Source organism: Thalassophryne amazonica, chromosome 8 (genome assembly GCF_902500255.1).
Source record: "Thalassophryne amazonica chromosome 8, fThaAma1.1, whole genome shotgun sequence".
Taxonomy (NCBI): domain Eukaryota; kingdom Metazoa; phylum Chordata; class Actinopteri; order Batrachoidiformes; family Batrachoididae; genus Thalassophryne; species Thalassophryne amazonica.
Window position 1 is genome coordinate 61,974,574 of NC_047110.1, and position 72,089 is coordinate 62,046,662.

General features: G+C 42.6%; 1 protein-coding gene across 1 annotated transcript; it reads left to right on the forward strand.

Annotated features, from left to right (window-relative positions):
* The first annotated feature begins 26,768 nt into the window (after positions 1-26,768).
* klf13 (Kruppel-like factor 13) lies at positions 26,769-58,789 on the forward strand. Its single transcript, XM_034176466.1, has 2 exons — positions 26,769-27,608; positions 58,095-58,789. The coding sequence occupies exons 1-2, from the start codon at positions 27,131-27,133 to the stop codon at positions 58,421-58,423; spliced, it is 807 nt and encodes a 268-aa protein (XP_034032357.1). The 5' UTR covers positions 26,769-27,130; the 3' UTR covers positions 58,424-58,789.
* The last annotated feature ends 13,300 nt before the right edge of the window (positions 58,790-72,089 follow it).

Below are 72,089 nucleotides of genomic sequence, written 5' to 3' on the forward strand. Positions count from 1 at the left end.
TCAAATAAGTTTTTTTTTCTCCTTGTTGATGGTGGATCAAAATGCTGGCATCTTCTGGCTCAGGCTGTGCAATGCACCCAGAGCAAACACCTAGGGACGTCTTTAAACATGCTGTTTTTATTCACAAGAAATTTCCTTGATAAGGAATTAAAGCATTTCCATATGTCGTTGTCTGAAACAATGAACAACAGTTTTCATCAAGCTGTGATGATGAATCCAGCTGAAAGGAAGCAACAGGTCAGGTTGAAAGACTTTATATTTACTCTGTGTGTCTCTTTGTAAAGTTTTAGCTTTTGCTGCTACATTGATTAGTTCCTTACAGTGCACCGATTTATGCAAATGTTCCACATCTTTATCTCCATTTTCTGTGGAAGCGTTACAGTGCCACAGACAAGTCTGGCATATGTACTACAGCATTTTCAGGCCTTTTGAGTGTTTTCGTGTGGGCATGCGTAAATCTTGAAATGGTGTCATGTTTACGGAACACTTTTTGAAAACGACAAAGAAAAAAAAAATGTATCGGGAAAGTGCTGTTTCTGTGTGGACAAGGCCTTAGTGAGGTAAACATGCACATGTCTGCCAACAGAGGGATCCTCTCCTTCCTATCAGACACTTTGAATGACATTTTATCCTATTCAGGGGCAAGAAGAACCTGTTATCTCTGAGTGTTTTTAGCTGCTCCTGCACATTGTGTAGCTGTTGAGCTTGTGATGGTGTTTGTGCTCTAAATCAATACTGAACTGATTTAAATTGTTCTTGTTGTGTGAAAAATGACCCCCCCCCCCCCCCCCCCCCCCCAAAAAAAAATCTTTAAAAAAGATAGTAGAAAAATACCATAGTTCCTCTGGAAGTGGCCTTACACCTTTTCAATTCAATTCAATTTCAATTTATTTCATTTATATAGCACCAAATCACAACAAAGCTGCCTCAAGGTGCTTCACACAAGTAAGGTCTAACCTTACCAACCCCTAGAGCAAGCACACAGACAACATCGGTAAGGAATAACTCCTTCTAATGATTTGAGGAAGAAACCTCAAGCAGACCAAACTCAAAGGGGTGATCCTCTGTTTGGGTCATGCGACCGGCACACTTAACAATACAAATATATATGGAATTTTGGGAGTCCATGCAGGTGTCCAGGAAGGAAGTCCTGCAGAAGAAGACACCCACTCCCACTTCTGGATGGAGCTGGACCTCAAAGAGAGAAAAACAGAATCAGGCAGCAGAAAGACAACAAATACAGTATAATTTGTCAGCATTAAGCAACAAGAAAAACAGAAGAAACACTAAGGTGATCACCGGCCACTAGCCCTAAGCTTCACTAAAAAAAAACCCAGACTTTAGATAAAGTTGAGGCCACGGCCCGCTCAGTTTACTAATAAATTAATTTTACAGGATAGAAAGCATAATAACATATTTTGCCAGCATGCTAGCCATACAAAAGGGAAAATAAGTCCTTAAAAGTTTGATAGTCTTGTCATACAACCTATATATATATATATATATATATATATATATATATATACGAGGTCTATTAGAAAAGTAACAGACCTCATTATTTTTTTTCAAAAACCATATGGATTTGAATCACGTGTGATTACATCAGACATGCTTGAACCCTCGTGGGCATGCGAGAGTTTTTTCAAGCCTGTCGGTTACGTCATTCACCTGTGGGCAGTCTTTGAGTGAGGAGTCGCCCACCCTCTCGTCGTTTTTTCATTGTTTAGGAATGGCTCAGAGACTGCTGCTTTGTTTGATCAAAATTTGTTCAAAAACTGTAAGGCACAACTGAGTGGACACCATTCGATAAATTCAGCTGGTTTTCGGTGAAAATTTTAACGGCTGATGAGAGATTTTGGTCTGTTAGTGTCGCTTTAAGGACGGCCCACGGCACCTGACGGCGATCTGCGCTCCGAGGCGGCGTCGTCTCGCTGTTTCAAGCTGAAAACTTCTACATTTCAGGATCTGTTCACCCAGGTCGTCGTCAGAGAACAGAGAAGTTTACAGAAGAGGTCAGCATGAGGAGTTTATGCGGACATTCCACTGTTAAAGGAGATTTTGTAATGAAAGAACGTGCGGGCAGATTCGCATGTCGGGCGAATCCATATAGTTTTTTTTTTTTTAATAAAACTGCCGGTTAGTTTAAAAGTATTGGACCTTTTAATTTTTTTCAAAAACCATATGGGTTTGAATCACGTGTGATTGCATCAGCCAAGCTTGAACCTTCGTGCGCATGCGTGAGTTTTTTCACGCCTGTCGGTTGCGTCATTCGCCTGTGAGCAGGCTTTGTGTGAGCAGTGGTCCACCCCTCTCGTCTGATTTTTATTGCAAATAAATGAATGATTTGGAGCTTTGCTGCATCAATTTTTTCCAGAAACTGTGAGAGACCTCCAGGTGGTAACCATTCGGAAAATTCAAATGGCTTTGAGGGACGATTTTATGGGGATTATACAGATTAAGGAGTGCTCCAGCCGGTTTAAAGACCGCCCACAGCTGCTGAGAGCGCGCCGTGCTCCGAGCGCCGATCGACAGGCTGAAACAACCAGATCATTTCCAACATGAAGGTTTTGTTGATCCGGGACGTCGTCTGACTTACACAAAAATGGCAGGAGACGTGGACATCAGTACTTTTTCGGCACATTCCACTGTTACAGTAATTTTTCATGGAAAGAAAAGCGGACGGCTGCGCCACCGTGCTGCTCATGGCGCGGCACAAAACTACTTCCGTGTTGGTCTCACAGGACGTCTTTGAGATGGCTTTCAGACGGCTGTCGGTGGGTTTTCAGTCGTGTGACTAACCGAGAAATTGTGGATGAGCCTGGACATGCCAGAACATGTCCTGTGAGGCTTCATCACGGCGTTGCTTTGCGCCATGCGGCACCGCCGCGACACGCGGAATTCCTCAGCTCCTCTTTCCATGACAAAAACTCCTGTAACAGTGGAATGTGCCGTTCATTTCCAAACTGGACGCTGTGTTTTATCCGGGACGGCCTCTGACTAGCACAGGAATTGCGGAAGACGTGGACATCAGCACTTTTTCGGCACATTGAGACAGACGTGCAGAGGAATTCCGCGCATCGCGGTGGAGCCGCATGGCGCAAAGCAACGCCGTGATGAAGCCTCACAGGACATGTTCTGGCATGTCCAGGCTCATCCACAATTTCTCGGTTAGTCACACGACTGAAAACCCACTGACAGCCGCCCGAAAGCCATCTCAAAGCCGTCCTGTGAGACCAACACGGAGGTGGTTTTGTGCCGCGCCATGAGCGGCACGGTGGCGCATCCGTCCGCTTTTCTTTCCATGAAAATAACTCCTGTAACAGTGGAATGTGCCGAAAAAGTACTGATGTCCACGTCTCCTGCCATTTTTGTGTAAGTCAGACGACGTCCCGGATCAACAAAGCCTTCACGTTGGAAATGATCTGGTTGTTTCAGCGCGCTCTCAGCAGCTGTGGGCGGTCTTTAAACTGGCTGGAGCACTCCTTAATCTGTGTAATCCCCATAAAATCGTCCCTCAAAGCCATTTGAATTTTCCGAATGGTTACCACCTGGAGGTCTCTCACAGTTTCTGGAAAAAATTGATGCAGCAAAGCTCCAAATCGTTCAGACATTTATTCGCAATAAAAATCCGACGAGAGGGGTGGACCACTGCTCACACAAAGCCTGCTCACAGGCAAATGACGCAACCAACAGGCGTGAAAAAACTCACGCATGCGCACGAAGGTTCAAGCTTGGCTGATGCAATCACACGTGATTCAAATCCATATGGTTTTTGAAAAAAATAAAAAGGTTGGATACTTTTCTAACAGACCTCGTATATATATATATATATATATATATATATATATAACATCATGACCTTGTTGCAATTCAGACCTTTCTATCTGAGTCACGATGGTACTCTGCCACATGACTAAACCCACTTGGGGTACTTCATGTCTTTACAGTTCTTTATTTCTTTGCCTTCACAGTCTGGCCTTGATACAAAAGCCCAGACAGATGATTACAGCGGTCAGACTGTCCTGTTCTTAAGGGGGCTCTACAGTATCTCAAACAGAAAGTGAGAATCTTCACACTGTTCCTGTCTGAGAACTTTGTGTTGGTGCCAGACTTTAGCACACTGCGAGCTGGAGGTAAGTGCTGTGATTTAAGAATGGATAAAAGGTGTTGTGAATCATCACGCTGCCGCAGGGACAGAAAAGGAAACATAATCTAACATGGCAATGTCAAAATACCAAAAATTGCAGAAACGTGCAGTACTCTGAGCCGCAGCTGACTTCCTCCTAACTGTTCCGTTTGATTTTCTCGAGCTTGATTCCCAGTGGGGGTTAATAAACGCTTGCAGTTTCAACACAGCTCAGAGATAGGAGACAGTGAAAGAGGAACTATACCCTCTTACTGTGCCTTTTTCAAAAACAGCTCCAAAGCGCCGCACGAAGCACAAGAACACCATGTTTTTTGTGGTGAAAGAATATGTAAAATAATACAGCCAGATGGCCTCCTGAATGCCACATCAGCTTCATCGCTGTGAACACTGGGAACTTTCGAGTGTGGGCTTTTGTGCACAGTGTTGAAAGTGTGCATTCATTCTCACAGGAGAGCATCAGCTGCTGCAGAAAAGCAGGTCTATTTCCAAACTGAGTCCAACCTTATTCTTATGCTGTTCAATGACACTTTTAGTGGAATAGATGAGAAATAAATGTGACAAAAACTGAAACGGATCCATTAAAACAATATACACCAAAGCTAATTTTTCTATGCAGTGTATTTCATTAGGGTTAGTGAGTTCATGCTGCTGGTTTTCTGCTAAGATTTTAGCTGGTGGTGTTTTTTTTAACACCTTCTGTGGTTTCTGTGTTTGAAATTCTAAAATCCTTTGGATTAATTTATTTTCAGGTTTGTGTGGGAAAATTTGCATCCTCATACTGACTAGCTACCCAACTAAGCACTATGAAATAAATATCAAACAGGTTTTTCCACCATGCGGGTTCTCTCCAGAATGGTGTCACTTGGCACTTGGTTGAGGGATTAAGTGAAGAAGGCATTGCCAGTGGTGGATGTTTGGATTTCAGTTGGCACAGACCAGAGGTTTTTTTTTTTTAATAAAATGCTGTAGTTCTTCAAAATAAAGTTACCACCATCCCAACTAGACCACCACACTCCTAGAGCGCAAACCTCCACCAACACTAGTTTCCAATTCCACAAATTTTAACTTGGAAAATTTTTCAAGGTCAAAGTCCTGTTAGAAGCTACTTTTCATAAGATAAATTATAGGGAATCAGGAGTATGTATTTAGTTCACACACTTGAATGATGTTTTTGTTTTTCTTCAACTTTTTCAGTTTCTAAATTCTTTGTCAGATAATTTTCACAGGACATTGGATATCTTTGCTATGCACATTTTTGCTATGCACATTCCGGCTGATAACTGGAAGAAAGACAAACAGGCAAAAAATTGGAAAATCCATCCAATTTTTGTGGTGTAGGTAAATCCATAACAGAAACATGAGAGTGACTGAGGCACTTTTGATTGAAATATAATGAAAAATGTACACCAAATGGGCTTTTCAATATTAAATTAAAATGTCCACAAAATCCACAATCCGGATCAGATCTGGATCAAACTTTGCCAGGTGATAGTGAGTGTCACTCTGCACCTCACTTTCAAATATGAGAGTGATTGAGGCACGATTGATTAAGATATAATGTAAAATATACATTAAATGGGGTTTTCAAATATACATTTAAATGGCCACAAAATATGTAATCCAGATTAGATCCAGATCAAACTTTCTCCTACATCCTTTGTCCTACAAACCATCCTACTTAATGCTCTCAAATAAGAAATTCTATCTTTTTTGACAGATATGATTTTTTTTGAAAATGCATTCAATGTTATAGGTTATAGGATAGGAATTTTTCTCATTTTCCAAGATTTTACCTGACTTTGACCTTTGATCTATTACCTTGAACAGTGAATCAGTTCTTACCTATCAGGATATGAATGCTCTGTAAAAAAAATTCATAATGATATATGAAACTTCGTGTGCAGAGGTAAAAACCCCAACATACTACAACCCCTGGCAAAAATTATGGAATCACCGGCCTCGGAGGATGTTCATTCAGTTGTTTAATTTTGTAGAAAAAAAGCAGATCACAGACATGACACGGACCTAAAGTCATTTCAAATGGCAACTTTCTGGCTTTAAGAAACACTATAAGAAATCAAGAAAAAAAGATTGTGGCAGTCAGTAACGGTTACTTTTTTAGACCAAGCAGAGGAAAAAAATATGGAATCACTCAATTCTGAGGAAAAAATTATGGAATCACCCTGTAAATTTTCATCCCCAAAACTAACACCTGCATCATATCAGATCTGCTCGTTAGTCTGCATCTAAAAAGGAGTGATCACACCTTGGAGAGCTGTTGCACCAAGTGGACTGACATGAATCATGGCTCCAACACGAGAGATGTCAATTGAAACAAAGGAGAGGATTATCAAACTCTTAAGAGAGTAAATCATCACGCAATGTTGCAAAAGATGTTGGTTGTTCACAGTCAGCTGTGTCTAAACTCTGGACCAAATACAAACAACATGGGAAGGTTGTTAAAGGCAAACATACTGGTAGACCAAGGAAGACATCAAAGCGTCAAGACAGAAAACTTAAAGCAATATGTCTCAAAAATCGAAAAATGTACAACAAAACAAATGAGGAAAGAATGGGAGGAAACTGGAGTCAACGTCTGTGACCGAACTGTAAGAAACCGCCTAAAGGAAATGGGATTTACATACAGAAAAGCTAAACGAAAGGCATCATTAACACCTAAACAGTAAAAAACAAGGTTACAATGGGCTAAGGAAAAGCAATTGTGGACTGTGGATGACTGGATGAAAGTCATATTCAGTGATGAATCTCGAATCTGCATTGGGCAAGGTGATAATGCTGGAACTTTTGTTTGGTGCCTTTCCAATGAGATTTATAAAGATGACTGCCTGAAGAGAACATGTAAATTTCCACAGTCATTGATGATATGGGGCTGCATGTCAGGTAAAGGCACTGGGGAGATGGCTGTCATTACATCATCAATAAATGCACATGTTTATGTTGATATTTTGGACAATTGAAAGGATGTTTGGGGATGATGAAATCATTTTTCAAGATGATAATGCATCTTGCCATAGAGCAAAAACTGCAAAAACATTCCTTGCAAAAAGACACATAGGGTCAATGTCATGGCATAGGGTCAATGTCAATGAGCAGATCTGATTTGATGCAGGTGTTAATTTGGGGGATGAAAATTTACAGGGTGATTCCATAATTTTTTCCTCAGAATTGAGTGAGTCCATATTTTTTCCCTCTGCTTGGTCTAAAAAAGTAACCGTTAATGACTGCCACAATTATTTTTCCTGATTTCTTATAGTGTTTCTTAAAGCCAGAAAGTTGCCATTTGAAATGACTTTAGTTTTGTGTCATGTCTGTGATCTGCTTTTTTTCTACAAAATTAAACAACTGAATGAACATCCTCTGAGGCCGGTGATTCCATAATTTTTGCAAGGGGTTGTATTAACACTGATTGCATTGACAAGAATTGTCATGAAGCATATCACCTCCCGGATGAATCACCAAACCCAAAATGTGAAGGATGTCTGTCTTACTTGGATTCAGACATTTTAATCTGAAGCTGCATTATGAAAAACAGTGCACTTTGGTAAGAATAGTAGGTCTCTTCAGCTGCTCCCTTGTTTTCACTCTGGGTCGCCACAGCAGATTCAAGGTGGATCTGCATGTTGAAGTGGCACAGTGAACAGGGAGCCTATAGCACTGAAACCAAGTGCACTAACCACTTGGCCACCACCCCTTGTAAAACTGGTTTAATCAACTGATAACAAGGAATGTTAAACAACTATAGTGCTTACCTCTACAACCCCAATTCCAATGAAGTTGGGACGTTGTGTAAAATGTAAATAAAAACAGAATGCAATGATTTGCAAATCCTCTTCAACCTATATTCAACTGAATACACCATAAAGACAAGATATTTAATGTTCAAACTTTATTGCTTTTGTGCAAACATTTGCCCATTTTGAAATGGCTGCCTGCAACATGTTTCAAAAAAGCTGGGACAGTGGTATGTTTACCGCTGTGTTACTGTTGTGTGGGCCGCTGAAGAGGAGGTACTGCTGGCCCACCACCACCAGAGGGCGCCCTGCTTGGAGTGCGGGCTCCAAGCACGAGAGGGCGCCAGACCTAGAAGAAGTGACAGCTGTTATTCATCCCCTGCCCCAGCTGTCACTCGTTCATCATCATCACCACCATAAAAGCCGGACTGCAACTCCACCTCCTCGCCGAGAAATCGACTACCATTCCTGAGGTAATCCGTCTCTGCAGTATTTGGATTAATCCACGTTTTGATCTCTGTTTGCAGCCGTTTATTCCTGTGGGACAGTTTTGTCGGAGTGGCGTGTTGTGGGAACCGCGACGTCTTCGCCTCCCACTCCCTCCAGATAAGTGACTGACAGGAGCTGCTTGAGTGTATGATTGGAGGTGGAGGTGCTCCCTCCCATCAGTGTTGGACTGTGTATTACTGAGTGTGCGGACTCACACTCACACATCCTGTTTTTGCTTTCTGCCAGCAGTGCCAGGGTCGACAGCCGGGAACAGAGGCCACCTGGGGACTCGGGACTTGGCGGCTCCGGTGTTCTTCAGACCGTTGGTGGTGGAAGCCGTGTGGAGTACGGCTTCTCTCTCGTCGGGGGGGTCTCCTATCTTCGAGCCTGCCACACGTCACCTGGTGCTAATTGACTGTGCATATTTTCTGTGTCTTTTCGTTGTGTAGCGTCACAACATTAAATTGTTACCTTTTGGTTTAGTCATTGTCCGTTCATTTGCGCCCCCTGTTGTGGGTCCGTGCTACGACACCTTCACAACAGGATTTCTCGGCCATCGTCATGGACTCCGAGGGGCGTCAACCCGAGCTTGAACGGCCAATGGAAGAACCAGGAGCGCAGGCGTCAGCAGGAGGCGTGTTGAGTGAGATGCAGCAGATCTTAACCGCCTTCACGGCTCGGTTAGACTTAGTGACCGAGCAGAATGTCCTCCTTAATCGGAGGGTGGAGGCTCTCACCGCCAGGGTGGAAGCGCACGAGCAGGGCGCTGCTGCAGCCGCTCCTCTGGCTGGTCCTGGGCCTGTATCAGACGTTCCACTGGTCGTTCAACGAACCCCCCCACCGTCCCCTGAAGCATACATAAGCCCTCCGGAACCGTACGGGGGCTGTGTCGAGACGTGCGCGGACTTCCTCATGCAGTGTTCGCTCGTCTTTTCACAGCGCCCTGTCATGTACGCATCAGACGCTAGCCGGGTGGCTTATGTGATCAATTTGCTTCGAGGAGAGGCACGCGCATGGGCTACGGCGCTTTGGGAGCAGAATTCACGGCTCCTAACGTCTTATACTGGGTTTGTACGGGAGTTCAAACAAGTGTTTGATCATCCCAACAGAGGCGAGACCGCTTCGAACGTGCTGCTGTCGATGAGACAGGGGCGCCGTAGCGCAGCCGAGTATGCAGTCGACTTCCGCATCGCGGCAGCGAGGTCCGGCTGGAATAACGTTGCGCTCCGCGCCGCCTTTGTAAATGGACTGTCACCGGTCCTCAAGGAGCACCTACTGGCTAAGGAGGAACCGCGGGATTTTGACGGGCTTATTGATTTAGTTATACGCTTAGACAACCGCTTAAATGAGCATCGTCGGGAGCAGGCCGGGGGGCGTGACCGGGCACGAGCCGTCCCTCCTCCTTCCGGTTCCGACAAAGTGACGTCGTCCCCACGCTTCACTGCCAGAGAGCTCCGTGTGGCTACAGCTCCCCCTGCTGAGGAGGCTATGGACACGAGCAGGGCCAAAGTAAAAACAAACATCAGACAAAGGAGACTGGCCCGCGGGGAGTGTTTTATCTGCGGCTCATGTGAGCACATGCAGAGGGACTGCCCTAAACGGTCAAACTACAACGCCCGTCCTTAGAAACTGGGCTAAGGGTGGGCCATAATACGCACGCGGGAAAACCCCGCAAATCTGCATGAATCCCAGTAACAATCCTGAGTGGGGATTTAACCCTTCATGCCCCAGCACTATTAGACACAGGGTCGGAAGGGAATCTGCTGGACAGCAGATGGGCAAAGGAAGCAGGGCTCCCCCTGGTGGCTCTGCCGGCACCATTGCAGGTGCGAGCACTAGACGGCACCCTGCTTCCATTAATCACACATCAGACTCAACCAATGACTTTGGTTGTGTCTGGGAATCACAGGGAGGAGATAGTGTTCCATGTCACACCATCTACTTCCCGAGTGATTTTGGGCTTTCCATGGATGGTGAAGCACAATCCCCGGATTGATTGGCCATCTGGGGTTGTGACGCAGTGGAGCGAAACCTGCCACCGGGAGTGCCTAGGATCCTCGGTTCCTCCCGGCACTACGGCTAATGAGGAGGTCAAAGTCCCCCCCAATCTGTCGGCGGTGCCAAAGGAGTACCATGATCTTGCTGACGTTTTCAGCAAAGATCTGGCGCTCACTCTTCCCCCGCACCGACCGTATGATTGTGCCATCGATTTGGTCCCGGGCGCTGAGTACCCGTCCAGCAGGCTGTACAACCTCTCACGTCCGGAACGCGAATCAATGGAGACCTACATCCGGGACTCCTTAGCTGCCGGGCTGATCCGAAACTCCACCTCCCCGATGGGTGCTGGTTTCTTTTTTGTGGGCAAGAAAGACGGCGGACTCCGTCCATGCATTGATTACAGAGGGCTGAACGAGATCACGGTTCGCAACCGATACCCGTTGCCCCTGTTGGATTCTGTGTTTACGCCCCTGCATGGAGCCCAAATTTTCACTAAATTGGATCTTAGAAACGCGTACCACCTGGTTCGGATCCAGGAGGGAGACGAATGGAAGACGGCGTTTAACACCCTGTTAGGTCACTTTGAGTACCTGGTCATGCCGTTCGGCCTCACCAACGCCCCCGCGACGTTCCAAGCTTTGGTAAACGACGTCTTGCGGGACTTCCTGCATCGGTTCGTCTTCGTATATCTGGACGATATACTCATCTTCTCCCCGGACCCTGAGACCCATGTCCAGCATGTACGTCAGGTCCTACAGCGGTTGTTGGAGAATCGGCTCTTTGTGAAGGGCGAGAAGTGCGAGTTCCACCGCACTTCTTTGTCCTTCTTGGGGTTCATAATCTCCTCCAACTCCGTCGCCCCTGATCCGGCCAAGGTTGCGGCGGTGAGAGATTGGCCCCAACCGATAAGCCGTAGGAAACTACAGCAGTTCCTCGGCTTTGCAAATTTCTATAGGAGGTTCATCAAAGGTTACAGTCAGGTAGTTAGCCCCCTGACTGCCCTGACCTCCACCAAAGTCCCCTTCACCTGGTCGGATCGGTGCGAAGCCGCGTTCCAGGAGTTGAAACGCCGGTTCTCGACTGCACCAGTTCTGGTGCAGCCTGATCCTGATCGCCAGTACGTAGTTGAAGTGGACGCCTCTGACTCAGGGATAGGAGCCGTGCTGTCCCAGAGCGTGGAGGCTGATAAGGTTCTCCATCCTTGTGCCTTTTTTTCCCGCAGGTTGACCCCAGCTGAACGGAACCATGACGTCGGCAATCGGGAACTCCTCGCGGTGAAGCAGGCTCTTGAAGAGTGGAGACACCTGCTGGAGGGGGCGTCGTTGCCCTTCACGGTTTTCACGGACCATCGGAACCTGGAGTACATCCGGACCGCCAAGCGGCTGAACCCCAGGCAAGCCCGCTGGTCTCTGTTCTTCGGGCGCTTTGACTTCCAGATCACGTACCGCCCCGGGACCAAGAACCAAAAACCAGATGCATTGTCCCAGGTGCATGAAGAAGAAGCCAAAGCGGAGTTGTCGAACCCCACCGAGACCATCATCCCCGAGTCCACTGTCGTGGCCACCCTCACCTGGGACGTGGAGAAGACCGTCCAGGAGGCCCTGACAAGAAGCCCGGACCCGGGGACCGGCCCCAAGAACAGACTCTACGTCCCACCAGAGGCAAGAGCTGCCGTCTTGGACTTCTGTCACGGGTCCAAGCTGTCCTGTCATCCCGGAGTACGCAGGACCGTGGCAGTGGTCCAGCAGCGCTTCTGGTGGGCGTCCCTGGAAACCGACGTCCGGGACTACGTCCAGGCCTGTACCATCTGCGCCAGGGGTAAGGCGGACCACCGGAGGACGACGGGACTCCTCCATCCCCTGCCAGTGCCTCATCGCCCCTGGTCTCACATCAGCCTGGACTTCGTCACGGGCCTCCCGCCATCCCAGGGCAACACCGTGATTCTCACGATAGTGGACCGGTTCTCCAAGGCGGCCCACTTCGTGGCCCTCCCGAAGCTCCCGACGGCCCAGGAGACAGCAGACCTCCTGGTCCACCACGTCATGCGGCTGCATGGGATACCGTCGGACGTCGTCTCGGATCGGGGCCCCCAGTTCTCTTCACAGGTGTGGAAGAGTTTCTGTAAGGAGCTGGGGGCCACCGTAAGTCTCTCGTCCGGGTACCACCCCCAGACCAACGGCCAGGCAGAGCGGGCTAATCAGGAGTTAGAGCAAGCCCTCCGATGTGTCACCTCCGCGCATCCGGCGGCCTGGAGTCACCATCTGGCCTGGATCGAGTATGCCCACAACAGCCAAGTTTTGTCTGCTACCGGCCTCTCCCCTTTTGAGGCATGTTTGCGGTACCAGCCCCCGTTGTTCCCGTTGGTGGAGGGAGAGGTCGGTGTGCCCTCGGTCCAGGCCCACCTCAGGAGGTGCCGCCGGGTGTGGCGGGCTGCCCGCTCTGCATTGGTAAAGCCCCGGACGATGGCTAAGGCCCATGCGGACCGCCGGCGTTTCCCGGCCCCCACATACCAGCCTGGGCAGGAGGTGTGGCTTTCGACCAAGGACATCCCTCTGTCTGTCGCCTCCCCTAAATTGAAAGACAGATTCATCGGACCATTTAAGATCCTCAAGATCATCAACCCGGCCGCAGTGAAGCTTCGACTCCCGGCTTCACTGCGGATTCACCCCGTCTTTCATGTTTCCCGTCTCAAGCCACACCACACCTCGCCCCTCTGTACTCCGGGACCACCGCCGCCTCCTGCCCGGCTCATCGACGGGGAGCCTGCTTGGACAATGCGCAGGCTCCTGGACGTCCGTCGTAAGGGCCGGGGTTTCCAATATCTGGTGGACTGGGAGGGGTATGGACCTGAGGAACGCTCCTGGGTGAAGAGGAGCTTCATCCTGGACCCAGCCCTCCTGGCCGATTTCTACGCAAGACATCCGGACAAGCCTGGTCGGACGCCAGGAGGCGCCCGTTGAGGGGGGGGTCCTGTTGTGTGGGCCGCTGAAGAGGAGGTACTGCTGGCCCACCACCACCAGAGGGCGCCCTGCTTGGAGTGCGGGCTCCAAGCACGAGAGGGCGCCAGAACTAGAAGAAGTGACAGCTGTTATTCATCCCCTGCCCCAGCTGTCACTCGTTCATCATCATCACCACCATAAAAGCCGGACTGCAACTCCACCTCCTCGCCGAGAAATCGACTACCATTCCTGAGGTAATCCGTCTCTGCAGTATTTGGATTAATCCACGTTTTGATCTCTGTTTGCAGCCGTTTATTCCTGTGGGACAGTTTTGTCGGAGTGGCGTGTTGTGGGAACCGCGACGTCTTCGCCTCCCACTCCCTCCAGTTAAGTGACTGACAGGAGCTGCTTGAGTGTATGATTGGAGGTGGAGGTGCTCCCTCCCATCAGTGTTGGACTGTGTATTACTGAGTGTGCGGACTCACACTCACACATCCTGTTTTTGCTTTCTGCCAGCAGTGCCAGGGTCGACAGCCGGGAACAGAGGCCACCTGGGGACTCGGGACTTGGCGGCTCCGGTGTTCTTCAGACCGTTGGTGGTGGAAGCCGTGTGGAGTACGGCTTCTCTCTCGTCGGGGGGGTCTCCTATCTTCGAGCCTGCCACACGTCACCTGGTGCTAATTGACTGTGCATATTTTCTGTCTCTTTTCGTTGTGTAGCGTCACAACATTAAATTGTTACCTTTTGGTTTAGTCATTGTCCGTTCATTTGCGCCCCCTGTTGTGGGTCCGTGCTACGACACCTTCACAACAGTTACATCACCTTTCCTTCTAACAACACTCAATAAATGTTTGGGAACTGAGGACACTAATTATTGAAGCTTTGTAGGTGGAATTCTTTCCCATTCTTGCTTGATGTATGACTTCAGTTGTTCAACAGTCCGGGGTTGCCCATGCCATGGGCACTAACACACCCCCATACCATCATAGATGCTGGCTTTTGAACTTTGCGCTGGTAACAATCTGGATGGTCTTTTTCCTCTTTTGTCCAGAGGACACGACGTCCATGATTTCCAAAAACAATCTGAAATGTGGACTCATCAGACCACAGCACATTTTTCCACTTTGCGTTTGTACGTACATTTCAAATGAGCTCGGGCCCAGAGAAGGCGGCAGGGTTTCTGGATGTTGCTGATGTCTGGCTTTCGCTTTGTATGGTAGAGTTTTAAGTTGCACTTGTAGATGTAGCGACGAACTGTGTTCAGGGTCACCCGATCCAGCCCTAACTACAAGCTTTAGCAAAAAGGAAAGTTTTAAGCCTAATCTTAAAAGTAGAGAGGGTGTCTGTCTCCCTGATCTGAATTGGGAGCTGGTTCCACAGGAGAGGAGCCTGAAAGCTGAAGGCTCTGCCTCCCATATTTGCACAAAAACAAAAAAATCTATCAGTTTGAACACTAAATATCTTGTCTTTGTGGTGTATTCAGTTGAATATGGGTTGAATAGGATTTGCAAATCATTGTATTCTGTTTTATTTACATTTCACACAACGTCCCAACTTCATTGGAATTGGTGTTGTAATATGGTACATTCACACTAACCCATTAATACCTATGAAAGAAGAATTATTTTCTTTGTGTGAAATCTCAGCAGGTTGATGCAGTAATTTAGCACTTGGAAACATTTTAGATCCCTCCTGGCACATGGCTTGTTTAATGGAGAGACTTGATAGTGTTTTGATCACTCCAACAATTTAACCCTCTCTCATTATATTGTATACAGTAATTTTCCTTTGATTAATCATTTGGAGACTTTTTGCACAGCAGACAGCTTGATTGGTTTAAAGTAAAATACATGCATAAATTCAATTTCAATGTAATTATTTTATTTATATCGTGCCATATCACAACAAAGCTGCCTCAAGGTGCTTCACACAAGTAAGGTCTAACCTTACCAACCCCCAGAGCAAGCACACAGGCGACAGTGGTAAGGAAAATCTCCCTCAAATGGTGTTGAGGAAAAAACCTCAAGCACACCAGACTCAGAGGGGTGACCCACTGCTTAGGCCATTCTAACAGTTACAAGGTTTTTACAAAGCTGAAAAAACAGGAAACAGAAAGCCAGAATTACATCAAAAATTGGAAAACTGTCCAACCTGGGGATCCTGAACACCACCTGCACTGGGTTCTGGATTTCCTCACAGACAGGTTGTACGGATGGGAGGAATGGTTTCTGCTGAGCTCACAACCAGCACTGGATCACCTCAGGGCTGCTGCCTCAGCCTCAAACTCTTCACCCTATACATCCACGACTGTGTATCCAACATGAACAACACAGTCATCATCAAATACGCTGACAACATGACTATCCTGGGCCTCATCAAGTGTGGGGATGAGACTGGATACAGGGCGGTGGTTGACGGCGCACTTGCCTATGGAGCGAAAACAACCTCATACTCAATGTAGAAAAAACAACAGAAATCATAATTGACTTGAGGAAGAAAGCCCCTCCACTGCACCCCCTCACCATCATGGGCATTGACGTAGTGAGAGTGGACAGCCACAAGTTCCTCAGCCTTCATGTGTCATGTGATCTGAGCTTGTCTGCAAACACTGCAGCCACTGTGAAAAAAAGCTCAGACACGGCTTCATCAGGCCGCTCAGGAAGGCCGGGCTGAGCTGCTGTCCCCTCACACAAGCCTACACAGGCATGGGGAAGAGTATCCTCACCACCGGAATTTCAGTGTGGTATGGCAACACCACTGATAAAGAGAGGAAGGCTCTCCAGAGAGGCATTAAAATGATCAGGACTGAACTTCCATCTGTAGACTCAATGTACAGACAATGAGGCAAAAAGAGGGCACAGCACATTATCAGGGACCCTCACCACCCTGCCCACTTTCTCCTCTGGCCCAAACACACAGCTTACCACCCGAGGAAAAGTAGGGGTTTCAGGAAGTCGAGCAAGAGCCTCTCCAACATCTTCATCAGGTGTGAAGTGAGTGCCACTAGTCGGAAGTCATTCCGCTCACTTGGCCGTTTCTTCTTAGGAACTGGAACGATGCATGAAGTCCTCCAGAGGGTGGCCACTCTCCCTATCTGCAGGCTCAGGTTGAAGATACTTTGCAGCAGTTCTCCCAGTTCAGTCGCGCAGGTCTTCAGTAGAGGGGAGCACACCTTGTCTGGGCCTGCAGCTTTCCTTGGATGAAGCTTCCTCAGCTGTCCTCTGACCTGGTCCACAGTGATGTATGGAGGAGGCTGTGTTGAGGTAGGGTAGGAGGAAGACCAAAGCCATCATCAAAGCCTATAAAATGAAATCCTGAGCCACAATCCAGATCCAGATCACCTCCAAAATTCAGTGGAGTCTTCCATGCCCCAATATGTATCTGTGGTGAAACTTTGGTGAGAATCTGTGCAGTAGTTTTGACGTAATCCTTCAAAGCCTATATAAAATAAAATCTTGAACATAAAAATGTGGAAAAAGTGAAGTGTTGTGAATACTTTCTGGACGCACCGTTTTTCTGTGTAAACATGTTTCTCATATTTTATGTAAAGGTTAGCAAGAAATAAAATGTAAAAACAATGTTTTGTAACCAGATAACGCCTCTGAAGTGATTTACAAGACATCTCATGTCTACCTGCCGACATTGTCTGAGGTCAAAGCTAACCTCTGGTCATTTTGAAAGCCCATGGATGTGCACATGCACAGCCTCCTGCAGACAGTGTAAGAAAGAAGAAAAAATGTATTGGAATTCCTCCCAAGTAAATATGTTCTCTTCATTAAAATGAGCTCTTATTTTGAGACATGTTTCAAAAATAAACCAACATTATAGTGCTTGGGTTTCAGTAGAAACTAAATTTTGTCAGTTTTGTGAAATTTGAAAGGACGTACAACGTTAAAGCCATTCTTAGAAAACAACGTCATAATCATGAGAAGCTTTTTCTCTACATAATATTTATGAGATTTAAAGCTGTAATTATGCAATATGATTATTAGAATTAAAGTTAATTATGATGTTTAAAGTCACAATTATGGGAAAAAAAATCATAATTATGTGAAACAAAGTAATAATAATGAGAAGATTTCATATTATTATAACATGTTGTGTGTCTTATCATGTGGCTGATACAAATGATGCAATATTATACAATTATTAGATTTAAAGTAGTACTTATGAGAAGCCTTCTCATAATTATTATGTTTTGTGACTTAACACATGATGGAAATGATTATTATGTGATATTAAGTCAGTTATTGGCTGCTAAATCACACTTGTGTGAAGCTAAGACATAATTATGATTTAAAATCATGAATATGAAATTCTAAACCCTAATTATGAGAATTATAGCTGCTTATGAGATATAAAGTTATATTTAAGAGGAGCCTTCTCATTATAATTATAACATAAGGTGATGTATCACATGGTGGAAACAAGCTTATATAAATCATTATTAAGTGATATTATGTCAATTATTGGATGCTAAATCACACTACTAAGACATAATTTTGATTTAAAACCATAATTATGACATGTCAAAGCCTAATGACGAGAAATAAAGTCAATTATAACATTTAAAGCCGTACTTATGAAAAGCCTTCTCAAAATTATAACATTTTGTGACTTATCATATGGTGGAAACAAGCTTATATAAATCATTATTATGTGATATTATGCCAATTACTGGATGCTAAATCACACTATTAAGACATAATTTTGATTTAAAACCATAATTATGACATGCTAAAGCCTAATGACGAGAAATAAAGTCAATTATGACATTTAAAGTCGTACTTATGAAAAGCCTTCTCAAAAGTACAACATTTTGTGACTTATCATATGGTGGAAACAAGCTTATATATATCATTATTATGTGATATTATGCCAATTACTGGATGCTAAATCATACTTGTGTGATACTAAGACATAATTTTGATTTAAAACCATAATTATGACATGCTAAAGCCTAATTATGAGAAATAAAGTCAATTATGAGATTTAAAATCGTACTTATGAAAAGCCTTCTCGAAATTATAACGTTTTGTGACTTATCACGTGACGGAAACAAGCTTATACACTCAACAAAAATATAAACGCAACACTTTTGGTTTTGCTCCCATTTTGTATGAGATGAACTCAAAGATCTAAAACTTTTTCCACATACACAATATCACCATTTCCCTCAAATATTGTTCACAAACCAGTCTAAATCTGTGATAGTGAGCACTTCTCCTTTGCTAAGATAATCCATCCCACCTCACAGGTGTGCCATATCAAGATGCTGATTAGACACCATGATTAGTGCACAGGTGTGCCTTAGACTGCCCACAATAAAAGGCCACTCTGAAAGCTGCAGGTTTATCACACAGCACAATGCCACAGATGTCGCAAGATTTGAGGGAGCGTGCAATTGGCATGCTGACAGCAGGAATGTCAACCAGAGCTGTTGCTCGTGTATTGAATGTTCATTTCTCTACCATAAGCCATCTCCAAAGGCGTTTCAGAGAATTTGGCAGTACATCCAACCAGCCTCACAACCGCAGACCACGTGTAACCACACCAGCCCAGGACCTCCACATCCAGCATGTTCACCTCCAAGATCGTCTGAGACCAGCCACTCAGACAGCTGCTGAAACAATCGGTTTGCATAACCAAAGAATTTCTGCACAAACTGTCAGAAACCGTCTCAGGGAAGCTCATCTGCATGCTCGTGGTCCTCATCGGGGTCTCGACCTGACTCCAGTTCGTCGTCGTAACCGACTTGAGTGGGCAAATGCTCACATTCGCTGGTGTTTGGCACGTTGGAAAGGTGTTCTCTTCACGGATGATGCGAAGGAGATGTGTTGCACTGCATGAGGCATATGGTGGTCACACCAGATACTGACTGGTATCCCTCCCCAATAAAACAAAACTGCACCTTTCAGAGTGGCCTTTTATTGTGGGCAGTCTAAGGCACACCTGTGCACTAATCATGGTGTCTAATCAGCATCTTGGTATGGCACACCTGTGAGGTGGGATGGATTATCTCAGCAAAGGAGAAGTGCTCACTATCACAGATTTCGACTGGTTTGTGAACAATATTTGAGGGAAATGGTGATATTGTGTATGTGGAAAAAGTTTTAGATCTTTGAGTTCATCACATACAAAATGGGAGCAAAACCAAAAGTGTTGCGTTTATATTTTTGTTGAGTATATAAATCATATGTGATGTTATGTCAATTATTGGATTCTAAGTCATACTTGTGTGCAGAGGTGGGACAAAGTCACTGTCAAGTCATTCTCAAGTCATCAATCTGCAATAGAGGTGGGTGATACCGGGAATTTTGCTATTGATCTGATACCAAGTAAATACAGGCCCAGTATCGCTGATATCGATACCGATACTTTTTCATATTTAAGCTTCATATATCCAAAGGATCCAAAAAACCTAGATTAGAATTTTGCCAAACATTGTACGTGACAACAAAATACTTTATTATCACAATCAACATTTTTGTTTAATAAATATACTCAACACAACTTAAAACAAAATCTCCTGAGGTAGAGGGCTGACTCGAGGAGAGCGCTGAGTGGGCGGGCCAGGCTGAGCCTACCTGCATGGCTGTTGGCTGGCGCCGCTGAGCCACGTGACGGCGCAAGAACAAAAGACCAGAGGGGGGAGGGTGCGTTGCTTCGTGTTGTGTGACACAGCGCAGACCTGCTCTTACAGACAGAGCAGACTTTGATGAATCTGTGTGCGCAGCAGTCAGTATGTGTGGGAGAGAAAAAAGCTTGAGTATCGATCTTTTTACATGAGGATCATTCAATATCAATACCAGCGTTGGTATCGATATTAGGATGGATCCACCCACCTCTAATCGGCAAGTCCTAAATCAAGTCTCAAATCAGCTTGCAAACGATTGGTGGTCATTATGACTTGAGACTTGACTTGGGACTTGCTGATTCATGACTTGAGAGTGACTTGATGGTGACTTCATCCCACCTCTGCTTGTGTGATACTATCAATCAATCAATCAACTTTTTTCTTGTATAGCGCCAAATCACAACAAACAGTTGCCCCAAGGCGCTCCACATTGCAAGGCAAGGCCATACAATAATTATGAAATACAGTCTACGTCTAAAGCAACATAACCAAGGGATGGTCCAGGGTCACCCGATCCAGCCCTAACTATAAGCCTTAGCGAAAAGGAAAGTTTTAAGCCTAATCTTAAAAGTAGAGAGGGTATCTGTCTCCCTGATCTGAATTGGGAGCTGGTTCCACAGGAGAGGAGCCTGAAAGCTGAAGGCTCTGCCTCCCATTCTACTCTTACAAACCCTAGGAACTACAAGTAAGCCCGCAGTCTGAGAGCGAAGCGCTCTAATGGGGTAATATGGTACTACGAGGTCCCTAAGATAAGATGGGACCTGATTATTCAAAACCTTATAAGTAAGAAGAAGAATTTTAAATTCTATTCTAGCATTAACAGGAAGCCAATGAAGGGAGGCCAACACGGGTGAGATATGCTCTCTCCTGCTAGTCCCCATCAGTACTCTAGCTGCAGCATTCTGAACCAACTGAAGGCTTTTTAGGGAACTTTTAGGACAACCTGATAATAATGAATTACAATAGTCCAGCCTAGAGGAAACAAATGCATGAATTAGTTTTTCAGCATCACTCTGAGACAAGACCTTTCTGATTTTAGAGATATTGCGTAAATGCAAAAAGGCAGTCCTACATATTTGTTTAATATGCGCTTTGAATGACATATCCTGATCAAAAATAACTCCAAGATTTCTCACAGTATTACTAGAGATCAGGGAAATGCCATTCAGAGTAACGATCTGGTTAGACACCATGCTTCTAAGATTTGTGGGGCCAAGTACAATAACTTCAGTTTTATCTGAGTTTAAAAGCAGGAAATTAGAGGTCATCCATGTCTTTATGTCTGTAAGACAATCCTGCAGTTTAGCTAATTGGTGCGTATCCTCTGGCTTCATGGATAGATAAAGCTGGGTATCATCTGCGTAACAATGAAAATTTAAGCAATACCGTCTAATAATACTGCCCAAGGGAAGCATGTATAAAGTGAATAAAATTGGTCCTAGCACAGAACCTTGTGGAACTCCATAATTAACTTTAGTCTGTGAAGAAGATTCCCCATTTACATGAACAAACTGTAATCTATTAGACAAATATGATTCAAACCACCGCAGCGCAATGCCTTTAATACCTATGACATGCTCTAATCTCTGTAATAAAATTTTATGGTCAACAGTATCAAAAGCAGCACTGAGGTCCAACAGAACAAGCACAGAGATAAGTCCACTGTCCGAAGCCATAAGAAGATCATTTGTAACCTTCACTAATGCTGTTTCTGTACTATGATGAATTCTAAAACCTGACTGAAACTCTTCAAATAGACCATTCCTCTGCAGGTGATCAGTTAGCTGTTTTACAACTACCCTCTCAAGAATCTTTGAGAGAAAAGGAAGGTTGGAGATTGGCCTATAATTAGCTAAGATAGCTGGGTCAAGTGATGGCTTTTTAAGTAATGGTTTAATTACTGCCACCTTAAAGGCCTGTGGTACATAACCAACTAACAAAGATAGATTGATCATATTTAAGATTGAAGCATTAAATAATGGTAGGACTTCCTTGAGCAGCCTGGCAGGAATGGGGTCTAATAAGCATGTTGATGGTTTGGATGAAGTAACTAATGAAAATAACTCAGACAGAACAATCGGAGAGAAAGAGTCTAACCAAATACCGGCATCACTGAAAGCAGCCAAAGATAACGATACATCTTTGGGATGGTTATGAGTAATTTTTTCTCTAATAGTCAAAATTTTGTTAGCAAAGAAAGTCATGAAGTCATTACTAGTTAAAGTTAATGGAATACTCAGCTCAATAGAGCTCTGACTCTTTGTCAGCCTGGCTACAGTGCTGAAAAGAAACCTGGGGTTGTTCTTATTTTCTTCAATTAGTGATGAGTAGAAAGATGTCCTAGCTTCACGAAGGGCTTTCTTATAGAGCAACAAACTCTTTTTCCAGGCTAAGTGAAGATCTTCTAAATTAATGAGACGCCATTTCCTCTCCAACTTACGGGTTATCTGCTTTAAGCTACGAGTTTGTGAGTTATACCACGGAGTCAGACACTTCTGATTTAAAGCTCTCTTTTTCAGAGGAGCTACAGCATCCAAAGTTGTCTTCAATGAGGATGTAAAACTATTGACAAGATACTCTAACTCCCTTACAGAGTTTAGGTAGCTACTCTGCTCTGTGTTGGTATATGACATTAGAGAACATAAAGAAGGAATCATATCCTTAAACCTAGTTACAGCGCTTTCTGAAAGACTTCTAGTGTAATGAAACTTATTCCCCACTGCAGGGTAGTCCATCAGGGTAAATGTAAATGTTATTAAAAAATGATCAGACAAAAGGGAGTTTTCAGGGAATACTGTTAAGTCTTCTATTTCCATACCATAAGTCAGAACAAGATCTAAAATATGATTAAAGTGGTGGGTGGACTCATTTACTTTTTGAGCAAAGCCGATAGAGTCTAATAATAGATTAAATGCAGTGTTGAGGCTGTCATTCTCAGCATCTGTGTGGATGTTAAAATCGCCCACTATAATTATCTTATCTGAGCTAAGCACTAAGTCAGACAAAAGGTCTGAAAATTCACAGAGAAACTCACAGTAACGACCAGGTGGACGATAGATAATAACAAATAAAACTGGTTTTTGGGACTTCCAATTTGGATGGACAAGACTAAGAGACAAGCTTTCAAATGAATTAAAGCTCTGTCTAGGTTTTTGATTAATTAATAAGCTGGAATGGAAGATTGCTGCTAATCCTCCGCCCCGGCCCGTGCTACGAGCATTCTGACAGTTAGTGTGACTCGGGGGTGTTGACTCATTTAAACTAACATATTCATCCTGCTGTAACCAAGTTTCTGTTAGGCAGAATAAATCAATACGTTGATCAATTATTATATCATTTACCAACAGGGACTTAGAAGAAAGAGACCTAATGTTTAATAGACCACATTTAACTGTTTTAGTCTGTGGTGCAATTGAAGGTGCTATATTATTTTTTCTTTTTGAATTTTTATGCTTAAATAGATTTTTGCTAGTTATTGGTGGTCTGGGAGCAGGCACCGTCTCTACGGGGATGGGGTAATAGGGGGATGGCAGGGGGAGAGAAGCTGCAGAGAGGTGTATAAGACCACAGCTCTGCCTCCTGGTCCCAACGCTAGACAGTCACAGTTTGGAGGATCCCAAAAAATTGGCCAGATTTCTAGAAATGAGAGCTGCTCCCTCTAAAGTGGGATGGATGCCGTCACTCCTAACAAGACCAGGTTTTCCCCAGAAGCTTTGCCAATTATCAATGAAGCCCACCTCATTTTTTGGACACCACTCAGACAGCCAGCAATTCAAGGAGAACATGCGGCTAAACATGTCACTCCCGGTCTGATTGGGGAGGGGCCCAGAGAAAACAACAGAGTCCGACATTGTTTTTGCAAAGTTACTAGGTCATACTTTGATTTAAAATCACGAATATGAAATGGTAACACCAAATTTTGATATTTTAAGACTCATGAGGACCTTATTATTATGACATGTGCCTCTTTTTCACATGGCGGATGCGTGTTTACTAAGTTGGTTCTACTCCTCCAGCCAATGCAAATGAGTCGGTATCGGTTATTTGGTCACGTGACTTTTACTCAGGATTCTGACATTTTGCTGATTGGCTGAGACAAGCCGCTCTCTGATTGGCTGCAGCCTTTGTTTACAACGTTTCAAACCTCCAAATGTTTTTGGTTGCCGTGCGAATTCCAGACACACAAAGCAAATACCTGGTTTCCATTTTGGTTTGACAGGGGTGAGATAAACTCCCACCCCTGACATTTGCGACATTTTGCAACTAGTTTGTCTCACTTTTCAAGTCTTTCGGTTTATTTTTCACATTTTCGATGGTTACAGCACAGCCAATCACAGAGCGTGGCGTGATAGCCAATAGCGGCCGACGTATCAGATGGACCAATCACAGCCATCTTTTCAAAAACACGCTACCAGTCTCTTTGGTGCCAGTGCTACATGTTTACATACAAGTATCTTCTTCTTTGTCTTTCGGCTGTTCCTGTTAGGGGTCGCCACAGCAGATCAATCGTTTCCATCTCACCCTGTCCTCTGTATCTTCCTTTGTCACACTAACCACCTGCATGTCCTCTCTCAGCACATCCATGAACCTCCTCTTTGGTCTCCCTCTTCTCCTCCTGCCTGGTGGCTCCATCCTCAGCATCCTTCTCCCTATATACCCTGGGTCCCTCCTCTGCACATGTCCAAACCATCTCAATCTCGCCTCTTTGACTTTGTCTCCAAACCGTCCCACCTGAGCTGTCCCTCTGATATGTTCATTCCTAATCTTGTCCATTCTTGTCACTCCCAAAGAGAATCTCAACATCTTCAGCTCTGCCACCTCCAGCTCTGCCTGATGTGTTTTTGTTAGTGCCACTGTCTCTAAACCATACAACATAACTGGTCTCACTACTGTTTTGTAAACTTTCCCCTTCACTCTTGCTGATATTCTTCGGTCACAAATCACTCCTGCCACCTTTCTCCACCCACTCCACCCTGCCTGCACTCTCTTCTTCACCTCTCTACCACACTCTCCATTACTTTGAACAGTTGACCCCAAATATTTAAACTCATCTACTTTCACCACTTCTACTCCTTGTAATTGCACTATTCCACTGGGCTCCCTCTCATTCACACACATGTACTCAGTCTTGCTTCTACTGACTTTCATTCCCCTTCTCTCCAAAGCATATCTCCACTTCTCCAGACTAGACTCAACTTGCTCTCTACTCTCACTACAGATCACAATGTCATCTGCAAACATCATAGTCCATGGGGACTCCTGTCTGATCCCATCTGGCAACCTGTCCATCACCACTGCAAACAAGAAAGGACTCAGAGCTGATCCTTGGTGTAATCCCACCTCCACCTTGAATGAGTCTGTCATTCCGACTGCGCATCTCACCGCTGTCACACTATTCTTGTACATGTCCTGTACTACCCTAACATACTTCTCTGCCACTCCAGACTTCCTCATACAATGCCACAACTCTTCTCTTGGCACCCTATCATAAGCTTTTCTAAGTCCACAAACACACAATGTAACTCTTTCTGTCCTTCTCTGTACTTTTCCAACAGTTTTCTCAGAGCAAACATTGCATCTGTAGTGCTCTTTCTCGGCATGAAACCATATTGCTGCTCACAGATCTTCACCTGTTTTCTAAGCCTAGCTTCTACTACTCTTTCCCATAACTTCATGCTGTGGCTGATCAGCTTTATGCCTGTGTAGTTACTGCAGCTCTGCACATCACCCTTGTTCTTGAACATAGGAACCAGCACACTTCGTCTCCACTCCTCAGGCATCCTCTCACATTTTATTAAACAATCTGGTTAGAAACTCTACTGCTATCTCTCCTAGATATTTCCATGCCTCCATTGGAATGTCATCTGGACCAACTGCCTTTCCACTCTTCATCAGCTTCACAGCAGCCCTCACTTCTTCCTTGCTAATCTCTTTTACTTCCTGATTTACTCTCACCACATCATCCAGCCTTTTCTCTCGCTCATTTTCTTTATTCAACTCTTCGAAATATTCCCTCCACCTTCTCAGCACACACTCCTCACTTGTCAGCACATTACCATGTGCATCTTTTACCACCCTAACCTGCTGCACATCCTTTCCAGCTCTGTCCCTTTGTCTGGCCAATCGGTACAAGTCCTTTTCTCCTTCCTTACTATTCAACTTCTTGTACAGCTCGCAATATGCCTTTTCCTTTGCTTTTGCCACTTCTCTTCTCGCCTTACGCCGCATCTCCTTGTACTCCTGTCTACTTTCTTCATCTCTCCGACTATCCCAAAACTTTTTCGCCAGCCTCTTTCTCCTTATGCTTTCCTGGACCTCTTCATTCCACCACCAAGTCTCCTCGTCTTCCTTCCACTGTCCAGATGTAATACCCAGTACTGCCCTAGCTGTCTCCCTCACCACATCCGCAGTACTCTTCCAATTGTCCAAAATTGCTTCCCCTCCAACTAGTGCTTCTCTCACCTGCTTGCTAAATTTCACACAACAGTCTTCCTCCTTCAGCTTCCACCATCTGATCCTAATTATGGGATATTAAGTCAATTAAAGGGACGCTAACTATCTTGTAATGCTAAAGCATTATTAATAATTTGACATATTTTCCTTATAATTATGTAGTAATCACGTTTTATAACCTCCTAAAATGTGATTTAGTCGCCTGTGGAGCCGGTGAAATATTATTGCCTTTTCTCTAATATAACTGTGGATTTGGGGAAACTTGGAAGTAACTCGTGCTGTGTGGTGCGTTCAGGGACCGTCATCGACCAATCGCGTGCGGCCTCCGTGATGATGCTGCGGAGCGCTGCCGGTCGACACGCCCCCAGCATGGATACAAGCAGCAGAACAGGCGCTCAGGAGGCGATACTAAAGCTGGGGAGCAAGAGAAGAGGAGCCGCAATGGGAGTTAACGCCTCCAAGTTTGTGGAGTTCCTGTTGCCAGCGTCGTCGCACTAAACAAAGACTTTAGTCTCCGAGGAGGCCCGTCTGCGTTTGTGTCCGAGGCGTTTCTCTCGCAGGATGTTGACGACATCGGATCAAAAAGTCAGTTCTCTTTGATGAGAGCGACCTCCTCCTCCTTCACCTCCTCCTCACACAAAGGGTACAAGTAGTTTGCTCACCCGTCACCATCATTTTTTTTATTTTTAGGTTTGTTTTTAATTTGTATTTTTGAATGTCATTGAGGAGCAGAAGGGGCCGTTTCAAAGACAAAATGGATCACTTTGCAGCAGAGTGCCTTGTTTCAATGTCCAGCCGTGCAATTGTTCACGCTCCTAAAGGCAACCGGGAGATTAAACCAGAAATACCGACCTCCTCAAGGAGCGGAGAGGACATGAAAGAGCCCCTGGTCAGAGACAACTCCTCTCTGTTTGTGGTGGCGCGGATTCTGGCGGATTTTAACCAACAGACTCCCAACAATGTTGCCGAGCAGGCAAAAATAAAGGAGGAGAGCACGCCGATCCTGATAGATGATGGAAACTCTGCCACACCTACCGCCGTCTGCGAGCCTGCTCTCAAACAAAGAGGCAAAAGATCCAGAGGTCGATTCGAGCAGGAATCACCTCAGAAAAAGCACAAATGCCACTATTCAGGTTGTGAAAAAGTTTATGGCAAATCGTCCCACCTCAAAGCCCATCTAAGGACGCACACAGGTCAGTAGAAGGAAATTCAAGGCAAATGAAAAAAAAAGTCAGTTTCATTCGCTGTGCTGAACTTTAAGTAGTTTCTATGACAATGGACTGAATTATTCAAACTGAGGTTAAAAATATAAGGTTTCTCTTTGCAGCACGTGTCACATTTGAAACCACCTGATCTGTGCACATTTGGCCGCGATTATTCGTTATGTTGTTGCGTTAACTTTGCAAAAATGTTTTAATTTCGAGGGGAGGGAGTCGACAATAAGTGCCACTCCCACTCCAGTCCAAGCTTTGTCACAGTTTTTCTCCTTGCACCCCCCCCCCCCCCCCTTTCTGCAAAGAGCTGCATGTGCAAACTGTAATGCAAATGCACAAACACTGCACGGATCACATTTCCAGCATTCTCAGTGTGCATTAATTAAAATTTTGAGGGGTTTTTCTGCAGCAGCGAACAGTGTTCTCCAGCATTATGTTGTCAATGCACATCACCTTTCCCAGTGTTTTCCAGATTAGCATGCAAAACGAAGGGGGGGAAAAGTTTTCGAAATCAATCTGGTAAGAGTGCCATCACACTGCTGAGAGAAAAGCTGTCAGACAGGATCCACATCACTGCTGTGTCACAGTTGACCTTCTCGAACTGCAAGTCCCCTGTATGTGTTCATTGCATTCCGCAAGATAGACTTAAAGGGGGGGGGTGTAGATTGAATGCAAGTGGGGGGGGGGGGGTTTGATGAGAGCGGTGCAGTCGCCTGTCTGCCCAAAGGCTTTTGTTGTGATGTGCCACACCCCCGCCAGACAGACTGCCAGCTGATCTGGCCAGCAACAGACTCAGCTAGCTGAGCCTAGACTGAGGAGGAGCCTCCCTTTGCACACTGCAGCTCATGCACACTTGTTTTTGTCACTTTGGAGGACATTGTGTTGACTTGCATCAATTCCCTCTAGACTTGGATGAACATTTTTTTATGTCCGACCCCTGATTTGACCCAAAACCAAAGTCATAAACCTAAAAATTGAGGGAGGACATTTGCCACAGACTGGCTTTTTTTTTTTTGTGCCAAACTGGAATGTGATTCCCCACAATATAATTGCAAAACAGATTCTTGTCCCCACAATACAGTGTGTGTGTGTGTGTGTGTGTGTGTGTGTGTGTGTGTGTGTGTGTGTGTGTGTGTATAGACACACACACTTACAGAGTGTGTTAGGCCACAACAGAGAAGTGTAATTCAGGAGCACTTTGTACATACTGTACCCATCTTTGACTGACAGAAATAGCTGCAGTAACATAACTTTTGACACAGACTTGATGGTTTTTTTTTTTTTTTTTGTATAAAATAATCCATTGTAAATCAGTATAGCTACATTGTCTGTCTGCATCACATGGATTTCGTTTGGCATAAAGTACAAACTCACTGTTCAATATCACAGACATTGTAGAGTATTTTTTAAACAACGGACATAATAATCTATGATATTGTTGTGTTTTCATTCTAACTTTTTAAATTATGAAGGGCATGTCGCCACAAATGGGTTGGGATGGATACAGTCACTTCCGGCGAAGTGGCCAATCTGAAGGTGAGAATTCGTACCTCTGTGACTGGCCGCCCGATGAAAACAAGCTCGGGCTGCATTGGTTGTCTATTGAAATCAGCTGGTTTTGTTTGGTCTCTAACTTGCTTCTAACAGCCAGCTGACGGCTCTCACTGCCTGAAACGACGAGATTTATACACCAAGCTGACCTGAAATAAACCATTGTACATTAAATTGACTTTGTCAAGTCTGACCCCTTTGAAAAGTGACCAAATTACCATAATTAATTTAATTATGATTAAATCATTAATCATAATTAATTTAATTATGATTAAATTAATTATGTGTTTGTGTTGAGCTTGGTGATGTTTTCCGTGTAAAGTCCGTGGCAACCCATTTATCCTCATCTAAATTAGGGAATAACCCTGTTGTGTCTGATGATTTGCGGACGTTAACGCTGGATTTTATGGTCACAGATTGAGATTTACCGGTGATGTGTTAGCAAAGCTGGTGTCCAGACCGAACGGTCTCCCCTAAAAATCATTCCGCCCTGCCTTCACTGTGCATGCGTCATTAGCTGTGGTTTACTGATTATCACCTTGTTTCTGCTTAAAACTGCACTCCAGTCATCATCTATCTCAGCGACAGATATCTGAAGCTTTTGTGCAACAATCATTTCCACATAAATTCAGCATTATTTCGTCATAAAAGACTGAGGAAGTGATTAGAGTACTGCGGCTACACAAGCTGCTATCTGAGGCGTTCACTGCTCGTTGGTCATTTCAAAGCGTCACTGAGTTTCGCTTCGTTTCTGGTTAAAACTGAACTGAACTTCTGAACTGCTTGAGCACCACCTGTGATGTAACTGACAGAGTGAAGAGGCCAGCAACAGCATAAAAATCTGCATGTAAACACACATACATATGTGTGTATGTATGTATATTATACCAATAATGATTGTTTGAGTTCAACGGTACGAATATTTCATGAGGTGAAAGCTGGAACATACCATTCAACGAGACAAATTAGCACCGTCAGTTAGCTCCTCCATCAATTAGCCCCTCCAAATTGTCGTCCATCAGCAAAACAAACTCCACATGTTTGGCTAAATGCTGCCTGCAGTAGTGGACGGGGTTCACAAACGTATGGAACCAAATTTGAATGCTAAATGGAACTAAATTGCACTCTAAATGCAACGCAGCACAAATTGTATGAATAATCCATGTGTTATGCTGTTATGTAATATACAAATGTGTGTGTGTGTGTGTGTGTGTATATATATATATATATATATATATATATATATATATATATATATATATATTAGGGATGTGAATCTTACAACAACTCACGATTCAATTCGATTCCGATTCTTGGGGTGGCGATTCGATTCAGAATCGATTTTTGATTGAAAGAGCTCTGAGAAATAGTTATATTACTTAAATAATGTTTATGTTTAAGAAAATGCAGCTTTACAAGGTTAATCAAGATGTAAATTTACTTATCTGCTTTGCTCGTTCAGAGTTGGCTGGCAGTTTAGCGAAGTGATGGAGTGTGCGCTGGTCAGTAGTTGGCAGAGACCGCTTCTCTACTTTTTTTAGCTCTGGGTGATGGCCTCGCATGTGGGCTTATGGATTTGAAGTGTTTCCGAAGTACTTGACTTTCATTTTGCAGATTTTGCACACTGCATAAGTCACATCAAGCTCCTTCTTACACAGCAAATAATAAAATCCAAAACGCGCCCAAACATTTGCCTTCAGCAAAAACGGTGCTGGCTGAATTAGCTCTTCGTCCGCCATGCTAAGCTGCAGCTCACGAATGTTTGAAGCACACCAGACCCTCCCCTCGCGGGGACGCTGTAGTACGGAGGCCGTTGCTTGACAAACAGTACACACAGCGAGTAAGCAAGAAAATATTTAAAAAAATGCTTTTTAAAAATCGATTCTTGGACATTTTGGATCGATTCAGAATCTTAATAAATAAGAATCGCGATTCGGACGTGAATCGATTTTTTCCGGCACCCCTAATATATATATATATACTGGGGGGAAGCGCTGAACTACTTGAGCACCACCTGTGTTGTAACTGATAGAGTGGCAAGAGCAGCAACAGCATAAAAATGACTACTTGACATGCAGCCAATAACCCTTTCATAACCGGAATATTAGCAATGACAAAGTTGCGCACGGGCATGTAAACACCCGCAAAAACCCAAATATTTTAAAAACCCAAATATGACCCCTGGGTTACTCCTTTTCTAACCCGAATATCAGGTCATATAAAGTCGCATCGGGTTATCCCCATAGAAAGGAACATTGTTTTGTGTTCTGCGCATGTCCTATCCACAAGGAATCTTGGTCTTTTGAGTACGGCAACTACTGGTATGCAGCGCTCGCAATCCACCGGACACCGCAGAAGCAGAGGTAAACAAGCATGGGGAAATCCAGACGCGGCAGCACAGCACCACACTTTTGGACCGAGAAGGAAACCGAATACTTCATTAGTATTGTGAAAGACATGAATATAATGTCTTTTATTGACGGTAGAAAGATGAAGAAGAAATGGAAATGACGCATAGTTGCGTCATGACGTTCTCCGCGCGTCTGGACATTGTTTAGATGGGGATATTCCAAATGATACCAGTGACCATGTATACAGGAGTAACTCTGTCTGCTTAAGCATGTAAACGGGTTATTCCTAATGATTCAGAAACCGGAATATTGACCTTATCCCTAATATTAACGGCATGTAAACGTAGTCGCTGTGACTGTAAACACACACACGGGTGATTCTTAGACTACGGGCACTTATTATGTCATTTGATCATATTGTATGAAAAACAGAAAAAAGGGGAAATTTCACACTTTCATAGTTATCTTTACAATGAAAGTGTGTTAAGAAATTTGTTCTAGTAGTCTAAGATGACTTTTTCACCTTTTTTCAGCATCATTATATGCAAATATTGCCGTTTTGTGTTTGTCCCACACCCAGACTTTTGATCTTCAATGATAAAATGAATGGTAAAGAAACGTTTTTTCTAATGTTTTAAAATATCTCTGAATAAAATATCAGTAAAATAATCAAAACATAATTGGGGTATTCAGTGTCATACAACTGTTGTGATTTTTTTAAACAAAATGTAGTTGTCCCACACTATTGCCGTAATTTCCACCACAACACTGTAATGTCCCTTTAAACAGTTTGTATGAAAGATTGTTTGGGTAGTTTCTATGGAGATAAACAGTGACATCAGAGCACATGTATATAGCGCCAAATCACAACAAACAGTTGCCCCAAGGCGCTTTATATTGTAAGGCAATGGTGTGGTGGAAATTACATTTACAAGGCCAATAGTGCCCGTAGTTAAAGAATCACCCACGTGTGTGTATATATATATATATAAAACATATCATTCTGCTTAGAATTTTGGGGGGAATAAACAGGTGTGTAAACACAACAGGCAATATCCCGGTCAGAAAAAAGAACAGGGTTCTCTTCATGCATCACTTGACAAGTTGAAACGGTAACCGTCATGACAGGCCTGGCTCCACTGATGTATATATAAACTGTTCCAAGAACAGATTGCCATACTTTCCATTCAGTTCTAACACTGGGTAGTACACATAATTGACCTATAGATGAATATCTTATTGTTTGAATCATGAACAAGCTTGCCTGCTAGCCTGGTTAAGGTAACACAGCAACTTCTCATGCTAGTTAATGTGGCTAGTTAGCATGCAGCTTGCTGAAAACCAGATGTGTTGAGCTTGTTTGCAAAGCAGTGTCTTCTGCTGATTTTTATTTATCAGCAGGATTAAGTTGTAACCCACTCAGTCAGGTTAGTTTAACCTTACAGTTGTTATTTTTAGATATTTGTTTTAGTTTTAGTTGCTGCACGAGGAGAACAAGGTGGCAGATGCACAGCTCCTAATATGCTGCTACATGGCAAAGCTTCCACCCTCACCTATTTTGCTTGTGTGATCTCCCATAAATTCAGAATTGCATGCTTAAAAAAAGATATTTTCCCCCCCCTTTGGTCGTGGCATTGTTGTTTGTCAAATAAATGCTGAGATAATGAAATTTTAATGCGATATCCACAGTACTTGACTATTATTAGTTCGATTAGTTCCTGGAGAAGTGAAATGTGTCTTAGCACTCAGCTGTGCGCTTATTGCAGTTTTATTGCTGCCTTTCAGCCCAGTGACTATGCAGCGCTTCCTCTTGCCTGCCATTTTTGGTGGAATATGCTTCCAGGCTTTGCTTTGTGATGGGCTTGCGTCCTCTAATTTCTGTTAATAAGGAACGTTTTCAGCTTATTTGTCTGCAGAGAAGTGTGAGTGTGTGTGCGCACAGCACACGGACAGCAGTGCTTTCAGACAGCCAGCCTCCATCAGTCTGTGCTCTTCCCTTCAGCTGCTACCATGTGTGCAGTTTTATTGCTCTGTATTAAACCTGCCCTTTTGTCTCTTTGCCTATTAAGCGCTTCCTTTTGCATGCCTTTCTGTTTGGACACGCTCCAGTCTCTGCTTTTGCTGTTGGTCTGTGCCCAATATATTCTGATAATAATGACTTTTTTCTGGTGATTTGATTGGATCGTCACAGAATGTGGGTCATCTGAGTTCAGCCGGGCCGTCTCAGCCAACCTTGCTGAGCTTTCGGAGCCAGATTCTGGCTCCCTACCTTCAGCCCCGACTAACAGAGCAGAGAGAGAATAGATTCCCGCTCAGACTGTCCTAGCCAAACACAGCTATCTAATTGATGGGGGGGAACTCTGTTATAGGTGCTAAACAAAGAACCAGGGGACCAAGCGTCCTTACTTGACTCCTGTAACGCCCAAAACCTCATCATCGCCGCTTTTCAAATCCTGTTTATGATTTGTCAGAGTGGAGCTGAAACCTGTGTTACATTGTTTCTTTGGCAGGCTATACATAACAAAATCATCCTTGTTATTTGTTCAAAGTGAACTTTTGAACTTCACCCAGTCATAGTTTTGTTTTTAAGTTAAACACAAGCTTTTCATGTGTGCTGGAGTTGTTTTTGTCACATATAATCAGCATCAGATTTGATTTTGGGTTTTCCTCTGCAGCAGTGACGAGAATAAATGCAATGTATTTATTCTGTATTGCAAACAAATAAGAACTCCAAACAACCTTTACTGTGTCACTTACCCCGAGTCAGATTTTACTTGTGGAGGATTTGAGTAATCCATGTCTGGAATTTTGTTTGTGCTGTTCTGGTCACAGCATTAAATATATTAAAATATTATGTTTGGTCAGAAGTTCCAGCTGCTCAACAGTTTTTAATGGGGCAGAGATGGAACATGCTAACAACGGTCTGCAGTGATACCGGCTAACTCCTGGACGTCATCGGTGTTTTTGCACAATAATGTTGTAATTTACCATGCTAACAGCGGTCTGCAGTGATACCGTGATACATTTCTGATGATGTTATAACATCTGACTTTAATTTTTTTAAAACCATAGCATAGGTATAGGTCTCGCTCGCTCTCTCTCCTGTGAGAAAATGCAGTTTTCTTGAAGTTACATTGTATTAATCAGGTGGTGAAGTTGCAGATTGCATTGCATCACTGGTCATGATTTTGTTTCCTTTTACGTTTTTGTTCTTTGGGGTCATGGATCCATGCTCGCTTTCCTTCTCTTGTGATATGCCACGTTTGATCCTCCATTTTATAAAAATGAGGGTTCTCAAAACCTGCTAGCGTGCACAAGCAACCGGTAGACCGTGTATAGGGGAGCAACCACTGATTTCTTGTTTTTTCTTCAATTTTCTGGTCAGACTGCAAAATGTGAAAGATGGAGTAAAGCCACCTTGACACTTGCACAAATTCGATCCCCGCACTGTCGTGCCAGTGCGGCTCGCTTTGTCCCGCTTTTGTCCCACTTGATGCCACATTGTAGAAAATAATAATTTCGCAGCCGATGACGCATTTGCTCTCAGAATTTGGCTGATGAAACCATTCTGTCATGGCTCCCAGAATCACAGAAATTATCTACAGCTACTGCTTGTCTTGTGCGCATTGTGTGGCGGAGAACGCATTTGAAATCATCTCAAAGGTAATTATATATATATATATATATATATATATATATATATATATATATATATATATATATATATATTAGGGGTGTCGGAAAAAATTGATTCACGTCCGAATCGCGATTCTTATTTATTACGATTCTGAATTGATCCAAAATGTCCAAGAATCGATTTTTAAAAAGCATTTTTTTAAAAACATTTTCTTGCTTAGTTGCTGCGTGTTCTGTTTGTCAGGCAACGGCTTCCGTACTACAGCGTCCCTGCGATGGGGGGGGGGTCCGGCGTGCTTCAAACACTCGTGCGCTGCAGAGTTCAGTGGCTGTAGCTTAGCATGGTGGACGAAGAGCTAATTCAGCCAGTACTGTCTTTGCTGAAGGCAAATGTTTGGGTGCATTTTGGATTTTATTATTTGCTGCGTAAGAAGGAGCTTGACATGATTTATGCAGTGTGCAAAATCTGCAAAATGAAAGTCAAGTACTTCGGAAACACTTCAAATCCACAAGCCCACATGCTACGCTATCACCTGGAGCTAAAAGAGGGGAGCAGCATTATCTGCCGACTACTGACCAGCGCTTCGCTAAACTGCCAGCCAACTCTGAACGAGCAAAGCAGATAAGTAAATTTACATCTAGAACCACTTGATTAACCTTGTAAAGCTGCATTTTCTTAAACATAAACATTTTTTAAGTAATATAACTATTTCTCAGAGCTCTTTGAATCAAAAATCGATTCTGAATCGAATTGTCACCCCAAGAATCGGAATCGAATTGAATCGTGAGTTGTTGAACGATTCACATCCCTAATATATGTGTGTATATATATGTGTGTATATATATATATATATATATTAGTAATGGATTGGTGAAACAGTTGCATTTTCATTCCTTCTTATGAATTAGATAATGTATCTGTAAAATTATATTTATTATAGATGTAACATCTCGTCATAATTGTTCATATGCCCTGTGCGCAATGAAAAGCAGTGACACGCAGTGTTTTTGAATCGGTTCACGATTAGGTCACGAAATTAATGCGTGCCGGAAGTTTTTAATATTTCACAATTTTCTTTGCGCACTAGCACACACCCACGCACAGTTCACATGCAGTTTACAACAGTTTACAGCAAGTTTACTCACTGTCATGCATTCTGGGAATCATATTTGTGCAAGTGTCAAGGCACCTTAAGCATGTCCCTTTTAAGCTATTATATCAACTTGGTGCTGCAACATGGCAGCCTCCCTGAGGGGGCCCGGTCCCATGTAGGTATGTGTGGTTCATTCTGAGCCCATGAAAACACATTGATTGGTTGTTATACACTGATGAACAGATGGTTATGAATACTATATTCTATTTTTGCTACTAAACACCTCTTAATCCGTAATCACTAGCTTTAAACTTTGGTTCTTGTGAATGAAATCCAGTCACCAAAAGATGGCTCCATGTGGTTAAATTGTGCATGTCTAGTAGAAACAAAGTATTAGTTAATCTACTTGATCCACAGGATGTAACTGCAACCAAAGAGGAGCTGCCATTTTGTGTGTTGTAATCCTCTAAGGCCAAGCTGCTGCTGCTGCTCCAAAGCATGTGCACGTGGCCCTATACGGTTTCCTGTACATTTAATTTGTGAATAACATTGGAACATAAACCTGATTCTATTGTGATGAAGCAGCCATGCGTGGTTGGCGTTCCTAATGCCGAAAGGGCACCGTCAAGCTGGCTATGCTGTTTTCAACGGCTCATAAGGATCACGTATTCTTTCATCAGCTCTGGAGTAGTTCTGTAAAAGCTGCTCTGTCTATTATTCCTGGCCCCTCCCACCCGCCGCCAGCCTGTAAAGCAGCATAGGTGCTGAAGCGTGTTATGTTGCGAGGCTGAGCCCTGGCCGCAGCCTGTGGTGTGGTGTTGATTACCAGCGGCAGGAAGAGAGGGATCTGGACCTGTGGAACACTGTGCATTTTTCACCTCCACTCTTCAAAGAAACCACCAACCACATCTCGCCTAGGAGGGAGGGATCTACACAATAAAGATGGAGAATATACAGTGCGGCAGGGTGGAGGCGGGGCCAGACACCAGAATAGCCCTTTTCAGTGCCCTCCATTGATGGAGGTCATTTATTCAGCTGCATCTGTAGCTAATCTGATTAACGTTTGACAGGCTGTGACCTCTGCAGCAGCGAACGTTCCTGTGGGTTCAGTACTGGGAGGGTCCCGTCTCAGAGTTTTTCCCCTCTAACAGTGTTCAGCAATGCTTGGAACACGAGCGGAATGACCGAACTCGCAGTGTAGCTGTTGTGTTTTGTCTCTAGCTGCTTCTTGCTCTCTCTGGTATGTAAGATGTGTTCATCATCTCTGCATGATAAATCATATCGCAGCACACCACATCATGCCAGGGCGTGGCCTCCTGCACAAAATGATCAGCACTTGGCAGACACTTTGAGGAAGGAAGGTTTGAGAATTTCTCTCTGAACTGTGAAAATCTTTCTTTCAGGTGTAAGGCTGGAGAGCGGGCTGTAATATTGTTGCGCGCCTCTTAGCAGTGTGGTGAGGCCTCTCTGGATTCAGCAGGGCTGTGGTTCTTTGTTTGCTGGGTAACGGCATTGTTTGTCTCATATATGAGACTCCCGTTAGGGGGATGAGCCGTCTGATGAGGGTATCCTTTGGCCTACCTGCTTCTGTGAACAAACCACACGCAGCCACTAATGGCTGCAGGTGTTGGCACGTCTTAGTTAACCACGTTTAAAAAGATAATGAGGCTGCTGCAGGTGACATTAGTCTACACTCAGGACTACTCAGGGGTGCCCACACTAATGAAAGCAAATGTGATGAGCTAGTCGACACAGTCAAGCCCCATTTCCTCACCCCTGAAGACTTATGGGGTGAACTAATGCATGGGTAAGGGTCCAGGGATCAGACAGTCTGCTGTCTGTCTGTCTGGGGTGAATGTCAGCCACATCATGCAGGGCAGGCCGAGTGACGGTTAGTACGTGCAGGCTGTCTTGATTGAAATGTATTACAGGAGTGCTTCTCCCATTGTGAGCGAGGCTGCTGCTGCAGCTGTTCATAACCTGAGAGCTACTCATCCACAAGGGAACCTCCCAATAAAGACAAAAGATTCTAAATACAGTAGATCAGGTTTTCAGAGCATTCAGCTTCAGCTGGTTGCCTTCATCAATACCTGATCTATCAAAGCGCCCTTTGTTACTCCTGCAAAGGACAGTTGTTTTCTCTTCCGCTTTTTAAACTGAATTTATTTTCCAGGGGTAAGTATTAATATTACATGTAATGCACATAAGTTTAAAAAAAAACAGATTTTTAGAGGACTGTGCACCTTTTTTAGAATGGTATATCTACTCTTACTCAAATTATGTTTGAGCCAGTAATGTACTTTTTGTTTTACTGCATTTTTCTTTAGGGGTCTGTGCTGGATCACAGTATTACTAAAGTGCGACATTTGGTATGACATTCTGGTAATCTCGTCCTCAGTTTTTGATATTTCAGAGCTAGATGTGGCAAGCAGTTAGACTGTTGTTTCTGCAGTGAAAAAACAGTTTGCGTCATTTCGCTGTGTGCAATAAACAAGAGCAGCACATCTGCACATATTTACACTTTGCTTTTCTTTCAAAGTCTGTGTGTGTCCTCTGGCTGTGTTAGCACAGCTAAAACAGAAGCTAAAAGTAGAGCAGCACACATGCAGCGAGTTAAATAAAAATAATTTATATACACTAAGGCTTTGTTTATTTATTTTTTCAAATACACCCAAGGTCTGTTTATGAGGATATAAAAGCTTCTTAACTTGTCAGTCAGGTAGTACATAAATAGGCAAGTGCTCCATTCTTTCTACCCACAGACTGTGTAAGCCAGGAGCTTATCCAGACTGAAAGATAAGGGAACAGCCCCCACAATACCCTACTACTACTACTAATAATAATAACAATAATATTTTTAGCAACTAAAATGTTTTTCGCTATTACTTTATGGCCTACGATTTATTACAATTCTGTATCAAGTTTAGTTGATGAGCCATATAAAACATGTTTACTGAATTTAACTTTTCTGCTTAACTAAAATGGGATGTGAAGCATTCTGTTTTTTAACCAGTATCTAATTGAGGGCATAACTGGGTCTGTTGGGCATTATAGCTGTAAAACTGGGTCCGTTAGGGTGAGGGAAGCCTTAAATATGAAAATGATTCAGACTCTTGGGGTTAGTAATCTTATCAAACAAACATGTGGGGTGATGTCAATTTGGAATAGGGTAAATGCAAAGAAAATGGTAATACAACATACATTAAAGCTATAGGGCAACTAAGCTTTTTAAGATTTAAGGCATAAAAAGAATTTTCACTGGCACCACTATAATTTTATTTATTAGCCTTCAAATAGTGGATTCATAATATGACATCAATACAATCAACATTCATGTAAAGCACACAGTGTTAGCCAAACAGAGTTGAGCGGTACAGTGATGTGTGCTGGCTTGTCTCTCTCTGGCTCCTCCTTCAGCATTGCAGAAAACTGCAGTGTTATGTGTAAATCTACTATGTTTCTCATATATTATGTAAAAGCTAGTGAGTGGACATTAGTATTTCACGGGATGCTTGCTGTGCCTCCCACGAAATACTAATTTCCACTTTTGAGAACTGATCTTCCAAGCTCTGCAAACATGTATTTCATGTTATTTGTAATATAAGGTTATTAATGTTAAAAACAAATTATTGGATGGATGTAGCGTTTGCTGCTGTTACGAGCCCTAACCAGGTAGCAGTACATCCCGCTGTACGTCTGCAAAGGCGTGTGCCGTTTGCTTTTTTCATGTACCGTTTTGAGAATGGAGCGCATTTACGAAAAAAAGTACTTAATTTAGTCATATTTGGAGTCAGTTTCGTTTCAAATGCGCAGTAAGTCTAGTTCAGATGATAAGCGTGGACCCTCTTTTTCTTAAAAGCCTTTATTTTACTCTTTTGTGTCGTGTTGGAAAGCTGTAGCTTTTGATGCTACAGATTAGCTTTTACATGGCTTATGTGCATGCTCTAGTATTCTTCTGTTTTTTTTTCTGGGGACGTTACAGCACTACACACAGGCCTGGCATATGTACTACAATGTTAAACGGAGCTGCGAGGCGCAGAATTTGCCTCAAACATTGTTTGTAATAGAATTATTCAAGTTACTCAACTAATCGTTTCAGCCCTAGTGTAATGTAATTAGTGCCATTGTCTTCTTAGATGCACAGGTATTAAACACAAACGTTTAGGCTTTTAGGTTCCTAGTTTGTAAGAAAAATGTAAGTTGACTTTCTGGAGGCAGGGGTCCACGCTAGTGGCCTTTACAGATCTACGCTCAAACGCATGGCAGGATGACACCTCCTGTAGACTGGAGAAGGATGAGCTGGTTGTTTTTATTGTGTTTTAAATTTTTAATTGTTTTTTATGTTGTGAAGCTCCTTGAGACGATTTTGTCGTGAATTGGAGCTATGTAAATTAATAAATTTGAATTTGAATTTTGACATCAGTGAGGAGACAAACAAAATGGAGACAACGTTATTGTAAAAACCAATGTTTGCTCGGGATATGCCGCACATTCTCAAATACGCCCACAGTACATTTTATATGTTGTGTTCAGCCTTGATGTTTTCGTCAGGACGCCGTCAGTGCAAACTCTGCTAGACGTGACACATTTTGGAAGCATTTGCAAAGGTTAAGAGCTTGTAGGCGAAAATGGAGATTTTATTTCAGTTTTTATTTCATGAAAAAATATTTTCGTCTCGTCTCTTTTTATCAATAATAATGCATGTTAATGTCGTCTTAGTCAGCGTTTTAGAACACTGAAGTATTGTCATCATCTCATTTTCATCATGAAAAAAATGGTTGTTGATGAAGATATTTCATCTCGTCTCATCTAATGAAATTAACACGACCAGGTATCTGGGTGTCTTTTGTTGGTGTACGTGTAAAAATGTTTTGAAAATCTCTATGGTGTGGAGGGGAGTGTTCTCACTCCTCACTCACTGGCTATGCCCATGTCACAGACTGACATTTTATTTTATTTTTGCGTTGGCCCCGTGTTATGAAACGACTCATGGTGACGTGTGTGATTAAAATAGAGGTGTTGAGTATTTTATGTTAAGCAGTGAGATAATGTACTTTTAAAACATGCAGTGAATGGTAAAATGGACTGCATTTATATAGCGCTTTTCCATCTGCATCAGATGTTCAAAACGCTTTACAAATAATGCCTCACATTCACCCCGATGTCAGGGTGCTGCCATACAAGGTACTTGCTACACACTGGGAGCAACTAGGGGATTAAGGACCTTGCCCAAGGGCCCTTAGTGATTTTCCTGTCAAGCTGGCATTTGAACCGAAGATCCTCTGGTCTCAAGCCCAATGCTTAACCACAAGATCATCACCTCCCGCAGTGTACTGTGTTAAACGCAGTCACAGCGCTGCGTATCTTTTCATCCAGCGACACTGCGTATATCAGTTGAGGTGAGGGGAAACGCGCACGGATTCAGAAAATTGAGTTTCATTGTCTGAAATCGATCAATCAAAAAACACTTCTGCATCCCCAGGAACATCACAGATTGATGTTTTTGATGAGATTTCATTATAAATGGGCATGACAATTAACTTACCACATCAGGCAAGATGGATTTACTCGCCAGTGTGGAGCAGACAAGTGTTACTGTTGAGGCCTGCAAGACTTCGGAGGCTGTCTGCTTTTAACATGAGCAGTTCACATAAACGCATGAATGCATTTTCCTCACTCGCACTGGCTTTACAAATCACAGCTCAACCGCTCTCTTGTTTGCACTCGGGGTCGCCACAGCAAATCCGAGGTGGATCTGCATGTTGAATTGGCACAAGTTTTACGCCGGATAACCTTCCTGACGCAACTCCACATTAAGAAATGTGACAGGGGTGGGGTTTGAACAGGGGACCCTTCTGCACTGAAGCCAAATGCACTTGGCCACCACCATCATCATGCCATCCCCTTCATGAGAGAACCGCAAGACAGTTCAGGTCTACGGTTGAAAAAAGTAAATTGTACTTTGAGTCTTGTACAGTGCCTTTATTGCCATAGGTATTAAAGGCACTGCGCTGCGGTGGTTTGAATCATATTTATCTAATAGATTACAATTTGTTCATGTAAATGGGGAATCTTCTTCACAGACTAAGGTTAATTATGGAGTTCCACAAGGTTCTGTGCTAGGACCAATTTTATTCACTTTATACATGCTTCCCTTAGGCAGTATTATTAGACGGTATTGCTTAAATTTTCATTGTTACGCAGATGATACCCAGCTTTATCTATCCATGAAGCCAGAGGACACACACCAATTAGCTAAACTGCAGGATTGTCTTACAGACATAAAGACATGGATGACCTCTAATTTCCTGCTTTTAAACTCAGATAAAACTGAAGTTATTGTACTTGGCCCCACAAATCTTAGAAACATGGTGTCTAACCAGATCCTTACTCTGGATGGCATTACCCTGACCTCTAGTAATACTGTGAGAAATCTTGGAGTCATTTTTGATCAGGATATGTCATTCAAAGCGCATATTAAACAAATATGTAGGACTGCTTTTTTGCATTTACGCAATATCTCTAAAATTAGAAAGGTCTTGTCTCAGAGTGATGCTGAAAAACTAATTTATGCATTTATTTCCTCTAGGCTGGACTATTGTAATTCATTATTATCAGGTTGTCCTAAAAGTTCCCTAAAAAGCCTTCAGTTAATTCAAAATGCTGCAGCTAGAGTACTAACGGGGACTAGAAGGAGAGAGCATATCTCACCCATATTGGCCTCTCTTCATTGGCTTCCTGTTAATTCTAGAATAGAATTTAAAATTCTTCTTCTTACTTATAAGGTTTTGAATAATCAGGTCCCATCTTATCTTAGGGACCTCATAGTACCATATCACCCCAATAGAACGCTTCGCTCTCAGACTGCAGGCTTACTTGTAGTTCCTAGGGTTTGTAAGAGTAGAATGGGAGGCAGAGCCTTCAGCTTTCAGGCTCCTCTCCTGTGGAACCAGCTCCCAATTCAGATCAGGGCAGACAGACACCCTCTCTACTTTTAAGATTAGGATTAAAACTTTCCTTTTTGCTAAAGCTTATAGTTAGGGCTGGATCAGGTGACCCTGAACCATCCCTTAGTTATGCTGCTATAGACTTAGACTGCTGGGGGGTTCCCATGATGCACTGAGTGTTTCTTTCTCTTTTTGCTCTGTATGCACCACTCTGCATTTAATCATTAGTGATTGATCTCTGCTCCCCTCCACAGCATGTCTTTTTCCTGGTTCTCTCCCTCAGCTCCAACCAGTCCCAGCAGAAGACTGCCCCTCCCTGAGCCTGGTTCTGCTGGAGGTTTCCCCATGTTAAAAGGGAGTTTTTCCTTCCCACTGTCGCCAAGTGCTTGCTCACAGGGGGTCGTTTTGACTGTTGGGGTTTTTACGTAATTATTGTATGGTCTTGCCTTACAATATAAAGCGCCTTGGGGCAACTGTGTTGTGATTTGGCGCTATATAAATAAAATTGATTGAAAATTGATTGAGTCAGTTATTAACTAAGTACGATTAACCATACTTTTTTGCTTTTAACAGAGAAGGTAGAAACTTTCACTTTTACTCAAGTAATTTTGTTAATTACTATAGTTTTTTAACATAGTAGTTGTACTTCTTTCAGTACTCTGCCCACCACTGGGAAAACGCTGTTTGACTGATTTATTTTGTGTGAAACTTGACCCCAGCTGAGTGAATTTGCCATCGATAAACGGTTGTGCAGATCACCGATGTTTTGCTGTGCGGACCAAAAAAATAAAATGATGCAAGTATCTTTGCACAAATAAGCCTGCATGTATTGTAAATCAATTACTGCTGCCCGAACAAAGAAAAGAGGAGCAGCAAGCCTGAATGTATGTTTATTGTTGCCTGCACACGTTTGTGTTTATGTCATGCTGGCACACCATAGTGGGCGTAAAGGGAGAGCATGGCCACATTTGGGTTAACCCTGTCTGCTCCAGTGGTTATGTTGATGAGGGAGCGAGCAAGCTGTCATTTTGTTATTATCCAGAATCCTTTGCATGGTTGTCCACTGGCAGGAAAGCTCGCTTCTGCTCAGTTATCGGTCAGACTCTGTTGTAAAGTTGTAACTAAATTACAGGATTGCGATGATCCCTCATTTCATGTTGCCAAATTGGCTGAGCCAGAAATGAAACAAGGGTAACTACAGTCTGACTTCAGTCTCTGACCTCTGTGTTGATACTTTTCTCTTGGCATCACCAATCCAATGATCCCACCGTGCACAGCCCCATGTTGTTGTTTTTTTTTTGTTTTTTTGTTATTAAAGGGTGTGTTTGGAGAAAGCTCGTGGATAAGACGGGATACTGTAAATGTACGTGCAGTTGTTGGTTGCCAAATTGTTTGGCAGACAGTAGAATCAATACGCTCAACACAGTTTGAAATTATTAATACTCATTAGAAAACCAGTAAATTTCAGCAACATTGGCTCTATAGGTTATTGCTTCTGGACACATTGATAGCATGCACAAGTGGTATTGTTTTTGGTCCTATGTGTGTGAACAAAATAACTTTTAAGAGCTTCAGTCCAGTTTGGACCAAATGGTGGAATAATTGAAGGTCAGCCAAGGACAAAGTGATCTTGGGCCAAAGTCAAATTGTGGGCAGTGCATCTGGAATGTATTTACAGGGCTTATTTATTTTTTCCCTCAAAATTTTACTCACAACATCCCAGAATGGCAACATGAAAAATTTTTTGTTGTTGAAATTTTTGCTAATTTATTCATTAAAAATAAAACATTAGTAAATCACATGTACATAAGTATTCATACCCTTTGCTCAATACCTGATGCACCTTTGGCGGCAATTACAGCCTCAAGTCTTCTTGAATATGATGCCACAAGCTTGGTGCACCCATCTTTGGACAGTTTTGCCCATTCCTCTTTGCAGCACCTCTCAAGCTCCATCAGGTTGGATGAGGAGAGTCGGTGCACAGCCATTTTCAGATCTTTCCAGAGATGTTCAATCAGATTCAGGTCTGGGCTCTGGCTGGGCCACTCAAGAACATTCATAGAGTTGATATCTTAGCTGTGTGCTTAGGGTCATTGTCTTGCTGAAAGATGAACCGTCGCCCCAGTCTGAGGTCAAGAGCACTCTGGAGCAGGTTTTCGTGCAGGATGTCTCTGTACATTGCTGCGTTAATCTTTCCCTCAATCCTGACTAGTCTCCCAGTTCCTGCTGCTGAAAAACATCCCCATAGCATGATGCTGACACCACCATGCTTCACTGTAGGGATGGTGCCTGGTTTCCTCCAAACATGATGCCTGGCATTCACGCCAAAGAGTTCAAGCTTTGTCTCCTCAGACCAGAGAATTTTGTTTCTCATGGTCTGAGAGTCCTTCAGGTGCCTTTTGGCAAACTCCAGGTGGGCTGCCATGTGCCTTTTACTAAGGAGTGGCTTCTGTCTGGCCACTCTACCACCAGGCCTGATTGGTGGCTTGTTCCAGAGATGGTTGTCCTTCTGGAAGGTTCTCCTCTCTCAACAGAGGAATGCTGGAGCTCTGACAGAGTGACCTTGGTCACCTCCCTGACTAAGGCCGTTCTTCCCCAATTGCTCAGTTTCGATGGGCGGCCAAACTCACACTTGTTGCTACTCTTCTAAATAAAAGAAAGGCTTTTTAAACAGCAACTATTTTATTATTTGAAAAAGCCTTTTCCTTTTATATTTTAACATTAAATGAAGGAATCATTAAACATGTCCATGAATTCAAAGTTCATTCAAAATAGACACTTGCACAGGTAGAAGCCCTGCCCCTATTGTGCATCATTTCAGAGCATTCACAATCAAACAAATTTCATATTTTAGTAATTACTCTGTCCTGATTACAACATTAAAAGCAATCACATAGTCAACGAAGACGTAATTCAATGTTGAAATGACTAAATTAAAAAAGTATCTCATAATGAGGTTTATGTCACATTGAGAAATCCTAATTAACACACACACAATATTACATTGTTACATTGTCTCCTGTTGTGTGTATAATAAATATTCATATTTATTTATTTACGGTTTGTGTTTTTCCTGGTTGAAATGCAGATATGAATGAATGAAAGAACCGGGCTTAAAAATGTTTTTTTCTTAAAACTATTTTAGTTTAGGGTCAAAATGTACATAATCAGAAATTAATCTTGAAGTAAAAAAACACTTGTAAGGGTTTTCTTTAGAAAACTGCTGTGTATAAATGAGCAGTTCTGATGCTGCTGACACACATTTCTACACTCTTTTGTGTTGTGGCCTGATGCCTCATTTCTTTTGGCTTTAAAGTACGCCTGTAACAAAGATAAAACCCTATCACTTTACTTCACAAAATTTAGCCCTCAAAATGCAGGAAATCTTGTTTGAGGTTTATAAATTAAAAAATTTCCAGGGAAGGATGCCCCTTGACTCCCCTATAATACTCGCACTTGCAGTGAGCGCTGCAGGAGAACTCTTTCTATGGCTGTGCAGCAAGCACTGGGGGGAAAGTTCACCAGCAGCAAGAGAACGTTTACCCTCAGAACCTTTCCTATAGGTGCACAGCGAGCGCTGGGGGAATAGTTCTCCACCAGTCCACACCAGGAAACCTTTGTGCGCTGTCCCACAGAAAAGGCACGTTATGAGGAACGAAAAAAAATAACTGTATGGTGTGAAACAGCAGACGATTTCATTTTCTTGCCTGCAACAACAGACAAGAGTCCCGGTAGTGACTTTAATCAGTAGACAGGTGAGTCACGATTGACATGTTTAAATGGCTTTGACAGAGGTTGATGAATAAATTGTGGACTTGCTGGTTTTGATGTAGGAGCAATCAACGTAGAGAAATGATCATTTTAATGTTACACACGCTAGGAAACAGTGCAACGACCCAGCTGCAGCATAGTTTTTTTTCAGGCAGCACTGTTAGGCTGTTATAATGCTAGCGAGAGCCCTGCTCTCTTTAGAGCAAATGTAGCAATAAGGACAAAGACAGTGCAGGTTTTACTTGCAACCAATCATCTCAGCAAGTGGGTTTACTGATAAGCTTCTTTCCATAACTTCATCAATGAAATCACGTGTTGAGGTGATGGTAGCAAGGAAAACCTGCACTCTCTTAGGCCTTCATGGAACACTATAACTCACTCCTGGTTTAGATGATCTTTGGGTACCCCTGGAATGTCTGTGCCAAAAAAGCGGTTACTTCGGGAGACTCAAATGAGTGCATCATGATGGAACATCAACTTTGGCATTTTGATGATCTGGCACATTTCTATAGGAGTGATCCAGCACGCAGATATTTCAGTGTTTTTGAACCCCAGAGGCTACAGAAGGCCAAGGGGACGCCCATGCTTCACCTGGCTGTGGCAGGTGGATCATTACTTTTGAGGCATAGGGATGTCTGCCTGTGTGGTTGCCATCCAGGAGCCAAGCCAGGTCTGTGGTGTGATGGATGTGGTAATATGTGGCACTCAGAGGTGAAGATAGGAGTAAAAATCTTTTTGTGATCTATTTTTCTATGTATTTTTTCTTTATTTTTGCATTGGGGATCAAAGCGCCTTAGGGATTTAAGCCTTGGTTTTGGCCTTGAGGGTTTACGTCTGAGCCTTGGTCGGTGTCTTTGTTATCAAAGCCTTGGCTTTGATCTTCAATGTTTGGGCCTTGACTATGACATTGGTTAGTTGCGTGCTGTCGCTGTTCAGTAATCAATGCTGTTGGTTGATGCAAGTATTGAAGCTTTAATGGGCTCAGTTGGCTAACATAAGTATAATGGATGGTTAACATTCTTTGATCATGTATGTTAGGAAACTATGGGTAACCCGTGGAGGCTAAATTAAATAGAAATACTAGCATTTTGAATATGAGCTTGTTTATGTCGATGGACAGCCACCATGGATGGATGCGTAAAGTCAAGGGTTTAGATTGGACCTTGCCTTTGTTCTGAACTCTGTAAAAGATAGGAGCTGTTCTGGAACTTTCTGTGCAGACAGTACAAAGTTAACTTCAGCATGACATTGTTTCTATGTACCACGCTTGGCGACACAACAGGAATGTTATCTACTTGTGTGTTTAAATGCTGGTAGTCTGTTGAAGGAGCAGGTGACGTGGTCTTTCCCCGAGGCTTGCGTCAAAAATGTGATATGGTCTCATTTTTTGCAGACAGATGCATATTCCATGACTCAAATCCATTTCTCCATACACTAAAGAGCCCGGTGAAATTTAAGGCATGAATGAGCGGAGGATGGAGGGCTGTGATTGGAGATGACCTATTTATTTACTGACCTAGAGGCCTTGGAAAGAATAGTTATACAACAAGAGTACCTGTGACATAACCGTATCGCCTTTGAGGAGGACACTATGTACAGTTCTGGGTAAATGGGTCACTCTGCACATTAGGAAAGAACTTCCCTTGTTACTGGCTCCTCTTCTTCACCATCTGCACCTGATGCTTTTGCAGAAAGACAAGCCACGCCTTTTATGTGGCATGCTTCCAAAAATGGTGTAGCCACTGGTGTCACTGTCACTTTGGTAGCCTGCTGTGATAATGCTGGAACTACAAGCGATGCAAAGCATGGTGAGAGGAGTTGGTAACTGCATTTTTTTTTTTTTTTTTGCCATGGAGGAGATGCTGAGTAATAGCTGCAGTCTGTTGGATTATCCTGGAGTGACAACTGAGGGTTTTTTGCTTCTATCCACTTGGCATCAATCCCTTTGTTCCTAAAGCTTTCCTTTGTTCTTACCAGTTCTTTCTAATGTCTTTTGTGGAAATCTCAAGTGTCACATCATGAAACAAGCACAACATTTTAATGGGGGCATTGCAGGTTCACTTTTCACATATTTATAGAGTATTGGTGACCTCGATGTCTGAAACACCTAGCATAAAGAATCTCCTTGAATTCTTTTTCTTAAAGTCATGGCTCTCTAAATAATTTGGTGGCTTCTCGGTGAGTTGCTGTTGGATATCTGATGCTTTGACTATGACTGTATTACTACATCAGGGTAGTTGGACTGGATATCTCAGCTCCACTCTCTGGTGTCTTGTTAAATATTAATATTGTTGGATCCTTTTCACTGGTTAATAAGCCTGAAGCCACTTGTAGAGCTTAGCCCTATATTTAATCAGTAACTCATTTTGTGATGCCAGGTGGCAACACAGACTGTCTCTGTATCATTGAATTTTGTGTTTTTAAAAGTTTGATTGACCCAATTTATCTTAGAGCTATACTGCATGGAGGGCGGGATTCAGAATGTGAAAATAGGTTAAAGCAGTCTAACATCAACTTTCTGCACAACAGTGGCCTTAGTTGCCACCAGGACTCTTGGATTAGCAACAACGCTTCAAAAATCACTTGCAAGGAAAAAGACTACTTTACATATTCCTGGTTGAACAACCGCAGACATGTCTCACTTTGCCAACATTCCTATTTAAACCTATCTACGAGATCTGTTAGAAAAGTATCCGACCTTTTTATTTTTTTCAAAAACCATATGGATTTGAATCACGCGTGATTGCATCAGCCAAGCTTGAACCTTCGTGCGCATGCGTGAGTTTTTTCACGCCTGTCGGTTGCGTCATTCGCCTGTGAGCAGGCTTTGTGTGAGCACCGGTCCACCCCTCTCGTCGGATTTTTATTGCGAATAAATTAAATGTCTGAACGATTTGGAGCTTTGCTGCATCAATTTTTTCCAGAAACTGTGAGAGACCTCCAGGTGGACACCATTCGGAAAATTCAAATGGCTTTGAGGGACGATTTTATGGGGATTACACAGATTAAGGAGTGCTCCAGCCGGTTTAAAGACCGCCCACAGCTGCTGAGAGCGCGCCGTGCTCCGAGTGCCGATCGACAGGCTGAAACAACCAGATCATTTCCAACATGAAGGCTTTGTTGATCCGGGATGTCGTCTGACTTACACAAAAATGGCAGGAGACGTGGACATCAGTACTTTTTCGGCACATTCCACTGTTACAGGAGTTTTTTTCAAGGAAAGAAAAGCGGACGGATGCGCCACCGTGCTGCTCATGGCGCGGCACAAAATCACCTCCGTGTTGGTCTCACAGGACGGCTTTGAGATGGCGTTCAGACGGCTGTCGGTGGGTTTTCAGTCGTGTGACTAACCGAGAAATTGTGGATGAGCCTGGACATGCCAGAACATGTCCTGTGAGGCTTCATCACGGCGTTGCTTTGCGCCATGCGGCACCGCTGCAACGCGCGGAATTCCTCCGCTCCTCTTTCCATGACAAAAACTCCTGTAACAGTGGAATGTGCCGTTCATTTCCAAACTGGACGCTGTGTTTTATCCGGGACGTCCTCTGACTAGCAAGACGTGGACATCAGCACTTTTTCGGCACATTGAGACAGACGTACTGATGTCCACGTCTCCTGCCATTTTTGTGTAAGTCAGACGATGTCCCGGATCAACAAAGCCTTCACATTGGAAATGAGCTGGTTGTTTCAGTCTGTCGATCGGCGCTCGGAGTGCGGCGCGCTCTCAGCAGCTGTGGGCGGTCTTTAAACCGGCTGGAGCACTCCTTAATCTGTGTAATCCCCATAAAATCGTCCCTCAAAGCCATTTGAATTTTCCAAATGGTTACCACCTGGAGGTCTCTCACAGTTTCTGGAAAAATTGATGCAGCAAAGCTCCAAATCGTTCAGACATTTATTCGCAATAAAAATCCGACGAGAGGGGTGGACCACTGCTCACACAAAGCCTGCTCACAGGCGAATGATGCAACCGACAGGTGTGAAAAAACTCACGCATGCGCACGAAGGTTCAAGCTTGGCTGATACAATCACACGTGATTCAAATCCATATGGTTTTTGAAAAAAATAAAAAGGTCGGATACTTTTCTAACAGACCTCGTATATATATATATAAAAGTTTATTTGCAAATTTCACCTGCTAATCACAAGGAATATCTTGATGTGTTAATAGGTGTGGGGAAAGTGACAGTATATACTGTACTATATATAGTATATAGGTTATGTATGTTAAACTCCAGTATCAGTGGTCGGACCTGGCCCACCACCTGCTTGAAGCCTGGTGTGTTGAATTAATTTAATGTGAGAGCAGATTCAGTTCTTATCCATTGCAGTTTCCACTTTCAACACAAGGGGTGTGGGGGAGCACCCACAGCAGACAACTAATATTCTCAATCTGGATGTGGCATGTGCAGTCTTAAATGGTGCGTATATTAAGAGGTCAGCCAACATTTGCACGTTAAAGGAGAATTCCCACAAATTACAACCTTGGCTGTATTACTAGATATTGTGGATGTTGTCTTTCCACTGTGGACAAAAATTAATTGATCATGTTTTCCGGATGGAATATGTTGCACTGGAGTATTAGTCTCATCTGTCAAAAAAAATGCATCATGAAGAAGGAAAGAAAAAAGCAGCATAGGTCACACTGACAAGAAGCAAAATTAATTTAATTGATGCATTATTTATTTATAAAGCAAACACTACATTAGCGAGCAGAAGCTAATTAGCAAATTAATTTATGAAGCGCAAAAAACTCAAGAGTAAATTGCTTCTTGTTGCCAATGAACAGACAAAAACATTTGTTCAGAGCAAAACGTGCGCACATTTACCTTATTAAAAGTAATTAAACTCATATTTTTTGAACATTTTAGTTAGCCTCACCTTAGTTTTGCTGTCCTCCTCATTGCTGTTCCAGCTGTCCCACAAAATTAAGTGCCTCACAAGTGCCCCACAAAGTGAGTGGTCTTTCAGGTTAAGAGCATGGTTTATTAATTGTACTCGTTCTCTAAGACCCAGCACATTCTTTTCATTCAGATCTTCTTCTTGTGTGGCTATGAGCGTCCAACTTAATGGTGCATTACTGCACCAGAGTGTGAATCGCTGTACCTTATTCGGATCCGTATACAGGAGCAGCCTTTCATGCTGCAGCCTGTGCCATCTTGTGAGCATAAATTATAATAATTCATTTGAATTTTATTGCATGAAATACGCATTTATACAATAGAAAAACAGACCTTAATATTTGGTACAGAAACCTTTGTTTGTAATTACAGAGGTCAGATGTTTCCTGTAGTTCTTCACCAAATTTGCACACTGCAGCAGGGATTTTGGTCCACTCCTCCATACAGATCTTCTCCAGATCTTTCAGGTTTCGAGTTTCAGCTCCCTCCAAAGATTTTCTATTGAGTTCAGGTCTGGAGAATGGCTAGGCCACTTCAGGACCTTGAAATGCTTCTTATGGAGGCACTCCTTAGTTGCCCTGACTGTGTATTTGGGGTCATTGTCATGCTGGAAGACCCAGTCTCAACCATCTTCAATGCTCTTGAGGGAAGGAGGTTGTTTACCAAAATCTCACGATACATGACACCATCCATTCCCCCCTTCAGTATGGTGCAGTCGTCCTGTCCTCTTTGCAGAAAAGCACCCCCAAAAATGGTGTTTCCACCCCCATGCTTCATGGTTGGGACGGTGTTCTTGGGTTTGTTCTCATCCACCAACACAACGAGTGGAGTTGAGTCTCATCTGAACACATGACCTTCTCCCATGCCTCCTCTGGACCATCCAGATGGTCACTGGTGAACTTCAAATGGGCCTGGACATGTGCTGGCTTGAGCAGCTCTTTGGTCTTGGTCATGGTGGATAGGTTGGACTGTGATTGATTGAGTGTGTGGACAGGTGTCTTTTAAACAGGTGTAATTAATACAGATAAAGAGTACAGAATAGGGCTTCTTAAAGTAAAACAAACAGGTCTGTGAGAGCCAGAATTCTTGCTGGTTGGTAGATGGTCAAATACTTGTTTCATGTAATAAAATGTAAATTAATTATTTAAAAATAATACAGTGTGATTTTTCTGTTTTTGGGGGTTTTTTTTAGATTCTGTCTGTCACAGTTGAAGTGTGCCTACGATAAAAATAACAGACCTCTCCATTCTTTGTAGGTGGGAAAACTTCTAAAATCAACAGTGGATCAAATACTTATTTGTCTCACTGTATGTAGTGTGTGTGTGTGTGTGTGTGTGTGTATATATATATATATATATATATATATATATATATATATATATATATATATATATATATATATATATATATATATATATATATATATATATATATACATGTGTGTGTGTGTATTGTTATTTCTACCTGGTTCTTTTATATAAAATTCTGCCCCTTACCAAAAACCATTCCTACTGAAGATAGTTTGTTCTGCTCTGACTGTACAAATATTTGATCTGATATTGGGTCAGGGTGTGGAAAATCAAGAAATAATTAATATTGTGGCATTCTTCAATCACAGTTCAGTGTAATCTGCCACATTTTACCTGTGGCAGATAAATGCTTTACTTTGGAGAGGTGGGGATGGACGGGTCGCCGCGACGCGCGAAGCCCCCGCTCCTCTTTCCATGACAAAAACTCCTGTAACAGTGGAATGTGTCGTTCATTTCCAAACTGGATGCTGTGTTTTATCCGGGATGTCGTCTGACTAGCACAGGAATTGTGAAAAGACGTGGGCATCAGCACTTTTTCGGCACATTGAGACAGACGTGCAGAGGAATTCCGCGCGTCGCGGCGGAGCTGCATGGCGCAAAGCAACGCCGTGATGAAGCCTCACGGGACATGTTCTGGCATGTCCAGGCACATCCACAATTTCTCGGATAATCACTCGATGGAAAAACCACCGATAGCTGTCTGAACGCCATCTCAAAGCCGTCCTGTGAGACCAAAACGGAGGTGGTTTTGTCTCGCTCCAGTAGCGAATCCATTGTGACGCGCGAAGCCTCCGCTCGGCTTTCCATGACAAAATCTCTTGTTAAAAGTGAAATCTGCCGGACAGTGATGCCGGTAACTTAGTAACGCGTTACTCTAATCTGACCACTTCTTTTAGTAACGAGTAATCTAACGCGTTAATCTTTCCAAATCAGTTATCAGATTAAAGTTACTTCTCCATGTCACTGTGCGTTACTATTATTTTTCATTGTGGGTCGACAGCAGCATTAAACTTGGTCTGTGGGCAGGAGGTCGGGGTTCGACTGAACTGCCCACTTTAAGTGAGCTGTGAGCTTTTCATCCGCGGTTTTTTGCAGCTGCTCGACTCGTCGTCTCCTCTTAAAGCACGGTGATCAGCACACCTGCACTGAGCTTTACAAAGACATTTTTATACTTTTTTTCCTCCTTTATTTAGAATTCTGAGCTGAGCCACTCTGTATCGTCTCGTTAAAAACAGCTGATCCTCCGCGACGCGTCAACAACTAACACTATTTTCCACTCAAATGCACCTAAACTCTCTTTCTGAGGACCACATGATGTGAAAACACAATAAAACTTTCTTACCTGTAAATCTGGTCACGTTTTCTGCATAAATAAATGTTATCCATTCTTTGTGCTAAAACGCCCAAAGTAGGGCCGAATCCAGATGGAATGGGGGCGTGGGGGAGGGATGTGCCCCCCTCCCCCACAACACCCCTAGATTAAAGGTCCAGTTTTGAAGCCTTTTTTACTACTAATACTAACTACTAATACTACTTTAATATTAATTTCGACAAGTAAAATATTTAGAGAGAATTTAAATGTTAGAAAAATGCTAGAATGAATTTAATAGTTACATTTATAAACAATGTAGGTTCGAAATTGCAAGTTTTACTGTTACAGTGCTGTCAACAGTTAAATATGAGGTCAAGAAAGAGGTCTTTATTTTACTTTTTATAAAACAAGTATTTATTTTCATTGAAGTCAAGAAAGGGTGACTATAAAGTAAGTTTTGGCAAAACAGGTATCATTGTCATGTTGAGGTGGCAGAGGGTTGTTGTCGGCAGCTGGGAAAAGTAACTAGTAATCTAACTTAGTTACTTTTACAATTGAGTAATCAGTAAAGTAACTAAGTTACTTTTTCAAGGAGTAATCAGTAATCAGTAATTGGATTACTTTTTCAAAGTAACTGTGGCAACACTGCTGCCGGAAAATGGTTGATGTCCAGCTCTTGTGATAACCAGAGAAATGGCACACGATGGTCATGGATCCAGACAGCCATCCGTTTAGAAATGAAATGGTCGTTCATACTGTCGATGGCGGCTTCGGAGCGCAGCGCGCCCCACAGCCGCTGGGGGCCGTCCTTAAAGTGACAGTAACACTCCTTATTCTCTACCAAGCCCGTAACATTTTCACCGAAAGCCAGATAAATTTTTCTAATGGTTTCCAGCTGCCAGTCTCTAAGAGTTTCTGAAAAAATTCTGATGGAAAAAAAGCCCAAATCATTCCGCCATTTCCTGACAATGAAAATCCGCCGAGGGGGTGGACCACTCCTCACTCAAAGCCTGCTCAATGGCGAATGACGCAACCGACAGGCGTGGAAAAACTCACGCATGCGCACGAGGGTTCAAGCTTGTCTGACGCAATCACACGTGATTCAAATCCATATGGTTTTTGAAAAAAATAATAAGGTCAGATACTTTTCTAATAGACCTCTTATGCTGCTACTGCTGTTGGCCTCACAAAAGCTCTTCTCAGCAGTGTATAATTTAACACTTGCTCTAAGTAAAATCTGTAACGACTGAGCCTTGATTCTGTTTTGAGGTCTGAATTGAGTTTGGCTCACGGGGTGAAGTTTAACGCTCCTGATATAAAAGGGAGAAGCTGAGTGAAGCGTGCAAATGGATGTGAATTTGTATTGCAGGAGGTGTGGTGGGCGTGGCTGACAGAGTTAGTCTGGAGCTGAGGTGAGGCGTCAGAGGCAGGAACACAGACCGGGCTGTCTAGACTTGCACTGTTTGTCTGCATGTTTTGTAACCATGCAGTTTAGGGGGGAGGGACTGAGACTCATAGTGCACAGAGTTCTTGTTTTTGAGACTCACTGGCATCAGGTAGCACAAATGTTTGACGCTTTGACTATTTCTATTGTGACCCTGAGGGAAACCACAGAACAAAGAGAGGATTTGGCAGGGTTGTTCTTACGTACTCGTTTCTCCTGCTACCTACAGTACTGCATAAAATGTTTTTGCATTTTAATGTGTATACCTTATCACACCCCTGCGGAATTTACCCGTAACATTAAATGAAACATCCTGTCCTTATCGTGTTGTCACACTGGTAAAACCTGAATGTTTGATCTTGTGAGAAACTCAAAGGATTAAGCTTTGTTTGCACCATTTCCACACTGGTTTGGAAGGAAACCACAAGATATATGGTGCCATCTGGCTTCGAGCAGATTTGTGTCAAAGCCCCATTTTATTGCCCGATGGAGGGGGAAGGGTATAATTTCCCATGTGCCGGGTCACAGATAGTTGCACGGTGGAAAACGGGCTGGGTAACCATTGTGTGATTAGCATCTGCAGTTTAGGTGATTAAATCGTGTCTACTCCTTCAGCACAGTACTAATTTGGGGGTCCCATAGCTCACTGCAGCCTTTAATTCGCTTTCCCAAAAGTAAAAAAAAATTTAAAAAAATACGTATTTAGTAGTTGATAACGTCTTTACCCAGCGATCATCTTTCAGCTTTACTAATAACTCATGATCACGATGTTTGGCTGAGTCAGAGTAGTCAGAAAATGGCACAGTCTTGTTCAGCTGGCTGAGTAGAATTTTTTTTTTTTTTGACGTCTGTTTAGCTGCTTGTGACTCGCCGACTTGTAAACACCTTAAAATGAGTCACTACACTTGCTGTGGTAAACCCTTTGCAACGTACCAACATTGTGCACGGATCATGTGGCGTGTGATCAGAGAAACATGAAGCACATCCCTGAGTTTTATTTGTTTTTGTGGTGTACTCAGTGACCCTATAAGTCATCTGAACAATATTACACACATGCAAGTAATTGTCAGTCTGTTTTGAAAGTTAACAGAATTCAGCATTCTCTACATTTCAGCCCATTTAAAACAAATCATTACATCACATTCTTCCGGGCAAATGGATGAAAATTGAGTTTTTCCCCATTTGGGGGTTACTCTTAGCACCTCACATGTTTATTTTTTTTTCTTTTTCTTTAAATCTTTTTAACATAGTTTGTGTTTGAACCCATTAACCCTTCAGTTAAAGGGGATCTCAGACTTTTTTTTTCCTGGGGCCTATTTTTATATGTTTTTGGGTTCAACTTTTTACTGATTTTAATTGGTTCATTATTAAGCTTGCACATTAAAACCGTCTTGGGCTAAACAGCTATACAATGTAAGTGTATGGGGCAAGTGAAAAACATCACAGGAAAATGCTTTTTGTGTCTGAAAGCATGAAGCAAATCCCCATGGAGATACGTGTGAGCATACGTATTTACCTCAGTAAATGCAAAGAAAATTTTAAAAACCACTGATTGCTCGTAACATTCCTCTACTATGTCATAATTTTTATCCCAAGTGAAAGGTTTAACTGAGAAACATCTGTATTGTATCGCCATTTCGTCCACACAGAACTGGCGTTTTCGGATTCCAAAAACACTACTTTTTGAAAACAAGTCCCAGAGTGGATAAATTGCAAAGCACTGCCTTTGCATTTTCATGTGTACAACCAATACAGAACTTTTGTTAAATGATGATGTCATTGCCCCACCTCTCTAACCTCAGCTTTAACCCCGGCCACGCAAGCTTTCTGTGCATGCTTCACATTGTCTTCTCCATTTTTTGTGGGAGCATTAGAGCACCACATACAGGCCTGGCATATATACTACAGTCGTTTTCAGTTGTTTTGTGTGTACGCAGTTATTCTTTGAAATTGTGCAGTGTTTGTACAGAGCACTTTTTGAAAATGACAAACATGCTAATTATTTCTGAATCCTTTAAAACACTACTCCAAATCCCCATGGTTGTGTTTTTATTTTGAAAATGTCAGCTGTTTGAAAACAAACTCTAAAAGGTCTCTTAAAAAGTTTAAACACCTGCTATTTTTGTGTGTGTCTGTGTGTGTGCACAACAGGAGAACGGCCTTTTCCCTGCACCTGGCCTGACTGCAGTAAGAAGTTTGCTCGTTCTGATGAGCTTGCCCGCCACTACCGTACCCACACAGGGGAGAAGAAGTTTGGTTGCCCACTGTGCGACAAGCGCTTCATGCGCAGCGACCACCTGATGAAACATGCCCGGCGCCACTCGGATTTCCAGCCCTGTATGCTGAAGAAGCCCCACAGTGGCGGCGGTGGTGGCAGCAGTAGCAGCTCCATACGTCCCAGCTCCCTCAGCGACTACAGCCGCTCAGATGCCTCCAGCCCCAACCTTAGCCCCGCCCCCAGCCCAGCCAACTCGCCTTAAACTGAAACCCACTCGCACTTTCTCCCTCTAACCTATGAGGCCTGTTTTGTTTTTTTTTGTCATAACACTTGTGTTGCACAGTTGTCAGCAGCCCCCTTGTGCTATTCCTGCGCTTGCTGTGGTGTACCGTACTGTACATAACTGCTTATTGTAGTGCAATTACTTGTGTGATTCTAAAAGAAGGTAACACCTTTCCCAGATGGAAATATTTGTGTACCACACGTCTGTATTTTTTAGCTTCTGATCATGACTAAACGTCCAATATATGTTCACAGTCAGCTGAACAAGGTTAAGAAGGAGAAACAAAAAACAGACACCTTGACAAGTCTTATCAAGATATTTTTTTCTCTCTTTATTTTAAAGGAGTGAGGAGAAGGGGAACACATACACCTCAGGATTGAAGACAGTTGCTATTTCTTTAATACCACAGTACTTAACCATACTCACATTGACTGCACAATATACTCATCACTTTACTCTGAAATTCAACACTGTTTGAATTTTACGCCCTGCTCAGGGATGGCCTTGTTAGCTTGAAAGAATGAACACGGCAACAAGAAACATACAATACACATACAGCAGCAGCAGCCTTACGCGCAACACAATTTGCACTCTCGATTTCTGTTGGATTGCGGAAACTCACTCCGGATCTGGTCAGTCTCATCCCAACATTCTCATTATGCGGTGTCTCCTGGAGGGTGTTCATACATAAATGTGTTGTGTTGTGAAAATAATCCCCAAATATCCACCTCTGAACAAAACTTTGCTATTTTTATTTGCTATTACATGGGTTTAAAAATGTACTTTGTTAATTGTATTGTGTTAATTGGCAGTGTGCTGTGATTGCTTTCGAATTGTTGCAACCTTAAAAAAACATCACTCTAAGGTGTAGTCCCTTTTGATTATTTTTTTCACAAAAATTACCAAACTGTGTTGAAATCTACTTATTATAAAGTGCCCTTATTTTTGTAATATATTGTAAAATTATGGCCAGTTTTATTAATGTTCATTATTTTTTTTGGGGGGGGGGGGGGGGGGGTTCTGTTATTTTGACTTTTTGGCACTTTCTGTTGCAGTTGAAGGTCTACCACATTTTTTTCAGCTCCGTGGTGCTAACACAAGCACATTTAGCATTACAAGGCTGTTCAAAAGTCACAAAAGCACCCCCCCCCCCCCCACACACACACACACACAGAGAAAGTGTGGTAAAAGTGTGTCACAGCGTCTTGTCACTGTATTTTATTTAACCCACATGGGTCAAAATCCTTAAACTGTTTCCACACAAAGTAAATTTTTATTCTGTTGGTGAAATAAGATTATGTATCATTTATATAAATATTAACAAAATAATAGTGGTGCTGAATAAAACTTAAATGACTTAAATTATAAAAATCAAAAGGGACCACACCTTTAAATTTTAAAGCGGCTGGTTTCTTACAGCACTGCAGCGTCAGTGACACAAAGGAACTTAAGTTGAAACAATATTTTTCCCTCACAAGCACATTGGAGAAAGTACAAAAGTCAAGATTGAATGAAAACTTTCTATTCAGTCTAGGCCTTTGTTTGGGGGGTGTGGGGGGCAGTATTCTGACAGAGCCAGACTGTTCTGCCTCTGTGTCGTGCAGCTTCCCATGAGGAAACAGCTGCATCCCACAAGGAGCTATTCAAAGCCCACATGAGGAGTGGCAACACGGCATTCGCGTGAGTCCTCCCTCACCTGCACCCAGGTGTACCTGTTCGGGTGACATACCACACCTGCAGGAGTACAGAACAACTGCGGGAAAACGCCACCCGGTATTGGCGCGCTACGGTCACATGAAGCAAACAAAAGCAGCTATCATCTGCGCACAGGCGCGAGAGGGCAGGTCTCAGATTAGAGAGGAGCGGTTTATCATGTGCTGAGCAGCGCAGACAAGGAGACACAACGTCCCCTAACCCCCTTTTCCCAGTCTGACATTAGAAACTGTGAGGGCTGTAATTACGGGGTTGATGCAGCCTATATGATCGAGAGCAGAAAGACGAGCGTTTGAACAGCAGTACTACCTAGACAGCAGCGTGGGTGGGATGTATCCGCCTCCATCCTAAGCACAGGGAGAAGTCCTCTACTACTGCTGCACTGTCGCACTTCACAATAACGAGCAGAACATTGTTCCACATATTCACTGATGAGCCAGAGCTGTAAAACAGACGTGTTTGAAACTTATCTCGCACAGAAAAGGGGGGCTTGACAATTCTGATAAATTAATTAAAAGGGTCATATTTTACATTTAGTCGACAAGCTGATACATGTCAGCAGTTATCTTGAACACACGTTAAAGATTGTAGCCCTCCCCCCAGTCCATTTCACTCCCACAGACCTTATGGCAGTGTCTTAAAAGGCATGCAGGGGTTTAGATGATTTTTTTGTGTGTGACATATGTCACGGGTGTGTTTTGCAAATAATTTCAGATCTAAATTTTACTTAGAGCAATGGAGTTTCTACATGCACAGACACACAACTGTGGGACTCTGACACTGTTTACTTTGAGGCCCTGAGCATGCTTAAAGGTGAAATAGAGATAAAATTGGTTTTGCGCAATATGACCCCTTTAAACCAAAACAAACATATCAGCAAAGTGTGGCGCTCACCAGCCTCATGTCGTCCTGCCTGTCTGTGAAGCGCAGATGTCCTGTGAGAAACAGACTTGTCGTTCTAGACAGACATGTCTCAGTAAATCGGGCAAAAGACAGAAAAACATTCCAAATTAACGGACGCTGCTATCGAAACGGCTGCAGCCCTGCAACCATGCGTTTTTTAATTTATTTTTTTATTTTTAAACGTTTCAGAACAGCTGAGAAATATTATCATTCACGTGTTTTGTTTCTGTCAAGCGTCTTATGATGATCACCGTGAACTAACGTCATCTCAGACTTGATGTTTTAGCTTCTATCAGCCTGTTTTTGGGCTGCAGTCCGGCGTGTCACGCTGTGTGCATTTTAACGGCATTGCCCTAAGAGTGCTGAGGATTTTTTTTTTTTTTTTTTGAGTCAGATAAGCAGGTGTAGGCTCATGAATGGCAGGCCTTGTCGTGCCCCCCCACCACCACCACCATTCTCTACAGCAGCCATCAGCTCGATCTCACATCCTCCAGAAAGAAAACGGCCCTTATTTGATCACATGCAGTAGTTTCCTCAGAACACCGTGCATTTAAAAACAAAAAATCTGTTAAACTTAGTGTCCAGGCTGCAAGGTGACCATTTGAATTCCACTGTTCTACATTTATTTGGAGAAATTCTTTCAGATCGCTGTTGAGCAGCTTTTGTGGTATTCAGAAGCTGATGTATTTTTTTTTTTTGGTTTTTTTTTTTTTTGTTTGTTTGTTTTTTCTTTATATGTAAACTTTCACTTGATTTGTAGTTTTATTTCTCTGTTTAACTTGCAAAAATGTCTGTGTATCTTACCTTCAGGCATCTTTAATCCTTTCTTAATCCATAACGTGCACATTTACCTCAGGGTCAACATCTGCAAAGCAGAAACGGGACAGTTTGTGGATTTTTTTTTTTTTTTTTTCCTCATACGCTCACATCAGTTTGCTGCACAGAAACTCTCTGCCAGCCTCCCCGGTGTTCCTGGGTGCTTAGTGTCCGCTGCTGGTCAGCGTCCAAACACACTGGAAACACAGGCACACTCCTGTTCAGTCGCTGCTGCACTCGCCTGTCAGTCCTGGCAAACCTTGGCGATGCACCGGGCGCTCTGCAGCCATTTGAAGTGAAATTCCCCTTTAATGCCCTTTGACCTGTAGCGACGGTGGACTTGCAGTTGGCTGCACGAAGTGTCAAGCACCAGAAAATAGACTGACAGACATGATCCAGTCTGTGCATCCATCCAGTGACATAAAGGCTTTTATTTTCACTGTACAAAAAGCTACTTGAATAATTCAACACAAAAGGCCATTGAACAAAGTTTTGTAGATGTCCTTTTATTTCCTGTTCTTGTTTTTGTGGTCAAATAATGATTATTCTATAGGTGTGTCTGGTGAAATGGATACCATCTGTTCTCTTTCCTGACTTATTTTCCATGTATTTTCTTCATTATTTTTGGGTCATGTTATCACCTCTTTTTTTGTGCATTTTGTTTTTGTTTGGCAGTTTAAAGGTGCCGTATTTTAAAACAGTGCACCCCTTTAATCACTTGACGCTCTGTTGATGTCAGGATGCAGGTATCTAACCTGTCGTCCACAAAAAAGAAAAATAAGGATGCGGTGATGTCTGGGATGATGGCGAAACGAGGAGATTTTGTGACCTCTGAGTTTTTGGATGGAATGACCTATGGTCTTTGTTTTATTTTAAGTCTTTTTTTTTTCTCCATAAGAATAGAGACCACAGCATTGTGAGTTAGCCATGTAGTTGTACCGTATTATCGCCTTTGGTTTCACATTAAATGTTTCATTTTATATATTCAAGATGATACCTCTTAAAATGTTTGATCTCTATTAAAGCTTCATATCTGCTCAAACATCCATCATATAGATAAGGTTTTAGTTTGTTATTTTTGTTTTTTTTGTTTGTTTGTTTGTTTGGACTTGTAGCACAAATAATTGGTAGTTTTTTTTTTCTCTCCCTACTTGAATGAAGAAGCAGTTTTTATTCTATAAAGGAGACACTGGGTTACATTTTAAAACGATGGAAAGGAAATACAAGTTAGTTTATGAAAATTGTTTCAGAATTCCTTTCCCTATTCAGTTCTGTGTTAAAGCATTTTTAATTTAATATTTCAGCATTTTTTTTTTATTAATCTTTAATATTGTAATTAAGATTCTGGATTTCAATTGTAAGAGAAATATGACAAAATGGAAAGTCATGGTTTCTACAACTGTATCATACCACTTTGTTTCTGATGAGTATAAATAACCAAAACATTTTGAAAAAAAAAATACTTTTGGAATTCTAGCCCAATTCAGCACCCTATAAAAGGCTAATGTCCAGCTTGTATTTAGTTTTGATCATGCACTTGTTCAACGACATGGGGTTGACAACTAGCAGTTGGGGTGGTGTTTTGTTAGAGCGACTGACGACGTGTCTCTTCAATCGGACTGTTACCTAGCACGTAAAGAACCAACATAATTAAAAAGGTTCTTATTTGTTACTCAAACAGATCACTGACCATCTAAATGATATTCGCAGAGACTGATCTGTATGTTTGAGTATCATTGATACAACTGTGCCAAAAGTGTCATGGTAACCGAATTAAGACGATACAGTCATGGAGGGTGTTGATCCTAACCAACTACTACCAGTTAACAAACTTGTACAGTTTTATAAAGTTTTTGTTTTGTTTTGGTTTTTTGTTATGTGCAGGACTTAATGAAACAACTCTGCATATTTCTTATGCTGGTGTTCTCAGTTAAGTGTTTCTTTTTTGCTTTATTGATTATGTAGCTTTGTCTTTATTTGAACATTATTTAATTTTGTTCATTTATTTGCTGTACAACACAGACGCAATGTATAATGGCTTATTCCAGGTATTTTTGACATAAACGATCTTAATATAATGAGCGCCCAACCATTCCAAAGGATTGACTAATGCTATAAATGTGCTGCTTACGTTGACTCGCTGCATTTGTTTTTTTGCTTGAGAGCTCTGTAGTGACTGTGAGGTTTTTCATTTTATAAGATGTACAGAAGGTACGTTATTGTCCACAGTTCCCATGTTTCCCCTCTCCTTCCTTCTCTGCAGGTTGTTTGGCTAAGTGTTCAGGTGAGGACTGCTGTTCATGCTGAAGGGCAACTCTGACATTTTTCAACCTGGGTTCTGTTTTTAGAAGTTTTGGGGCAAATTTTTGTTGCTCAAGACTAATTGGTGCAACATTGATTTAGAATGCTAAATGTGTCCTGGACTAACAGGCTACTTTAGGTTATTGCTTGGGGCTAGCTTAAAGCGCTCACAGTGAACTACTTGTTGCCACCACTGAACAGGCTAAAATGTTGTTAGAAGTACCTGATAGCATGGAGAGGATCTCTAAGGATATGAACATGTGCATTTTCACCTCCCTAAATGTAAATAAACTTTTGATAATGATTATACAGTTAGCTACTTATCTTGACCGTTTGGCAGTGCTGCTATCCAATAACTTATTCCAAGTCAGTTGCCGATGAGAAGACTTATCTTTGCGAATGACCCATCATTGCGAGTTGACATGTAATGCCTTAGTGGAATGCAATGCGACCAAATGGAATGACTGCAACCTAAGCTAAACAGCTATACATACTATACGATCAGCTTTTTAAAATGTTTGCTGAGGCAAACATGCACATGTTCTCCATGTTAACGGACACTGACATCTTCACTTGTCCACTGGTGACATGAAGTGGTTTTCAACTTCCCCCATACAATTGCGTTATGTCACCGGTTAGCCTATGGCAACAATTGCATTCCAAATCAACACTGGACTTTTTTTCTTTTTTTTTTTGTGCTGTGTGAAACTATTAAACCCATAGCATCTAAAATAGAACCTAGGTTGAAAAATACCACAAATCCTCTTTCAGAGGCGATGGTATGGCTTTCATGTTTGTTACCAAAACTATTACAAGAAAGAATGTTGCAGAAATTTTGAATCCAATGCCCTGGGTTCATTTTTATGTGCTGATTAGTGGATGTCTCTCCCCCTATAAGTTAAAACCCTTTTAATCGTGTGAGCTAATTGTGAAAGGATGCGTGATTGATGGACCATATCTGCTGGTTGTGCAGTGTTTACGCTTATTGCAAAAATACACACAAAAAAATGTCTTAGGCTCAAACATGGGATATTTTTGCGCTTTCCGGAGCACATGCACGCCTCTCACCAGCCTTTAAGGTTCTTTTCTTCAGTGTGATGTTGATACCTCTGTTTTTCTTCTGCCCATCACCATCAGTTGCCTGTTGTAGTGACTCCGCAGTGGTGCCGCGTCTCGGCACTGCTTAAAAACAAACAAAACAACAACAAAAAAACCCAACCCTGTAAATAACAGCTCTATGACCAGTACTTTCTCCTTTGACCTCATTCTGACCTTCAGGTGTCATTTTCTTTCTTTTTTTTTGCTTTTCTCAGCAAACCAAAATCACTACATTCAAGTATTACAGTTGTACAGTTCCTCGGGTTCCACACACACTGTGCTGGTCTATAGCTGCTCTGCTGTATCTTTTTTATGGCATTATTTTTTACGTTAGACAATTTATTGTGACCATGTCCTATGCAAACATAAAAAAAAAGAACAGATTGTTAAATAATGTATGTTGTCATAACTTGTATGCATGAAATAGTGACGTTTACATTTGGAAATAAATTCATAAAATAAGCAGGTACTATTTGTTTTGTGCTCATTTATGGGGGTTTTTTGTGTGTGTTTTGTTCTTTTTAGTGAACATCAAAATGATAGTCATTCACATGCATACATCCAGCACTGGCCAAAAGCAACTTAGGATTTCAATGATACCTTAATGTGAAAAAGTAAGACCTATATAGGCCTATATATTTTGTATTTGGTATGACCAGTTATACAGTTTCATGATGACGTGGTACATAGGAGAATATTCTTAAAAAAAAGACTTGAAAGTTTAGCTAGAAGGTACAATGATATTAAAGCCTAGATTTGATCCATTGAGGTGAAAGAAAATCCTTTCCTGCTCTACTCAACTGTGAAGCTAAGACTTGATGCACAATGCAAAATTTGCACTGCACAATTTCCAGTCGCAGCCACATAAACCCATAATGTCTTGGTGGCTTTCCTCACTCTTCTCCTTGGACAGTCAGTTTTTGAGAACTGTCTACACACAGATTTACCACAGAGTGCCATACTGTAGGTATTTCTTCATAATTGATGTAAATAAAGTCCAAGACATATTCAGTGGCAGCTTTACCATCAGTGAGCCTTGTCCACAACTAACAGGGGTATGTAAACTTTTGATCAGGGTCATTTGTGTAGTTTCTGTTGTCATTATGATTTAAAAAAGTAAACAATTGTTTGACAATAAATGGCTTCACCCAACCACTAACCATGAGTGAAAAAAAAGTTTTTGTGTTATCGTTCATATTCTCTGAAAAATGGGCAAAAAACAAAAATTCTGCCAGGGTTTATAAACTTTTGAGCACAACTGTAGGTGTGCCAAAACTTGAGGGTGTAATTGCTGCCAATGGTGCATCAACAAAGTATTGAGCAAAGGGTGTAAATATTTACGTACATGTGATTTCTTAGTTTTTAATAGGGGAGGTGATGGTCTATCAATCAATCAATCAATTTTTTTATATAGCCCCAAATTACAACAAACAGTTGCCCCAAGGCGCTTTATATTGTAAGGCAAGGCCATACAATAATTATGTAAAACCCCAACGGTCAAAACGACCCCCTGTGAGCAAGCACTTGGCTACAGTGGGAAGGAAAAACTCCCTTTTAACAGGAAGAAACCTCCAGCAGAACCAGGCTCAGGGAGGGGCAGTCTTCTGCTGGGACTGGTTGGGGCTGAGGGAGAGAACCAGGAAAAAGACATGCTGTGGAGGGGAGCAGAGATCGATCACTAATGATTAAATGCAGAGTGGTGCATACAGAGCAAAAAGAGAAAGAAACAGTGCATCATGGGAACCCCCCAGCAGTCTGCGTCTATAGCAGCATAACTAAGGGATGGTTTAGGGTCACCTGATCCAGCCCTAACTATAAGCTTTAGCAAAAAGGAAAGTTTTAAGCCTAATCTTAAAAGTAGAGAGGGTGTCTGTCTCCCTGATCTGAATTGGGAGCTGATTCCACAGGAGAGGAGCCTGAAAGCTGAAGGCTCTGCCTCCCATTCTACTCTTACAAACCCTAGGAACTACAAGTAAGCCTGCAGTCTGAGAGCGAAGCGCTCTATTGGGGTGATATGGTACTAGGAGGTCCCTAAGATAAGATGGGACCTGATTATTCAAAACCTTATAAGTAAGAAGAAGAATTTTAAATTCTATTCTAGAATTAACAGGAAGCCAATGAAGAGAGGCCAATATGGGTGAGATATGCTCTCTCCTTCTAGTCCCCGTCAGTACTCTAGCTGCAGCATTTTGAATTAACTGAAGGCTTTTTAGGGAACTTTTAGGACAACCTGATAATAATGAATTACAATAGTCCAGCCTAGAGGAAATAAATGCATGAATTAGTTTTTCAGCATCACTCTGAGACAAGACCTTTCTGATTTTAGAGATATTGCGTAAATGCAAAAAAGCAGTCCTACATATTTGTTTAATATGCGCTTTGAATGACATATCCTGATCAAAAATGACTCCAAGATTTCTCACAGTATTACTAGAGGTCAGGGTAATGCCATCCAGAGTAAGGATCTGGTTAGACACCATGTTTCTAAGATTTGTGGGGCCAAGTACAATAACTTCAGTTTTATCTGAGTTTAAAAGCAGGAAATTAGAGGTCATCCATGTCTTTATGTCTGTAAGACAATCCTGCAGTTTAGCTAATTGGTGTGTGTCCTCTGGCTTCATGGATAGATAAAGCTGGGTATCATCTGCGTAACAATGAAAATTTAAGCAATACCGTCTAATAATACTGCCTAAGGGAAGCATGTATAAAGTGAATAAAATTGGTCCTAGCACAGAACCTTGTGGAACTCCATAATTAACTTTAGTCTGTGAAGACTAAAGTCTAGTGGTTAAGCGTTGGCTTGAGACCAGAGGATCCTCCGTTCAAATCCCACCCTGACCAGCAAATCACTAAGGGTCCTTGGGCAAGGTCCTTAATCCCTTAGCTGCTCCCAGCATGTAGTGGGCACCTTGCATGGCAACAGCCTGACATCGGGGTGAATGTGAGGCAATATTGTAAAGCGCTTTGAGCGTCTGACGCAGATGGAAAAGCGCTATATAAATGCAGCCCATTTACCATTTATTTAATAAACTTTCACAAATTAAAAAAATAACTTTTTCACATTGTCATTATGGGGTGTTGTGAGTAGAATTTTGAGGGGAAAAATTAATTTGTTAGATTTTGGAATAAGCCTTCAACATAAAATGTGAAAAAAGTGAAGAGCTGTGAATACTTTCCAGATGCACTATGACCTATTCAAATGAACCTGATCCAAGGTTTACATACCCCTGTTCTTAATACTGTGTATTGCCCCTTTAACATCGACAGCTTGGAGTCTTTTGTCGTAGTTTGTGGACGAGGCTGTCTGATGGTAAAGCTGCCACTGACTATGTCTTGGACTTTATTTACATGAATTACAAAGAAATACAAACAGTATGGCACTTTATGGTAAATCTGCATGGAGTAGACAGTTCTCAAAAACTGAGTGACTGTGCAAGAAGAGTGAGGAAAGCCACCAAGACACCCAGACAACCCTGGAGAAGTTATAGGCTTATGTGGCTGTGATTGGAGAAATTGTGCACAGTGCAAGGATTTTCTTTCACCAAAACAGATCAAATCCAGGCTTGCATCTCAGATGTACCTTCTGGCAATTTGTAGCTAAACTTTCATGTCTTCTTTTTAAGAAAATCCTCCTCTATACCACTTCATCATGAAGATGGATAACTGGTAATACAAAATGCAAAGCTTGCACTGTGCATAATTTCTCCAATCGCAGCCACGTAAGCCTATAACTTCTCCTGGGTTGTCTGGGTGTCTTTCCTCACTCTTCTCCTTCTTGCACAGTCACTCAGTTTTTGAGAACTGTCTACTCCATGCAGATTTACCATAGAGTGCCATATTGTTTGTGTTTCTTTGTAACTGATGTAAATAAAGTCCGAAACATATTCAGTGGCAGCTTCACCATCAGAGAGCCTCGTCCACAACCTACCACAAAAGACTCCAAGCTGTCACTGATGTTAAAGAGGGCAACACACAGTATTAAGAACTGGGGTATGTAAACTTTGGATCAGGGTGATTTGGGTAGTTCTCTTGTCATTTTGATTTAAAAGAGGAAACACAGCTGTTTGACAATAAATGGCTTCAAGCAACCACTAACCATGAGTGAAAAAAGAAAAAAAAAACTGTCATGAAAAACTGACATGAAATTACTTTTTTGAGTAATCTGGCTAAAAATCAATCAAAAGGTGGTGCAAACGTAACTTTCCTAAAAGATGTAATGATTGTAATAGAATTACAACAGGAAGTACCTTGTTCCTTCACTGCACCCATGCAAATATTTACAGGAAATGCAGGGGTGTCAGTGGGTGGGGCAGAAAATAGTGGGGACTCCTTCCTTACTGCAGTTCAAGACAGACTGACAGATAGTCTGAAGTTTCTCTTCTGCAGCTCCATGCAAAGTGCACACATACAAAAAAAGCAGATTCTCACTGTTTCCATATTACTGCCATTCCCTTTTCACACCTACAGTAACCCATCAGCACCAACAGAGATCACAGGCGTGGCCTTTCCTGTTCATAATGCCGACCAAGACAGGAAGGAAAGGCATTAAAATTCTCGATGAAGAACACTGTGTTCTCCATCCTTAATCTGTGCACCTCCTGTGCAGGCAAGTTGGAGCCACCAGCACACCCTGGCACCGCCACACAGCTCACTGTGCCATCACAGCCGGCGGCTTCCAGCTCTAGTTTTACATGCAATACAAGTGACTACTGCAGGGTTATTTCTTTGTGGGTTCATATTATTTTAATGCCGGGACGCAGCTGTTGTCAAGGAAAATTCACTTCTGAATGATAGATATGAGCTTCTGCTGGAATATTCGTAGCTATGGAGTTAATACAGATCAGTGAAACTTTGCATACATATTTAAAGTATTTTCATTCACTACTGTAAGTGTGCTGTCTTTTTCCAAGTGCAGCTGTATTTCACTTTCTGTACAAGATGCTAAAAGCTGGTGGTTATATTTGTCAAAATAAAAGAATGTGGCACCATTAAACTTTGTGAATGTACAGAAAATTGACAGTTTGTTTAATGTTTAATTCTAATAAGAAAGTAAACTTGCAGCTTTGGTAACCCCAAGTGAAAAAGGCGGAAGTCAAAAGAACATACTAGTTGTTGGTATGTATGTGTGTCCGCCACCCCCACCCCCCTAACCCTCTCTTGCTTGCCTCTACTGGTGGTTGGCTCTCACTGCGGTATTGTATCACTTCCTGTTCCGGAGCACAGCGGTGTTTTTCTGTATCTGTTAGCTGTTTAATCTGCGCAGTTAGATTGATCTAGTTATCTAGATTACGATTTGTTTCCCAGTGTAATCTTTACGTGCCTTAACTAAAGCACTCCTTCTGCTGAATCACCTCTAAATTATTTACACATTATTCACTTTGCGTGTTTTTAGGAATCCGCTAGCTTAGCGTAGCTACTAGCTCTTAGCCGATTTAGCATGGCGGCTTCTCCTGTCTCTCCCGCACTTTTCTGCTCTGGGTGTGAAATGTTGTTATTCCTCGGCCTCCTTTAGCAGTAATGGTACTTGTAATAAGTGTAGCTTATTCGTAGCTTTGGAGGCCAGGCTGGGCGAATTGGAGACTCGGCTCCGCACCGTGGAAAATTCTACAGCTAGCCAGGCCCCTGTAGTCGGTGCGGACCAAGGTAGCTTAGCTGCCGTTAGTTACCCCCTGGCAGATCCCGAGCAGCCGGGAAAGCAGGCCGACTGGGTGACTGTGAGGAAGAAGCGTAGCCCTAAACAGAAGCCCCGTGTACACCACCAACCCGTTCACATCTCTAACCGTTTTTCCCCACTCGACGACACACCCACTGAGGATCAAACTCTGGTTATAGGCGACTCTGTTTTGAGAAATGTGAAGTTAGCGACACCAGCAACCATAGTCAATTGTCTTCCGGGGGCCAGAGCAGGCGACATCGAAGGAAATTTGAAACTGCTGGCTAAGGCTAAGCGTAAATTTGGTAAGATTGTAATTTACGTCGGCAGTAATGACACCCGGTTACGCCAATCGGAGGTCACTAAAATTAACATTAAATCGTGTGTAACTTTGCAAAAACAATGTCGGACTCTGTAGTTTTCTCTGGGCCCCTCCCCAATCGGACCGGGAGTGACATGTTTAGCCGCATGTTCTCCTTGAATTGCTGGCTGTCTGAGTGGTGTCCAAAAAATGAGGTGGGCTTCATAGATAATTGGCAAAGCTTCTGGGGAAAACCTGGTCTTGTTAGGAGAGACGGCATCCATCCCACTTTGGATGGAGCAGCTCTCATTTCTAGAAATCTGGCCAATTTTCTTAAATCCTCCAAACCGTGACTATCCAGGGTTGGGACCAGGAAGCAGAGTTGTAGTCTTACACACCTCTCTGCAGCTTCTCTCCCCCTGCCATCCCCTCATTACCCCATCCACGTAGAGACGGTGCCTGCTCCCAGACTACCAATAACCAGCAAAAATCTATTTAAGCATAAAAATTCAAAAAGAAAAAATAATATAGCACCTTCAACTGCACCACAGACTAAAACAGTTAAATGTGGTCTATTAAACATTAGGTCTCTCTCTTCTAAGTCCCTGTTGGTAAATGATATAATAATTGATCAACATATTGATTTATTCTGCCTAACAGAAACCTGGTTACAGCAGGATGAATATGTTAGTTTAAATGAGTCAACACCCCCGAGTCACACTAACTGTCAGAATGCTCGTAGCACGGGCCGGGGCGGAGGATTAGCAGCAATCTTCCATTCCAGCTTATTAATTAATCCAAAACCCAGACAGAGCTTTAATTCATTTGAAAGCTTGTCTCTTAGTCTTGTCCATCCAAAT

Coding starts and splice junctions, on each gene's coding strand:
- klf13 (XM_034176466.1), top strand. CDS start 27,131: ATGTCATTGAGGAGCAGAAGGGGCCGTTTCAAAGACAAAATGGATCAC. Junction 27,609..58,094: donor CCATCTAAGGACGCACACAG/GTCAGTAGAAGG, acceptor TGTGCACAACAG/GAGAACGGCCTTTTCCCTGC.